The following is a 72,089-nucleotide window of genomic DNA, read 5'->3' on the forward strand; positions in this document are numbered from 1 at the left end:
GATTTGTCTCATATATCTATTATGGAGAAAACACCTTTTTGTGGTACTGAAAAAGAAAGTGCTGTAGAACACATGATTGAGCTATCTACTCTTAGTAGCTTGTTTTCTGATGATGTTAAGAAGCGTACTTATTTCGTTGCTAAAATTATCCCTTTCTCATTAAAAGATGATGCTAAAACTTGGTATAATAGTTTGCCACCTGATTCTATTAATAGTCCAAAAGAATTGCTTGATGTTTTCTTCCGGAAATACTTTCCTGCTAGTGCTCAACATATTGCTTTGCAGAGGATTTATAATTTTGATCAGGAAGATGGATAGAAATTGCCTGAGGCTTGGGCTAGATTTTGCTCTCTTATTAGAGCTCGGCCTGACCATGATTTGGAAAAGCATGATTTACTTGATATATTTTATAGTGGACTAACTATTGAGTCTAGGGCATACCTGGATAGTTGTGCTGGTTGTGTTTTCAGGAAAAGAACTCTAGACGACGCTGAAGAATTATTGGCGAGAATAAGCCGGAATCATGATGATTGGTCTACACCTGAACCAACCCCGACACCGATATTGAAGAAGAGGGGTATGATTAAATTAAATGATGAAGATATGAGGGAAGCCAAGAAATCTCTTAAAGAGAAGGGTATTAAATCCGAAGATGTGAAGAATTTACCTCCCATAGAAGATTCATGTAAGATCACTCCCCCTTCATCCATGATTGAGGTAAACTCTCTTGAACGCTTTACTAGAGAAGATATTCCATATTCAAAACATCCTGCTCAATGCTTAGATGAGTTTGATAATTATATTGTTAAGCAAAATAATTTCAGTATGAGAGTAGAGAATCATTTAATGGAAAATTCTCAAGCTATTAGTGAATTGCATGGTATTGTGGAGAGAACCTCCAATGATGTTAAGATACTTGTTAAACATTTTCAAATGGTTCAAACTCAAATTGATCAACTCACTAAAGTGCAAAATGACTTGCTAAAAGATAATTCTAAAGAAAAACATGCGTATGAAGTAACAACTAGAGGCGGTGTTTCTACCCAGGATCCTCTATATCCTAAAGGGCATCCCAAAAGAGTTGAACAAGATTCTCAACGAACTGAAACTAGTGCTCCATCTAAGAAAAAGAAAAAGAAACATAAAACTGTTGTAGAATCCTCTGCGCTGTTAATGATCCTAATAGTATTTCTATTTCGATGCTTGAAACCGAAAGTGGTAATGAACATGATAAAGATAATGATAAAAATGATGCTTCTGATAAAGAAGAGGTTGAAGAAGAACCTGAAAAGCATGCTAAAAATAAAAAGTATACTAAAGAAGACTTTATTGCTAAGAAAAATGGTAGTGAAAGAGAACCTTGGGTTCAAAAGCAAATGTCTTTTCCTGCTAAGAAACTAAAATCGAAGGAAGAAGAACACTACAATAAATTTTGCGATTGGATGAAACCTTTATTCCTGCAAATACCTATGACTGATGCTATTAAATTGCCTCCTTATTCAATGTATATGAAAGATATTGTGTCTAACAAAAGGAAAATTCCTAATGAGGAGATTTCCACTATGCTTGCTAATTACTCTTTTAATGGTAAAGTTCCAAAGAAGCTTGGCGACCCAGGTATACCGACTATTCCTTGTTCTATTAAGAATAATTATGTTAGAACTGCTCTATGTGATTTGGGAGCGGGTGTCAGTGTTATGCCTTTCTCTCTTTATAAGAGACTCTATTTAGACAAGTTGATACTGACTGATATATCTTTGCAAATGGCTGATAAATCTACTGCTATTCCTGTTGGTATATGTGAGGACGTTCCTGTTCAAGTTACTAATAACTGCTTGATATTAACTGATTTTGTTGTGTTGGAAATGCCTGAAGATGATAATATGTCTATTATGCTTGGGAGACCTTTTCTTAACACCGTGAGGGCTGTTATTGATTGCAATAAAGGAAAAGTTACTTTCAATGTCGATGACAAGGAGCATACCGTTTATTTTCCCAAGAGGATTGAGAAAGCATGTGGAGTTAATACAATTTCTAATGTGAGAACTATCAAAGTGGGAACTATTGATTGTCCAATATATGAGCCTAAAGAAGAATATCAAACACTTGTGATTGGATCCATATCAATACAATACAAGGTAACATGATTTATTTGAGGTTTACTTCTTCATATGCTATGTAAAATTTATTTGGTGGCAAGACTTGATCAACCTTGTTAACAAATTCATTTTATATGCATAGAGGAACTAAACAACATCTCTTTCTCCCTCCACTTGATCTACTTGCTGTAGCACTTTTATTTTGCAAAGTTCTTTAGTTAATTAGAGATTTCAAAAATTTTCCTGCCCAGTAATAATAATTTTGACACCCAGAAATGTGCATTTTTCAAAGTTTTCAAAAATTCTCAAAAATTATACCGTTGGTCCTATTTTTCGACGAGGCACCTGGGAGCACACGGGGATGACCAGTGGGGCACCCCAGGGTGGCACCCCACAGGCCGGCGCGGCCAGCAAGGGGGCCGCGCCACCCTGGTGTGTGGGCTCCTCCTTGCCCCACTTCATCATCTCTTCCTCCCACTCTCTTCTCTCTCTCCCGAAAAAACTCGCACCAGGTTCCTCTCACTCGCGTTTTTGCTCAAGAGCTCCAGATTTCTTGATCTCTTTGCTCAGCCCAGATTTCTGTCTGAAATTTGGCACATTTGCTCTTCGGTATGTGACTCCTCCAACCATCCAAGTAGAATTTTGTTTGGTTGAGTATATCTTGAATATTTTGCTGCTGTAGGTAACATGTTTAGTGAGCTTGCATGCTTGTTCTAAGTGGTAGAAACTAGTTTTGATGCATGATTAGTACTCTAGCAAGTTCCTATGGTAGTTTCCCTCAATTATATGTCACCAAATCAAATTTTATATTGTTTGTTGAAAAATTTCAGAAAAGGAAGATGGATAATTGTAACTTTGGAGAAGTGTTTGAAAGAGAGACGACAAGCACGGGGAGGCCTTCTAGGACCGCCACCCGATTCAGGCAATCCTATAATGAGGACCTCATCGCACCGAGCTTCGAACCCGAAGAGGACAATGGAGTTCCTAACGCTTCATCCTTCCCATGTTATGACTTTTTGAGTAATGCAGGGTTGTTGGATGATTTCTTGACCCTCGTCGGTAAGGCAGGCCTAACCACCTACATGGGACATGAGAGTGAGCAATACTACATGCTCACTAAAATCTTTGTGGAGAGCTTCAAGTTCAACAACAAGCACTATCACCCGACAGTTGCATTCAAGATCTATGGTAAACCTATTACTATGAAGTTGGAAGATTTTTGTACTGCATTGGATATTGCCCCTGTAGGTACAGCAAAGAAGATTGAGGACAATCCCAGGGCTTTGCTCAATGGTCTTCTTTGGTGTTCTTCTTTGGTTTTGTAAAGTTCATCATGAGTTCTTCTTTGGTTTTGTAAAGTTCATCATGAGTACAATGGTCTTCGGTGGCTGGAGCGTGGTTTTCATTCCATATTATTCAAGCTACACAAGTGAAAAAGCAATAATGACGATCTACGACAATCTGATAGTGGTGAGAGGCTGGTATGAACTCTATAATGTTTTCATTTTTGTACATATACTCATCCATGTGAGCATGCTTAGTTGGTTCATGTGAGGTATATGTCATTTAAGAAAGTCTAGTAGTTCATGATCTCTCATGATTAGCTCCAATTTATTAATATGAGTAGCATGTCATAAATATTTGCTTGCATTGCTTTATTCATAGATAGGTATGACATTGTGGTATCCTCCTCTGAATAATTCTCTTGAATCAACTTGGCGCATGCTCACGCATGCATATGACTGAACAAAATGTCAATAAAGCCTCGATGATTTGCTTTACCTCAGAGTTTTTGTATCACTTTTATGCCTCCGTTAATTTATTTTTGTCACAAGCATGATTATGACGATTACTTGCTCTCTTGATTGTCGCTTCCCGGTCTATTGCTAGCCTTCACTTGTACCGAGCGGGAACGCTGCTCGTGCCTCCAAACACATGAAAACCAAGTTATTCCAGAGTGTCCACCATAAATACCTATGCATGGCATTTCAAACCATTCCAAGTAAATTCTCATGTGCTACCTTTAAACCTTCAAAATGCTTCTCAATTTGTGTTAATGTTTTATAGCTTATGAGTAAATATGTGGTGTTTATCTTTCAATCTTGTCATTTACTCTTGACAAACTTTCATAATGGACTAGTGGCACATCCGCTTATCCAATAATTTTGCAAAAAGAGCTGGCAACGGGGTTCCCAGCCCCAATTAATCAACTTTCATTGATAATTCTCTTCACATGTTTTGCCCTGATTTATCAGTAAGCAACTTAAATTGCAAATAGACACTCCTCCATGGTATGTGATTGATAGAAGGCACCCGAGGATTCGGTTAGCCATGGCTTGTGTAAGCAAAGGTTGGGGGAGTGTCATCCATAATAAAACTAAAGTACGTGTGTAAACAAAAGAGAAGAAGGATGATTTACCTTGCTGGTAGAAATAACGTCCTTCATGGGAGCCGCTCTTGAAAGTCTGGTTGACGAGGTAGTTAGAGTACCCATTATCATTCGTTGACAACAACAAACACCTCTCAAAATAATTTTACTCCTGTTTTACAAATGAAAAGCTCTAGCACATGTTAATCCCTGCTTCCCTCTGCGAAGGGTCAATCTTTTACTTTTACATTGTGACATAGGCATCCCAAATGGGCCTGCCGAAGATAGTACCCGGAGTTTATTGAAGGCCCAATACCCGAAGAATAAGAAGACTCGGAAGCCCAAGATAGTATTAAGGAAAGTAAGAGTTGTAATAGAAAGTCTTATTTGTAATCCTACGGGATGAGTTAGAAACCTTCCCGGACTTTGTAACTTGTATAGCACGAATCCCTCGGCTCCGCCTCCTATATAAGGGGGAGTCGAGGGACGCAGAGATGATCGAATCATTGTTCACAAACCCTAGTTTTCTTATTCGTCGAGTACTTTTCGGCTGAAACCTTCGAGATCTACTTGCCCTCTACATCCAACTAAACCCTAGTCTACAATCCGTAGGCATTTACAAGTTAATCCCTTATCAATTGGCGCCGTCTGTGGGATCTAGAGGTTGCAAGGAGCTGATCTCGATGGCACGTCCAGAATCGTCGACTTCGTCGGTGGCTAGCAATGCAATAGATCGAGGTAAACAGGAAAAAACTGATCTAGTCGATTTTATTCCTCACCCGCCCTCCCGTATGGATGCATGTGCCTATCTGGAGGAGCCCATCGTCATGATGTTTGGAGAGTTCCGATTTGGCGTCAATAAGGAAGGATCCTACCGTCTCGAAGTTCCGATCTCGTTGGAATTTTCAGCGGACGATTCTGACTTTTCGTCGAGTAACGAGGAGTTTTCGTCGACACACCAAGGCAAGCGGAAAGCTCACCAAGATCATCAGCAACACATCTTTCGAGTCGTCTGCGGACTCCGTTATAAGCAGCGATTCCGACAGCATCAACAGCTTCAACTTCATCGACAAATCCGCTGCCATCGGAAGGGTCTTCACCAATCTTTATGATGGTGTCATCAATCCCGACAAAAACCAATACTCAAAGTATCATCAAGTGTACGCAATTGAAGAGGCAAGTCGAGAAGAACCAGAGACGTCAGAGGCTTTTGATGATTTGGGAAATCCATACGTCGATACCGCTGATCTCAGAAGAGGCTTAGGCACCAAATACGTCGGGACCACACCTCGCGTAAGAGTCCAACTCCCGCAAGCAGCGTGGGATAGGGCTGCAAAAGCTATAGACGGTTCAGAACCAATGACTACAACCGCTACTGCCCAGGAATTACAAGCCTATCAATATAAACTTGCTCGTATGAATAGGGAATTGGAAAAAGAAACAGCATCCTTAAATAGAAGGAAAGAGGCAGCATCTGCGTCAAGCAGGCGTCGAGCAGAGCTCAGTCAACAATCAGGAACTTCGGGAGATAGTCACAGAGAGGCTCGGAGAAGGGCAATATCTCGGCTGCAAAATATACCTGAGGCAGAGAGAGGCAACATAATTCAAAATCTCGACATGTCTTTCATGTCGATTGATACAAGGGGAAATATCATCCCGAAAACACTAGAAGCAGGATACATGGCAATGCAAGCTTACATCCTCGCGTCCAGACCACCCCCCGGAGACCCGAGAGAAGCATCGTTCAATATGGCAATGGCTGGAGTTGGATTCATGGGAACAGCATTCACAGCTACACCTCCCGAAGGAACTGCAAGACAAAATAGTCCAAGACATACTGCTGCAGTGCAGGATCCACCAAGGACAAGTGAGGCAAGAGACACGGCGGCTCAAGCAAGGGTAGACAGAGCGCGGCAAGAAAGAAGAGAACATCGGTATTCACCAGAAATCGCCGATGAAGACCTATGCGGACTTCCGTGCTTTACGAGACGAGTCAGAAAAACTCGAGTACCAAAAGGGTTTAAGTTACCCGAGAGTTTCAAAAAATTCGACGGTCTGCAGGATCCCGAGGATTGGCTCGTTGATTATCTCGAGATGGTGAAACTGGTAGGAGGAACCAGAGCAACAGCCATGCAAAGCATCCAAGTCCACTTGAGTGGTGCAGCGAGATCTTGGATAAAGAAACTTCCCCCAGGTTCCATTGATAGCTGGGGTAGTTTTGAAGATATTTTCGTAAAAAACTTCCGATCCACCTGCAAGAAACCCGCGTCATTGGAAGAGTTGAGGGCGTGCCGACAGAAGCATGACGAGTCGATGAGAAAATATATACAGAGGTGGAACATTATTAAAAACTCGGCAGAAGATATATCTGACGAAAGAGCAATAGTGCGTTTGTGGCAGGGATCCGACGGGCAGATTTCGTCGAGGATTTAGGGAGAACCAACCCCAAGACAATATCAGCACTGATGGAGATAGCCAACAAGTGGGCAGATGGAGAAGACGCAATATATAACAAGCGACACAGATCGCCGAAGAGGACCGCAGTCGAAGTTTTCAAAATAGAAGGCGATTTTCCCGCCAGTTCTATAACAATGACGCTCCCGGCCACATATCAGCTGGTTTCCGAGGAAATCCTGGAGGAAGTAGTCGAGATAATTACCAAAGAAGTAATGAGCAACAAGGCGACAATAGAAGTGATTCTCGCGGTTTTAGGCAAAACAGTGGACCAAGGTTTCAAAGACCCTATGTGTCCCCCGAGGAGATGATGAACGGACCGTGTCAGATGCACTTTTTTCTTGATAGCAACGGAAAGAGACAGTCAGGACATCTCCAAAAAGACTGCCGCAACTTTCAGGCAATGTTGCGAGCCGCAGGAATCGCAAATGCCCAAGCAATGCATAGAAATCAACAGGGACCCAGGAGCGAGATACATCTCCCACCTCCTCCCGCGGTTACAGACGAGAATCGGCACCAGCTCAGAATAGCGGCAGCACCACAATCACCTCCGTATGTTGATCCTAATTCTAATGGCGCGGTCTTAATGATTCAGAAAGCTAGGCCATCTAACAGGGCGCAGAAAGTAATTTCGCGACAAGTATTCATGGCAGAAAAGATGCCTCCACCAACAGTAGAGTACCTAAATTGGTCGGGACAGGATATCGGCTTCACAATCGCAGATCATCCGCAGCAGGTTCCCCGACCTGGGCAGTCCGCACTTATTTTACCTGCAGTAATTGCGGGCTTCGACGTGTCGAGAGTTTTCATAGATGGTGGCAGTAGCTTAAACCTTATGTACGCAGATACACTAAGGAAGATGAATATATCCTTAGCAAATCTAGCGCCAACTGATACACGTTTTCACGGGATCACGCCAGAGAAACCAAGTTATCCATTGGGCAAGATTAATCTGGACGTTCAGTTTGGGACCCGAGAAAATTACAGGATAGAGAAGTTGGAGTTCGAAGTTGTGGATTTCCCGTCGCAATATCATGCTTTGTTGGGACGACCAGCATATGCTAGGTTTATGGCGGTACCTCATTATACGTACTTACTGTGGAGGTTGCACTGGACCCAAAGGACCAATCACGAGTCAAAGGAAGCTTCGCGTTAGGCGACAAATGCGACAAAGAATTTCATCAGCCGTCGGAAACCTTCGGGATGCAAGCAGAATATATGGCGCCAAGGCAAACTGACTATGACGTTTTGCCAGATACAGGGAGGCCGCTCAGGGAACCAGCCTTTAACACAACGAAGGATTCAAAAGAAGTGCAGATCCACCCGACGGATCCAAAGAAAACGACATCCATTGCAACAAATATGGATCTCGCATAGGAAAGCGCGCTCGTCGAGTTCCTCCGTGAGCACTGGAAAATCTTTGCATGGTGTCCAGCCGACATGCCAGGAGTACCCAGGGAACTTGCCGAGCACCACCTCAACTTGGATCCTCTCGCGAGACCAATCAGATAACCCTTGCGGCATTTTTCGGAACCAAACCGCAAAGCTATGCTATCAGAAATAGATCGACTCAAGGATGCTGGTTTTATCAAAGAGATATCTACGAAGCCACATGGGTAGCTAACCCAGTGATGGTGCTGAAGAAACACACGAAAGTCCTTCGCATGTGCGTCGACTTCACATGTCTCAACAAACACTGTCCTAAGGATCACTTTCCCCTCCCAAGGATCGATCAAATCATCGACTCCACAGCATGATGTGAACGTCTTTCCTTCTTGGACGCATACTCTGGTTAAAACCAGATCAGACTGAAAGAAGCTGATGAGGCTAAAACAGCGTTCATAACACCTTACGGCGTGTTCTGCTACAAAACAATGCCCTTTGGTTTGAAAAACGCGGGAGCAACATATCAACGGATGATGCAGAAGTGCCTTGCAACACAAATCGGGAAAAATGTACAAGTCTACATCGATGATGTCGTGATAACATCAAAGAAGGGGTCAACACTGATCGAGGATTTGAAAGAAACCTTCGACAACCTTGACAAGTTTTGCCTCAAGTTGAACCCGACAAAGTGCTCCTTTGGCGTTCCTGCAGGAGAACTTCTTGGATTCTTAGTATCAGCAAGAGGGATTGAAGCTAATCCCGAAAAAATACAGGCCATCGTAACGATGAGGAAGCCAACAAAGTTGAAAGAAATACAACAGTTGACAGGGCGAGTCGCAGCTTTAAGCAGATTCGTCGCAAGGCTGGGAGAAAAAGCACTACCGTTCTATGCTTTGATAAAACAAGGGGAGAAATTCCAGTGGAACGAAGAAGCCGATAGAGCTTTCGAGGATCTGAAACGCAAAATCTCGACACCACCAGTCTTGGTGGCGCCGAAGGAAAATGAACCTCTCCTGTTATACAGAGCAGCCACACCCCAAGTGGTTAGCACGGTGTTAGTTGTCGAAAGAGAAGAAGAAGGAAAGCTCCATGGAGTGCAAAGGCCAGTATATTTCATCAGTGAAGTACTATCACCTTCAAAACAACGGTACCCTCAGTACCAGAAACTAGCATATGGAGTATTTACTACAGCAAGAAAATTGCGACACTATTTTTCGGCACACCCGATAATAGTGGTCAATGAAGCCCCTCTGTCAAATATATTGAACAACCCAGAAGCTACGAGTCGTGTCTCCCTTTGGGGAATAGAACTTTCCCCTCGGGACATCACATATGAGAAAAGAAAGGCAATAAAATCACAGGTCTTACCGGATTTTGTTGCAGAGTGGATGGAGCTACAAAACACAGGACCTCCAGATTTGTCGAGAACCTGGACTATGAACTTCGACGGGTCCAAAAGGTTAGAAGGAGCTGGAGCAGGAGTGATATTGGTATCACCTGAAGGCGACAAACTGAAATACGTCTTACGGATGACGTTCCCAAACGCGTCTAACAATGAAGCAGAATACGAAGCTCTCATACACGGGATGAAGATGGCAAAAGCTTGCGGCGCAACCCGATTGAAAATTTTCGGCGACTCACAGTTGGTAGCACAGCAAGTTATGAATCAATGTGATGCTGTCAATGAGAGTATGATAGCATACAAGGAGATGTATAATGAGCTAGAAAAATTGTTTGATGGATGCGAGGTCAGCCACATCAGCAGATTGAGCAATGACGAAGCCGATGTCCTTGCAAACATCGGGTCACAATGTCTCACAATTCCGCCAGGCGTGTTTTGGGAAGAAATAGCGGAGAGATCAACAAAGCCGAAGAAGTTGCAGAAAAAAGCAAAAGAAGAAAAAACTTCGGTGTCTCTCAAAGAAACCGTGGAGGACGAAGAGGACCAAGAACTCGTGATGATGGTGGAAGTCCCTTGGATGCAAGCATACATATCGTATATCCTTAGGAAGGAAATACCCGACGATCCAGTGGCAGCAAGGCGAGTTATTCGACGATCCAAAGCTTTCACAGTGGTCAAAGGGGAGTTATATAAGCGGAGTATTTCAGGCATCTTGCAAAGGTGTGTCACACCCGAAGAAGGAAGAATAATCCTAAAGGATGTGCATGAGGGAATATGTGGTCACCACGCAAGCAGTCGAGCTATTGCAGCCAAAGTTTTTCGGGCAGGGTTCTACTGGTTGACAGCAATAGAGGATGCAAGAGAGATAGTACGAACTTGCGACGCGTGCCAGAGATTTGCTGCAAAACCGCACTCTCCGGCCGCAGAACTAATGCCAATACCATTGTCATGGCCCTTTGCCCAGTGGGGACTCGACATGGTAGGTAAGTTGCACAAAGCTTCGCTAGGAGGATATGAGTACCTGCTGGTTGCTGTCGATAAATTCACCAAGTGGGTAGAAGCAAAGCCAATAAATTCTCCAGATGCAGCATCAGCAATAAAGTTCGTGAAGGGTATCGTTTTTCGATTTGGAGTACCTCACAGCATCGTCACAGATAATGGCAGCAACTTCACGTCGAAGGAGTTCAAGGCATACTGTGCCGAAGTAGGCATCAAATTGCACTTCGCATCGGTTGCACATCCCCAGACTAACGGTCAAGTCGAGAAAGCCAATGGTATCATCTGCAATGGCATTAAAAACATCTGCTAGGACCGCTTGAAAAGGCTCGACACACCTGGCCAGAAGAATTACCAAGTGTTCTATGGAGCATCCGAACAACACCAAACACGGCGACACAAGAAACCCCGTTCTTCCTCGTCCACGGAGCTGAAGCCGTAATACCAATTGAAATAGAGCACGATTCTCCAAGAATAACAGAGTATGACGAAGAAACATCACGAAAAGTTCGGGAGGATGATATGGATGCACTCGATGAGGCTCGAGATGAAGTACTATCACGAGTTACCAAGTACCAGCAAGACCTGAAGAACTACCATAGTCGACGATTGCGGCCGAGATCTTTCCAGGTCGGTGATTTAGTTCTTCGGCTCAACCAGCAAAGTACAGAGAAGCTTGAATCGCCATGGTTGGGACCTTACATCGTCTCGGAAGTCATCGACGGAGGAGCGTACAGGATCAAGGACAAGAAGACAGGGGTTCCCGAGAAAAACCCCTGGAACGTGGCGCAGCTCAGGCGGTTCTATGCCTAGAGCCGAAAATATAGTCCTTCTCTGTAAAAATACAATGTACTAAAACGCCCGCGAGTTTTCAGACGCACTCTTTTCCTTTTCGGGGCACCAAGTGGGGCCGGAAATGTTTTTAATGAGGCGGGCTCGCGGTGCTGCAATATAATAAAGATAGTGGAGATATACTTCTTACTTTTCGACACGCTCGGGGGCTCAACTCCTTTAAGTCTCACAATACGTACAATATAGAAATATTTCGCCTTGGTACACTAATACCTCGCCAAACATAAAAATCAGAAGCCAACAAACTATAAATATAGTGTACACGTCAAAAATCTTATTGCTTTGGTCCAAGAACCTCGCAACAAAAATATAGACCCTCGATACTAAGATACTCGAAGACTTGCAACCCATCAATGAAAAAATAAGGATGTATTATTACAACAGAAGGAAAAATCTTCAAGATGGAAAAAACAGTACAAGCTCTAGCCAGAAGGCACGGGGGCTCTAACAAAATAGAGCACTCTGCAATATCCGACAAATTCTTTCGGGAAGAAAAAAGAAATCAAAAAAAGATAGAGATACAAGGTTTCCAATATGGTACAAATCAGTCAAAGCCCAGAATACTATCTACAGACAAGCCTCTGGTTGTTTTATGTTCAGCATAGGACCCTTTGATGAAGAATTCTGAGTCCATCCGAAGAAGCTCATCTATCATCGACTCGGCCACGGGAGCTACCATCTCATCGATTGCGTCAATATCATTTTTTCACCGCGTTTTCTTCGCCGGGCAATTAGCAACAATCTTCGTCAGGTCTAATTTTGGATAACAAATATTTATCATAATCATGGCAAACCTCGCCCCAGCAGTCAATTGAGCTCGCACAAAATTGTGAATGCGGGGAGCATCTCTGAATACCTCCAGCAATTCAGGAAGAGTTTTGGGAACCTCATTTCGAGGAAACAAAGTCCTGTAAACAAGGGTTAATGTTGTCGTGCAAAAATTGAGAAATTCGCGCACTTGGCAAGCACGATCTTGGAACCTGACAATTTGTTGAGTTCGTTCAGGAGTGGCCCAGAATAAATAGCCATGGTTAAGGGAAAGATTGACAAGAAGATTCGTTCTCTCGTTCAATCTTCGATCTTCGGCAACAACATCAAGAACCGAGCCTATTAAGCGACAAGGCAGGAAATTTGAAGTAAGACACAGAAAAATAAAGAGAAGACATTGTGAGGTCGGAAAAACATACCTAACATATCCGTGCTAGATTCCAACATTAGCTCGAGCATGCTATTTTCTCGGGTACTGGCTCCCTTTGCCTCCAGTACAGCAGCATCCTTGGCAGCCACAGCTTCTTTGGCCTGTTGGAGAGCAAGTCTTTCTTGTTCGGACGCTTTCCGAGATTGTTCCATCATCTCCAGAGTTTGTTTCTTCATGGATTGAAGTTGCTGTCGAAGTTCTTGCAAATCTTCCGACAAATGTTTGCCCGAAGAACCTTCGAGGGGTGTATCATCGACTAATATTTTCTTCGAGAAGGAAGACGCAGGTGAAGCATCGGTAGAAGAAGGGTTGGTCAAGTAATTATCAAATATTAACTGGAAAAGAAAGTCCCAGGATCAATGGTGGTACCAAGAGGAATTTCATTAATTTCTAGAAAAGTTTACACGGACATTACAAAAGAAGTTCTTCAAAGGGACTAATAGGGTAATTGTCGCCAAGGCTAAAGTGGTGACAACAGCAAAAGAAATAGAGAAAGTAAAGAAAAAGCAAAGGCATTCAACTAGACCTCCGGCCTTGATGAGCTAGGAGTTGAAGACGGCTTGATCCCGAGATAGGCCAGGATTTTCTTCGTGTTGGGCTTGGCTGCCTTGATCAACGACTTCCACCTTGATTGTTCTATCTGCTCAGTGTCGCCTACCTTCATCCAGTCCGCAGTTTGTTGACTGTCAGCGACCAAGGCAACAGTATTCTCAACAGCAACCTTCATGTTCTCCTGACGCATCTTCAGCCCAAGATCCTCTGGTGGATTGAAATTCTTGGCAAGAGCAAGGAAAGTCTTCGGCTCCTCTTTCTTCGGGAAGAAGTAGGGGAACAACTTCGACAATCCCGTGTCAGCATTCATCACGCCTTCACGAACTTCTAGGCCATGAAATTCCAGATAAGACAGTGCATCCAGCAGAGGATCATTGGTGTGATTCTCAAGGTCAAAATCTTGGTTTGTTTGACCTGTCATAAAATTATATGTTAGTCGACAGCAAGTAAAAACAAAAAGCAAATCTTAAGAAAAAGAGAAGGGATCAAGAAAGCTACTGAGAAAGCGACGATTTTGTGTCTTCAAACGCTTGAGGATTCCCTTTTCACGGGTGTCTTGTGCGGCTTTGTGCTCGCTCAAAGCAGTCTCAGCATCATCAAGTTTCTTCTGCAGTTCTTCGATACTAGCAGCTTTTGCTTTGGCCTCATCAGCCTCTACTTTTGCTTGGCTAGCATCAAATTCGGCTTTCTTGCGAGCCGTTTCACTTTGCTCCAATTTCTGAGCAAGAGTGTCGGCAAGCTTGTTGGCCTCTGCAAGTTTTTCTACCAAAATAGAAAAGAAAAGTCAAAATTGCGACAAAAAGAAGAGCAAGAGGATTAGAAACAGTGACAGCAAAAAATTTATTAACTTCAGTCCTGTTGGCGTATTCACGGTACCCAATGAATTGGGATCCAATGCGAATAAGCTCTTTGATCATGGGCTGTCAAAGGAGAACAGAGAAAGAAAATATCGGTACAAGAAAAATATGGAGGCACAAAAAGAAGTAAAGAGAGGAAGTACAGATACTATTAGGAAAGTCAAAAACTTACATCATCTAAGAGCGAATGAGAAGAGCTACCCAATTGAGGGGCAGGCTCGATGATCGTTTCAACCCTTGTCCTTTTTGGTGAAGGAGCAAGGGGGGCTTGAAGGGGGAGTAGTGGTAACGACGTTTTGTTGAGGAGGCGAGGATTCTTCTCCTTCAACTAGCGTCTCTGAAACAAGTAAAGTATGTGACGTGCTCGTCCGAGGAGCCACGTCACGAGTTGGTACTTCTTCCTCGTCATCACTTCAATTAAAAGATCGACATCATAAAAAGCAAGACGAGACAAAAAACTTCGACTACAAAAAATATCGGAGAAACCAAGATGACTTACGAGCTGACAAGAGATGCGAGATATGGATCATAAGTTGCCTTCTGGTGCGAAGGATCAACTTCTTCGGCTTTAGAAGTGCCGGAGTCTTCGACGTCATTCCTCTTCCTTTTGCCTTTTGGAGAAACAGCGGGAGGAGGAGATTGTGCCGACGCAGTGCCTTCGGATGATCCCGCAGATTTTCGAGAATCCACGGGTTCATTCACAAAAGACGGAGCTTCTTGATTGTCATCAGTGATGACGGCCCTTTCTTCGACTTCTCCACCTTCGGGAAGAGGAGGAAGCGAGACAAGGTTTGGATGATTCTGTACAAAATAAAACAGGGAAAGATGTCAGGAAAGAAGATACAAAAATACAGCAAAGCAATAACAGGACAATAAACAAAGATTACCTCGGGGAGCGGATTGGCGGCACTAAATGGCGTCACACGGCAAGAAGAGGGGACAACATCTTTTTTGCTGAGAGATGAAATTTTTCGTACAAGTATTTCTAAATCCTTGACCTCCAAATCCACCGACAGCCGATCTACGTCCTGGTCGCCGGCATATTTCCAAAGAGGATATTTGCGAGCCTGAAGCGGCTGCACTCTAGTCCTAAGGAAGTAGGCAGTGATTTGGACACCCGATAACTCTTTACCGCGAGTATTTTGCAACTCATGGATACGAGCCATCAAGGTTTGTGTCGACGCCTTTTCTTCTTCGGTAGCCTCCGCGTCCCAGGAGCGGCGGCGCAAGATTTTTTCGGCACCATCAAAAGGTGGGATGTTGTCCTCCGCACATCCATGGTTTTCCTCCTGAATGTACAACCACTTCTTGCGCCATCCTTGAACTGAGTCAGGAAGTTTGACGTCGAAGTAGTCGACAGTAGGGCGCACAGAAATTACAACGCCGCCTATGTTATAGGCGACATTGGGGGAGCCATTACGGCGACAGAAGAAAATGCGCTTCCATAGCGCCCAGTTAGGCTGGACGCCAAGGAAGGCCTCGCAAAGAGTGATAAAAATGGAGATATGAAGAATGGAGTTTGGCGTGAGGTGGTGGAGTTGCAGACCGTAGACAAAGAGCAGTCCACGAAGAAAAGGATGAATGGGGGCGGATAGACCACGGATGAGGTGATCGACAAAACTTACCCGGTACCCCATTGGAGGGGTTGGGTAGCTCTCTTCACTGGGAAAGCACAGTGCCTTGGGCTTCTTGGTGATTCCCAGCCTCTTCAGCATGTTGATGTCCTGAGTGGAAATCTTCGATCTTTCCCACTCCGCCGTCCCAAGATCCGCGGCGGCCATGGAGGATTCCGGCGTGCTGTGCCTTGTCAATCGACGCGGTGGCATCAGCAATGGCGCAGGACTTGCAGTTTGGAAGCGAGGAGCTTAAGAGGTTGTGGATTGAAGGAGAAAATTTGCAGATGAGAAAAGGAGGACGGTGCGAGCGGAAGTGCTCAAGGAGGAAGAAGACGATTTTATATAGGGGTGCGGTGAAACGACGAACCATTGGATAAAGAAAATGTGAGACAGATGGTAGCCACGTAGCAACAAGGGTAAAGAAGTAACTCAACATTGGGGAGGTTACGGTGCGTGCGCCGAAAAAAGCGGAGGACATGTGTCCCCCACTTGCACGACGTGTCAAGTTAGTGGGTCAATTGGGCCCGCAAGGCAGCAGAAAGGAAAAATTCGACTCAACAGCTGCGTCAAAAGGCGACATGCAAAAATATTGGAGAGCCTTTGATCAAATACAAGTTTTTGATCAAATGCTCCGGGGCTACTTTGGAAAAATGAAAAGATCAAAAAAGACAACATAGAAATGGCGTGAGCCTATGACCAAATACAAGTATTTGTTCATAGCCTCGGGGGCTACTCCCATCGGGAGTGCTGTTCGCGCACCCGAGAAATTATAAAACTTCGGGAGAGAATGAAAATATAGCGGCATAAAGTTTGGAGCCTACAACCAAGTACAAGTCCTTGGCTGTAGCCTCGGGGGCTACTCCCATCGGGAACGCTGTTCGCGTGCCCGATGAAATTAAAAAAAAGAGAGAGAAGAGGAAAAGATAAAATGAAGAGAAGAAATATGAGAAAAAAGAGAGAGTATATTTCGAGTTATAAATAACTCTGCATATACTCCCTTCGGGAGAGCAACATAAGTCATCTTTGACTCAATAAAATGTGCCATTCCATCAGCCGAATAAGCACTCGACAATATATTCTCAGAACGCCGAAGTTGCGATCAATTTCTGAATGCCGCAAAACTTTGCGAAGGTAAGACCCCGGATCTATTCTGTGAGGCGTGGCGCCGTCTCTGACGTAGGTTTGCTACTTTTATCCGTATCAACAGATACGAAGAAAAATCCTAACAGACACGTTAGGTACCCGATAAATATGACTGGGACTCGACAGAATGGTAAGATCTTAAGCGGCACCTGTCGAAGTTTACACCAGTATCCCGAAATCATGTCCAGGGACGTGATTTTGAAGTAGGTTTTTGCGGATTGCCACTAGAGCAGTTAACTAGTACCTGATCCGTCAGATGAACTAGCCCCAACTACCACTATCCCTGTACAATATAGAAATTTACATGAAGAAATATAGAAAAGTTTAAGAAGTTGAGAAGAAATAAACAGTGGAGATTTTCCCTGACTCTGCGATTCAAGCAAAATATCGGGGGCTACTGACATAGGCATCCCAAATGGGCCTGCCGAAGATAGTACCCGGAGTTTATTGAAGGCCCAATACCCGAAGAATAAGAAGACTCGGAAGCCCAAGATAGTATTAAGGAAAGTAAGAGTTGTAATAGAAAGTCTTATTTGTAATCCTACGGGATGAGTTAGAAACCTTCCCGGACTTTGTAACTTGTATAGCACGAATCCCTCGGCTCCGCCTCCTATATAAGGGGGAGTCGAGGGACGCAGAGATGATCGAATCATTGTTCACAAACCCTAGTTTTCTTATTCGTCGAGTACTTTTCGGCTGAAACCTTCGAGATCTACTTGCCCTCTACATCCAACTAAACCCTAGTCTACAATCCGTAGGCATTGACAAGTTAATCCCTTGTCACATTGAGTCTCCATCCTTTTTTTGAGCACTTTCTTGAGAGCACAACTGTCATTCTTAGTATAATATGATTGTCCCAAAATGTGATTAATTGTGGTATAACTTTGATGCTTTAATCTTTGATAATCTATATTGCCAGTCTTCTCATGAACCTGAAAGGTGCCCAAGCATTTATGTTTTGCTGAACAATTATGGGCAAGCGAGATACCACTTTATCATATCATTCTATGAACATTGCAATCCTGCTGATAGATATGATTGATGATGCTCATTATTAATTTGTTGGTACCTTTTCCATGATTGATATAGCTATTAGATGATTCTATTTGCATGTATCTTATTATGAACTGCTTAAGTACTTGCCATATCATGAGAATATTTACATCATATGAACAAATGTGTTCGTGAAAGTTCTTTTATCGCACTCAGTTGTTAACTGAATTGCTTGAGGACAAGCAATAAGCTAAGCTTGGGGGAGTTGATACGTCCAAAACGTATCTACTTTCCCGAACACTTTTGTCGTTGTTTTGCCTCTAATTTGTGTATTTTGGATGCAACTAACACGGATTAACGCTGTTTTCAGCAGAACCGTTACAGTGTCTCGTTTTTGTGCAGAAATCCAACTTTCAGGAAAATCCTCGGAATTTATGCGAAAGGTCCTATTTTCCCAGAATACGACGGAGCCGGAAGGGCAAGCCGGTGGGGGCCCGAGGGCCCCACACACTAGGCCGGCGCGGCCCGGGAGGGGCCCGCGTGGCCCTAGTGTGTGGCGGCCTCGGCTGGCCCCCGACGCCCTCCTTCGGACTACTTATTGCCTTCGACCAAAAAACGCACGGGAGGAAGTCGAAACTCGCCAGAAACCATCCAGTACGCCGCCACCGTCGCGAAACTCCGTCTCGGGACCAACTCCGTTCTGGCACTCCGCCGGGACGGGGAATTGGAGGAGATCATCGCCATCATCATCACCGACGCACCTCCATCAACCAGCCATGTTTCCCCCATCCATGTGTGAGTAATTCCCCCGCTGTAGGCTGAAGGGGATGGTAGGGATTGGATGAGATTGGTCATGTAAAAGCATAAGATTGTTAGGGCATAGTGCCTAGTGTCCGTAATTGGTACTTTTATGATATTGTTGCAACTTGTTATGCTTAATGCTTGTCACTAGGGCCCGAGTACCATGATCTCAGATCTGAACATGTTATCGATTCATTATGATATTCATTGCTTTATGATCTTACCTGCAAGTTGTATACACGTGTTGTTGTCCGGAACCCGAGGCCCCAAAGTGACAGAAATTGGGACAACCGAAGGGGATGGCGGTGACATGAGGATCACATGTGTTCACGGAGTGTTAATGCTTTGCTCCGGTGCTCTATTAAAAGGAGTGCCTTAATTTCCAGTAGATTTTATAGAGGCCCGGCTGCCACCGGCTGGTAGGACAAAATATGTTGTGCAAGTTTCTCATCGCGAGCACGTACGACTATATATGGAACACATGCCTATTGATTGATTAGTACTTGGACACCGTTTTATTATTATCTACAAATGCCCTGCTTTGAATGTTACATGAGTTTCTCTCATCCATGCAACGCCCGTTCATCCATCCCTGTGCCTACAGTATTTTAATCCTGCTGTTTACAATAATCGCTACTGCTGTTCTTGTTACTCTCGCTCGTCGTTATTTTACTATCGCTATCGCTATAAAACTGTTACTACTCGATAAACTCTTGCGAGCAAGTCTGTTTCCAGGTGCAGCTGAATTGACAACTCCGCTGTTAAGGCTTTCAAGTATTTTTTGTCTCCCCTTGTGTCGAATCAGTAAATTGGGTTTTACTTCCCTCGAAGACTGTTGCGATCCCCTATACTTGTGGGTCATCAATCATCACTAGAGTATTCAACAGACTCAGGTGAATTAACAGGTGTAGCAGCATCTTCATTAGGAGTTTCAGTATTTTCAATTTGTCTAGACCTAGCAATTGTAGCATCTAGAAAAGATTCTAATGAACCATCATTATCAAGCACAGCAGAAGCATCATCAAAATTATGAGAGGAATTTTCAGATCTAGCGAAGTACCGAGCATGTGAAGCATGTGGTGGTGAAACAAGTTTATCAATCACGGATGGTGAATCAAGAGCAGCGAGAGGTACTCGAGTTGTACCTTTTCTTGTAGTGGATGGTAATATGGCGACTTTAGTATCGCGAGGTTTACCCATGATGGAGAATTTGTAGCGAACAATATCAATCCAAGTGAACTTGCAAATAAAGCTATGCTCCCCGGCAACGGCGCCAGAAAATAGTCTTGATGACCCACAAGTATAGGGGATCGCAACAGTCTTCGCGGGAAGTAAAACCCAATTTATTGATTCGACACAAGGGGAAACAAAGAATACTTGCCTTAACAGCGGAGTTGTCAATTCAGCTGCACCTGGAAACAGACTTGCTCGCAAGAGTTTATCAGTAGTAACAGTTTTATAGCAGTAGCAGTAGTGAAATAACAGCAGCAGAGTAACAAAGACAACAATAGTGATTATAGTAAATAGCAGGATTAAAATACTGTAGGCACATGGATGGATGAACGGGCGTTGCATGGATGAGAGAAACTCATGTAACAATCAAAGCAGGGCATTTGCAGATAATAATAAAACGGTGTCCAAGTACTAATCAATCAATAGGCATGTGTTCCATATATAGTCGTACGTGCTCGCAATGAGAAACTTGCACAACATCTTTTGTCCTACCAGCCGGTGGCAGCCGGGCCTCTAGGGAATCTACTGGAAATTAAGGCACTCCTTTTAATAGAGCACCGTAGCAAAGCATTAACACTCCGTGAACACATGTGATCCTCATATCACCGCCTTCCCCTTCGGTTGTCCCAATTTCTGTCACTTTGGGGCCTCGGGTTCCGGACAACAATATGTGTATACGACTTGCAGGTAAGATCATAAAGCAATGAATATCATAATGAATTGATAACATGTTCAGATCTGAGATCATGGTACTCGGGCCCTAGTGACAAGCATTAACCATAACAAGTTGCAACAATATCATAGAAGTACCAATTACGGACACTAGGCACTATGCCCTAACAATCTTATGCTCTTACATGACCAATCTCATCTAATCCCTACCATCCCCTTCAGCCTACAGCGGGGGAATTAGTCACACATGGATGGGGGAAACATGGTTGGTCGATGGAGAGGCGTCGGTGGTGATGATGACGATGATCTCCTCCAATTCCCCGTCCCGGCGGAGTGCCAGAACGGAGTTTCTGTTCCCGAGACGGAGTTTCACGACGGTGGCGGCGTACTGGATGTCTTCTGCGATTTCTTCTAACCCCCCGTGCGTTTTTAGGTCGAAGGCGTTAAGTAGTCCAGAGAGGGGCGTCGGAGGCCAGCCGAGGGGGCCACACAGTAGGGCGGCGCGCCCCCCTCCTGGGCCGCGCCGGCCTAGTGTGTGGGGCCCTCGGGCCTCCACCTGGCTTGCCCTTCTGGCTCCGTCAATCTTCCGAAAAAATAAGACCTTTCGCATAAATTCCGAGGATTTTCCTGAAAGTTGGATTTCTGCACAAAAACAAGACACCAGAGCAATTCTGCTGTAAACAGCGTTAGTCCGTGTTAGTTGCATCCAAAATACACAAATTAGAGGCAAAACAATAGCAAAAGTGTTGGGAAAGTAGATACGTTTTGGACGTATCAGCGGAGAGGAAGGGCGGCAGCGGGATCCGGCAGCGGTGGCAAGGTACATGGTCGCGAGGCGGCGGCATTGAGGCTCGGCCAGGCTTTCCTGGCGGGCAGCAGCCGGCCGTCTCCGCGCCGTGGGCGTGCGTAGCCGCTATCCCGACGGCTGCCGGTCTCCACCGGCCGGGTTGGAGGAGGAAGATGGACCGTGGTTCCCAGCCATGGCGGCGGCGTGGGGGCCGTCCGTTCCGTCTTTCATGGTGGTGGTCCTAGGATTCTTCTTTCACGAAGATGAAGATGTTCCAGATGCCGATCTTTCTTCATCTTTCCGGAGTGATGAGTTCCGGAAGGCTCTAACATCGAATGTAACAGTGCATCTTTTGCCTATAGTTCACAGGATCGGGTGGTATTCGGTCGCACGCACCCATGCTTTTATTCCGACCGTTCGGTTCCGGAGGGAGCGGCGTGAAGCTCTGTTCTGTGTTGATATCAAGAGACTTTCGGTCCATGGTGAAATCAGAAGCAGAGAATATCATGAAGGCATGATTGGGGGATTAGCTAAAGAAGGTTCAAGTCTTCGTGATGTTGAGGAGCTTGCTTGGTGTTCCGGGATTCGCAACAGTGGTATGAAAGTGGGGGCAACATCACATGTGAAGTTCAGAGTCCTACCTTTCAGGGTGAAAATCCAAGGTCTGGCCTTAACTGGTTGTGCCTGGCAATGACCTTGTTGTAGGCATTGTTTTGAGAGCAGGGAATATCTTGAGGGTGAAAACCTAAGATCTTTGATCGGGCGACGACGGTGCTGGTGCACTGTTTTCTTCTTGGAGGCGTCGCTTTTGGAGAGTCTGTATTTCAGGTGTTGTCTTGGTGGTGGATGTACTGCTGTTACTTGGTCTGGGATACTGTGGCGGGACTTTTATTTCTTAGTTTTCTTTTCTCTTTTTTAGTTGTGTGCATCTGTACTATCATTAGGGTGGTGCGTTGTTGTAGAGGCTAGATGTAATTGGTATCTTTTGATATTAATATATTCTCCTTTATCCAAAAAAAAAAAAGAGCTCACCATGGACACGAGCTCGAGGGTAAGACGATGTGCTAAGGAATGGTATTGGGGTGGCCTAGCCTGGCGCCTGCGGAGCTTTGCCAAGCCAGTTGCATTGCTGGTGAGCCTATGGATGACATGGCCGGCGCCTCCATTGGTGATGCTAGGGTTAGTGATTTTGAGGAGTTTTCAGGGAGCTCCTAGAGACTATGAGCATGTGCCCGCCTGGCTCCCTCCTTGGTCGCACCGCCGAGCTCGCATCCCCTTCAGCCGCCACCTCCTCTCCCTCTCGTTCTCGTCTCATATATATATCCTGCACATGTAGCACACATAGTCTCGTGGACGGTGTGAAGGTCGATGCTAGCCGGTATTCCACGAATTGTCCGAAACACATCGCTTACATACATGAGTATCTAGACAATTCTACGTCATTTAATTTGAAACAGGGAAATACTGCTAGTTAACCGATTCATTAGAACTTTCCTACAACCAACTGTACAGATCATTTTTCTACTCAGATAGCGGTGGTCAAGCAAGCAAAATACCTCGGACAGGCCGTCACTCCCCCAAGGCACATACATAGAAATGTGAGGCATCCCTTTGCAATGAGATCTTTTACGGTACACTTTACTAGTCCTATGGACTAGTAGTATTTTAGTTAATTTACATGGTAAGAAAATTATGACAGAGATTTGAGTGCATTTGTTACCATCTAAGAACAAGTATAATAAGTCCTAGTCAGTTGGCTATAAGGGTTAAAATAATATATTTATGCTTAGTTGGAGGAGAGAGAGGATGAGAGAGAAGAGGGGTGGGATCTCATGCAAGAGCTAGCTCTAGCACACATGCTCCTAGGTATTTTGTGAGAGTGAAATGTGGGCCATCCATTGATAAAGTAGTACATAATTATAACTCACTATTATACATGTTAGCTCTATGTTAGCTACAAATGACATGGCACATGGCTTATAGCCAGCAGCTGACCGTACTATTAAACTTACTCTAAGTACAATTATACCACGTTAGAATTTGATATCGCGATGCTACCTCCCACGCATGCAGGTGACACGATTGATCCATCGCTATTTTCTTGTCTACTAGATTTTAACCGACTCACACCTAGCACGTGAAGTATATTTTAGGTGCAAGGTTATTCCTCTATTGAGCATCAGGTATCTTCAACAGGGCGACGCAAACGAATGCTTCACAACCGTTTGCGACCGCGCGGTTAAAAAATGGGTCCGAGACCAGTTCCAGCGGCTAGACGCATAGTGACTGGACCGTCCGCCACACACAACGCGGCACATATATGCGCCTTGTATGCGTCCCCGTGAACGTTGCGCAGACGCCGAGTGTCCGCGTGGTTTTCCCACGGGCCCGCATGGCAGCGACCTGCTTTGAACGCCTTGCTTTCGCGGTCGTTGCTTCGGCGGACATTGCTTCGGCGGACATTGCTTCTGCGTCTGCGCCGTAGCCTTCGTCGTCAATGGCGGCGCTTCCTCTTCTACACCAGGTCTGGCGGACGGCTGCTGGACTTCTGCACCGATACCAATGGCATTGTCTCCCACGAGCGCCCGTCCTTTAAAATGCAAGGGGCATTGTCCGTGCCATTGCCCATACCACCGACACGTCCGCTCACCATCGCCTACCGCCACATCCAAAGAAAAAGCACGACTCCGAGGCGTCCGGCGTCGGCTACAAGAAGGACGCACATGCGAACATGGTGCCGCTCCTCGTCGATATGGCGCGGGTGCTGCACGCCAACTTGTTGATGTGCGATCGCTAGAGGGACGTGCACCTTCCTGGCAGCGGCTGGCGGCTCAGCTACCGCCGGGTGCCTGTCCTGCCGATACCTCGTCGCGAGCTGGAGAGGAGCGCCAAGATCCTGCGCAGGCGGGCTTACCTGCCGCCGGGCTTCCACGACGATCCAGCCATCGCCATAAGCTCAAATCAGTGGCACACCTGGCGCCGTACCGAGACTTCCCATTCGCGCACCCGCCGCTGCCTCGTCGTCGAACACGGCACGCACCCGCGCTTCCACAGGACGACGAGGAGGAGCAGGATGACGACGACAGCGATGATGCATACGTGATGGCCACCAGAACGAGAAGGCGAAGGACAACAACGACAACTTCATCGCCTGCGTCTTCCACGACTGGCAGGCGGCCATGGTGGAGGGCTAGATGTTCGACTTCCCAGCGACCATGATTGACGAGGAGATCGAGAGGCTCGGCGTCCTCGTCTCGCAGGTGGACCGACTGGTGCAGCCGCTGCTGCCACTGTATGCCACCGACATCGTGCCGCCACTGCCACAGTATGCCACCGACATCATGTCGCCTGGCCTCACGGAGGAACATGCCATGTAATAGGCGCTGCAGAACTCGGCCCCGCACCCACCGCCGCCTCCACCTCCGTCGTTCAACCCATGGGGTCCTCCACCTCCACCTCCACCACCGGCGACACCGGCGTACGTTCCGCCATTTGCCAATTGGCCATGGCATGTTACGGATTTCGTCGTGCTCGACGATGACGAGGAGGAGTTGGTTAGGTCTTTTAGTTTTTATATTTAATATTTTGCATTTTCTTTTTATCACTATGTAAATTATGTCTAAACAATGCGAACCCCAAAAAAAATCGACGTGCCGTTGGGGCAGGCCCCTACGCAAACTGACACGCGGTTAGTTTCGACCATTTCGACCGGTGCAAATGGATGCGCACAGACAATTTAGACGTCCATTTTGTATTATCCCGTTGGAGATGCCCTCAGTCAGCCAAAGATGTGCAAGCAATCTGCCATTACGTTGGATTTTTTCGCATGAATTTACTAGTACTGTTTTCACTAGGCTGCAACTGAATTATTAAGCATACTTGCTTTGAAAATTCGAGCAAATTTCATGTAATTTTTTTAAAAATTGACCAAGTTCTTGGTCGATATTTTGGCACTCTATTTCTACTTTCTCTATTCCCGTTGGCGATATATATTTTTCTCTATATGAAATGTAATTAGATTCAAATTCTCTAGCACATGCACGAATTGTTTGTAAAGGAATAAAATAAAGAAGATATCATAAGCTTCCCTAAAAAGAAAATCTATTATAAGAAATGCTAAGCAAAGGAAAGTTTTTTTATTATTAATGTGCGCCTACCAAATTAGCTCTTGGGTGGGAAAATACTACTCTTGGAAACGAGTAGTATTGAGTAAACTGAACCATCGGATCTACTGATTGAACGGCTAATATTTTCTAGTTCCTACCGTAAAAAGCCTCTTTGCAATACTACACACGCAACCACGCATCGAGAGGCTTCGACGCCACGACATTGCGTGCTCTCGTGCCGTCGTTCTTATCATCATGATGTGCCAGTTCTTAATTTGCTTTATAATAAACTATTTGTGATGGTTTTATCGCGGACTATTTGTTTTGTTTGGATATGAAAAGTTGTTAGGTCATGTACAATGGGGGATGTTAGCCTTCCTTATAGTTGCCACGTCAATTTTTGTTTGATTGGAGTAGAGGTAATGAAAAAAATATTGATATGGATGGCTATTAGTAGGAGGTAATGCATTGTATGATTTATATATGTTTTCCTTCTCTAGATAGTTTGTTGCGATAAGAGAAAATGTGCCTTCTCTAGCATTATACATGCTTAAAATGTAGTATTTGACTTTTATTCGGATGGTCTGACTTTGCGCGAAGTAGGAGAGTCCATAAAAAGCCCGAAACAGCTAATAGAAGCTTGAAAAACGGTATTAGAGACCCAAGATTTTGGGCTTCTGCAATACATGCTACTTATAAACTCGAAATGCGGTGTGATGTGACACTGCAACAATTCCAGAACATGCCATCCCCAAAATGTCAAATTAGACAAAGCTAAGAGACCAAGTATTCTGCACCCTACTCAGCATGGAAGAAACTTTAAGAAAAAAACAAGACCTGGTCATTCGGAGGAAAATAGACATATTTTATTCTTTTTTGAAGAAAGGAACGAGAAATATAGTAGTAGTACCTAGTTAACGCATACTAGGTTGCAACTTTATCGTACGACCAACTCCACTTATAGTTGTTTTTTTGTGGTCAGGCAGTGGTCAAGCAAGCAAAATACCCCTGCACTCCCCTTGTACATACATACAGACAGCATATAAATATACAACGCCATATCCCCCTGCGCGCAACAAGACACAAGCAGCCACGCATCCTCGTGCGTATCATCATGTGGTGTCAGTTCTTGATTTGCTTCGTGCTCGTCGTCGCTGGGCTCTGGCCGCTGCAGGCGGGTGCGCAGAAGTACGCCGCCATCTTCAACTTTGGAGACTCCCTCGCGGACGCCGGCAACCTCTGCGTGGACGGAATCCCGTCGCACCTCGCCACGGCGCGCCCGCCGTATGGCATGACCTACTTCGGGTACCCGACGGGGCGCGTCTCCGACGGTCGCCTCGTCGTCGACTTCATCGGTACACACGCGTGTTCTCCTGTTCCATCGACGCACCCTATGTTGGTTCTTAATGAGTTGAGCAATGGTCTTCTTCCCCGCCTCTGGCACGTGCAGCGCAGGAGCTGGGGCTGCCGCTTCTGCCGCCGTCCAAGGCAAAGAACGCCACGTTCCACTACGGCGCCAACTTCGCCATCACCGGAGGCACTTCGCTGGACACGAGCTTCTTCGAGGCGCGCGGGCTGGGCCGCCATATCTGGAGCTCCGGCTCCCTGCACACGCAGCTCGGCTGGTTTGATGACATGAAGCCAGCCATCTGCAGCTCCCCAAAAGGTTCAGTTATGCACTTTGTATATGGTATATATATGATGAGCTCTATCGGCTAGCTAGATCGTAGTGGGTACTGACGCCTGATTATAGCCGGCCTCGATGCGAATTCAGAGTGCAGGGACCTCTTCCGGCGGTCGCTATTCATCGTCGGCGAATTCGGCGGGAACGATTACGCCGCCTCGCTCGGCGCGTTCCTCCCGCTGGAGCAGGTGCACACGTTCGTGCCTCACATCGTCAACTCCATCGGCAAGGGAATCGAGGTGCGCGCCACTCGATCACAGACATACCCATGCCTCGTTTCTACATGCGGGACTAGGCTACTCGGATAATCTTCCGAGGCTCTCTTCATTGATTTATATAGGAGGTTACAATACGTGTTGTAAACACAACGGATTCTATACTAATCCTAGTCTCATACGTTTACAACTCTATCTCTAACATCCTCCCTTAATCACAACTTCGATAAGTTGAGATTACACTTAAAATCTTCAAAGGCTCGATAAGGAAGTGGCTTGGTAAACCCATCAGCAACTTGATCTTTTGAGGGAATAAACCTCACCTCTAATTGCCTTTTCAACACCCGTTCTCTGACAAAGTGAAAATCGATCTCAATATGCTTAGCTCTTGCATGGAAGACTGGATTAGCAGATAAATATGTTGCTCCAAGATTATCACACCATAAACATGGTCTCTGTGTTAGCCTAACTCCCAATTCAGCAAGGAGTGACTGCACCCAAATCATCTCAGCTGTTGCATTTGCTAGAGACTTGTACTCTGCTTCAGTGCTGGACCTGGACACTGTATTTTGCTTCTTAGCACTCCAAGAAACCAAGTTCGGTCCAACAAATACAGCAAATCCCCCCGTGGACCGACGGTCATCAACACTCCCTGCCCAGTCAGCATCAGAAAAAGCACTAACTAGAGTGGAAGTAGACTGTGAAAAAGTAAGTCCAACTGTGAGAGTATGCTTAACATAGCGTAAGATACGCTTAGCAGCAGTCCAATGTACTGTAGTAGGCGCATGTAGATACTGGCAGACTTTGTTAACTGCATAGGAGATGTCTGGACGAGTGAGAGTAAGATACTGCAGAGCGCCAACAATGCTTCGATACTTTGAACTATCAGTCGGTCCTAGAGGATCACCTTGATGGGCTGAAATTTTCTCAGAGGATGACAACGGAGTAGGCATACCTTGGCAATTAACCATGCCAACACGAGTAAGCAAATCTTGAGCATATTTAGCCTGATTAAGAACAAGACCATTATCAACCCGTGCAACCTCAATGCCCAAGAAATAGTGAAGATCACCAAGATCCTTGAGGGCAAACTCCTTATGCAAATCTGTAAGCAAGGCATCTGTAGCAGCTTGAGAGGAACTAGCAACAATGATGTCATCCACATAGATAAGCATAAAAATACTAACATTGAACTTGCGGTAGATAAACAATGACATATCAGACTTGGAAGCAACAAATCCAAGAGAAAGCAACTTGGCACTCAACCGTGAATACCATGCACGAGGTGCCTGTTTCAGTCCATATAACGCCTTGTCAAGTTTGCAAATATAGCTTGGTTGTCGTTGATCCTCATACCCAGGTGGTTGTCGCATATACACTTCCTCTTCCAGAACGCCATGAAGAAACGCGTTCTTGACATCCAGCTGACGCAAGCTCCATCCACGAGAAACAGCAATAGACAGGACAAGACGAACAGTAGCAATTTTGACAACTGGACTGAACGTGTCTTCATAATCAATCCCATATCGTTGTTTAAAACCTTTGGCAACCAGGCGTGCCTTGTATCTATCAATCGATCCATCTGCATTGTGTTTGACCTTGTAAATCCAACGACAGTCAATAACATTTTTGCCATAGCCCGGAGGAACCAAACGCCATGTCTTGTTCTTCATAAGGGCATTAAACTCATCATCCATAGCTCCTTTCCAATTGGGATCAGCAAGAGCAGACTGAAGATTGGTAGGTTCACCAGATGTGCAAGAGAGAAGCCAGCGAACCGTGCCATCTTTGTATTCACGAGGACGAACAATTCCAGATGACGAACGTGTAGTAGGGCGAGTCGGAGCAGCAGCTGAGGGCATAGGGCGGGCGGGCACAGAGGATCCGGCCGGGGAGACAGCGCCAGACTCGGCAGAGTCGGCAGCAGAGGGCGCATGGGAGTTGCTGAGCGCGGGATCCACTGTGGCAGAGGATTCCCTCGGTGTGGCGCCGACGGACGGTGTGGCAGATGCGCGGGGCGCAGACGATCCGCGGGCTGCAGGGGACGGAGGCGCGCGGGCGCGGGAACCGGCAGCGCGTCCAGCTGCGGACGGGGTCCCCACCGAATCTGCGCGGTCAGCGCTGACAGCGCGTGATCCGACGCGGCGGGTCGATCCCGAGGTGGATTCTGGCGGCAGATCCTCCTCGTGTCCAGTGTTTCTGTCATTTTCTGCAGGAAATTGAAAAGAGCCATATGACCAGCTAGAGGCACCATTTGAATTGGAATTTTCACCGGTATGATTGTCTCCTGGTTCTGCATCCTGCACAAGAGGCACAACAGGTCTAGCAACAGGGTTAATAGTATGAGTATCCTCAACATGTGAATCATTAGTAGTAACGTGTTCCTGCTCAAAATTTTGTAGGGAAGGATCAAGGAGTAAAATTTGTTTGCGGAGAAGAGCACCCGCATTTGGGTGAAGGTGTTTGAAAGGGAAGACGGTCTCATCAAAGACAACATCCCTAGAAATATAGACCCGGCCACTAGAGACCTCAAGACATTTAACCCCTTTGTGGCGAGAGCTGTAGCCGATGAAAACACATTGAGTAGAGCGGAAAGCAAGTTTGCGTTTATTATAAGGTCTCAGATTGGGCCAACAAGCACAACCAAAAACACGTAGGGATGAATAGTTGGGACGAGTGCCAAGGAGACGATGAACAGGAGTATCATTATTTATGACCCTGCTAGGAAGCATATTGATAAGATATGTGGCTGTGAGAAAAGCTTCATCCCAAAATTTTAAGGGCATACCAGCATGAGCAAGAAGTGCTAGACCAACTTCAACAATGTGACGGTGTTTTCTCTCCGCAGCACCATTTTGTTGGTGAGCGTGAGGACAAGAGACAAGGTGTGTAATTCCTTGTGTTTGAAATAAGGAGTTCAGTTTTATGTATTCACCCCCCCAATCGGACTGGACAGTGATAATTTTCCTATTAAACTTGCGTTCAACAAGAGTCTGAAAAGTAACAAAGGCCGCTAAAGCATCAGATTTGCGTTTAAGAAGATAGATCCAAGTAAATTTGCTATAGTCATCAATAAAACTTATATAATAATCATGACGACCAACAGAGGTAGGTGCAGGGCCCCATACATCAGAAAATACTAACTGTAGAGGTACTGTAGATACACTTGTGGAAATAGGGTAGGGGAGTTGATGACTCTTAGCCTGTTGACAGGGATCACAAATAGACTCACTACTAGAATCACTAACACAAGGAAGTTTATTCTTGCTGATAATTTGCCTAACAATTGCTATAGAAGGATGACCTAAACGACTGTGCCACTGGTATTGGGAGGGCTTGGCGGCAACAAAGGCAAACTTGGATGGCGAGGAGGACGCCAAAGATGCAATGAGGGGATACAAGCCGCCAACACACCTCCCTCTATGAACGATTCTCCTGGTAGCCAGATCCTTTATCAAAAAGAAGAAAGGGTGAAACTCAATAAAGACATGATTATCATATGTGAAGCGATGAACAGATAGCAGATTTTTGGAGGCATTGGGAACATGAAGAATGTTTCGAAGATGAAAATCTTGAGTAGGATTACGTACTACTGAATGACCAATGTGAGAAATTTTCATACCTTGCCCATTGGCGGTGTTGACCGTGTCATGTCCTTTGTAGGCATCACGAAGAGTGAGATTGTTTAGCTCCCCCGTGATGTGATGAGTAGCACCTGAATCCTGGTACCAATTTGTGTCCACGCCATAAGCAGCATGGACCTCCTTCTCGCCATAGTCATCATGGTTGGAGTAACGAGACCAACAATCTTTCGCATAGTGGCCCTCCTTGTTGCATATCTGGCACGTGACATCAGCCCAGGGAGTAGTTCTGCGACGTCCACGGCCGCGGCCGCGCCCCCCTCCAGGGTTGCCACGACCCCCACCGCGCCCCTGTTGAAAGGAGCGATCATCACGTCGAGCATCACGACGGTCATCACGGTGGTCTTCTCGGCGGTCACCACGAGACCGTCCGTTGTAGTTGTTGGTGGCGTCATTGCGAGAACGCCATTGCCTAGATGCAGCATTGGCCGAGGACTCGAACTCCGGTGGAGTGGGCTCGGCAAGGAGAAGCTGGCGTTGATCATATGCAAGCAATTGAGAGTACAACCGGCTGAGGGTAATCGGGGTAGGCGCCACACCAAGAGCAGCGACCAGGGCATTGTACTCTTTGCCGAGACCGACCAGAATATAAGAGATCAACTGACGGTCGGCAAGAGGGTGACCGGCGGCAATCAATTCGTCCGCAAACCCTTGCATCTTCGCAAGGTAATCAGCAGTGGTCATCTGGAGCTTCTTAGTTGTGGCGAGGGCGACCAGCAGATTGTCGACCTTGGCTTCACTCTGGGCGGAGAACATCTCCTCGACAGCACGCCAAACGCCATGAGCGCTTTCAATGCGGTGGACGTGGGGCAGTACCTCCAGGGATAGGGACTGCAGGAGGTAGGAGAGGACGAGCTGGTCGCGTGCGATCCAATCTGCATATAGAGGGTTGGCCTTCATCTTTGCCGGTGTGTTGGTGGCGGAGTCTGCCGGCACATCAACGATCTCTTGGGGCGGAGCGCTGTCGACGCCGGTGATCAAGCCGACCTGCTGCGCGCCGCGAATAGCTGGCAGGACTTGAGAACGCCAGATCGGGTAGTTATCCCGCGTCAACTGAGTGCGCGGAGGAGGGCCGAGGGAAATCGGCGGGTTTGAAGCTGAGGACGCCATGGCCAACGAGGGCGGCGGCGCCGAAGCTTGCGCTGGATTCGATGGACAGGTTATCGCCGGAAGAGGCGGCCTGATACCATGTAAAACTCGGTATATCGATCAGGTAGGACTAGGCTACTCGGATAATCTTCCGAGGCTCTCTTCATTGATTTATATAGGAGGTTACAATACGTGTTGTAAACACAACGGATTCTATACTAATCCTAGTCTCATACGTTTACAACTCTATCTCTAACAGTGAGTCGTGTGTATGTGCTTTGATGCAGAAACTGATCGCGGATGGCGCGGTGGATCTGGTTGTGCCGGGTGTGCTTCCCATCGGCTGCTTCCCAATGTACCTGACCATCTTCCGCAAGCAGCCGGAGATGTACGGCCCGCGCAGCGGCTGCATCAAGGATCTCAACACGCTGTCGTGGGTGCACAACGCCCTTCTGCAGAGGAAGATCGCCGAGCTCCGGGAAAAGCACCCCGGCGTGCGCATCGTCTACGCCGACTACTACACCGCCGTCATGCAGTTCATCCTCCACGCCGAGAAGTGGGGTGAGTCTCTGTCTTCTAGATCGCGTACGTACTGATAGGTTTTTGGAGGCCTTTCTGCAATGCCGTTTGCATACTCTCTACTTCTTGTCATTCAACATTTGAAATGGTCACACATGAATTGGTCAACTTGTGCGTGATGTTATCACTAACCTTTGTGGAAATGTTCTTAAGACTAAGTGCAAGTGATAACATTAACTTTACGCGAGCTCGTAGCGTTGGAATCAAACAACAATTCAACCATTTCATACATTTGTAAACTTATCTTCTGATATATGACTGTATATTGCGCAAGTAATAAAATGCTCATTTTCGGAAAAAATATATGACTGGTCAATAGCTGACTAACAGAGCATAGAAGGCCCACAGAGGGTGATGTCTTTTGGTCATGTTTTGAGCGTGATATACCTTTTGATGGGCTCTGTTTGCCATACTAAATTAAGCATTAGGGCCTAGAGCCGAGCACTTTGGGCCCGATAGCCTCATGTCCTTACCCACATTACATTTTTTTTCCCGCAGGGTTCCTAAGGCAGACCCTAAGGACATGTTGCGGCGCGCCGGGGGTGGGAAAGTACAACTTCAACCTCACATCTATGTGTGGCAACCCTGGCGCGTATGCCTGCGATGATCCGTCAGACCATTGGAGCTGGGACGGCGTCCACCTTACGGAGGCTGCCTATGGACACATTGCCAAGGGCTGGCTCTACGGGCCCTTCTCCGATCCGCCGATCCTCAAAGGCCGGCACCATTGATGAGTCCTCTAGTCCTCTTGTATTCAGAGAAATTTTTAATAAGGTGAAATTTACACTTTAAAGATTGTGGCTTCAAGATGATAGCTTTTTTAGGACCAAAAGGAATAGGAGCTGGCTAGTGATTGACAGGTACACAAATGTTTTTTTTCTAGATGACACCACGAAAAGACGAATCATCTTTTCTAGAAAAAGGTAGCCAAGCGGCATCAACATGGTTTCTCTAGCACAGAGCCAGAATATAACTCGAAACTCAAGGAGCTACACGAGTTAAAGAGTTACTGTTTTAGCTCGGCCAGCAATGGTGCCCCCAAATCTAGCCTGTCTATGTAGAATTATATATTTTATTGGTGATTGTGTAGGAATATTTAGACTAGTGTGTAATTGTATGTCTCTTGTATTCATTCATGTATAATAAAATTATAACAATTTTGATGAATCCTACATGTTTACATACTTTATTTCATATGGAAGATACTTTATCTAAATCTATAATGATCTAACTCGTGATTTATACAAGTTGAGCCGAGTTTAATTGTTTTAACTTGTTATCGTCGAGCCAAGATAACTGACCTCTATGAGTTAGCTCTTGAACTCCCTCCCTAGTCTAGCTAGTACATTATGTACATACTTTGTCATTTATGTTGATAATTGATCCTTTTTATTTAAGTGTTGACCTCCTTCCTTTTACCTCGTGGATAGTTTTTCTAGCATGTTTTTTTCGACACAAAGACGAAACTTTATTGATTAATAATATCAATATAAAGAGTTTTTTGGATGCACTCCAGAACAAAATCTGAGATAAACACTACAAATGCTAAGTTACAAGACCAAGCTAAAATGTGTGCCACTTAATTTAGAGAGCGATGAACATGTCGAAAGGTTAGCCACCTTGGGGTTGCTAAGTCCGGATTGTTGGCAACCGTGCCTGGCGATGCCGTCGCTAGAGAGGTGTGCGATTTTCTCGCCACCTTCGCTGCTGCCTATCCTGGATCCGCAGTTGATTGATGGTGCCCAGTGGCATGGCATGTCTTCATCGACACGGACGGTGTTGGAGTGTCATGTTTGAAGTTCGTTCGGATCAGGTCTTTGGTAGGCTGGGTTTATGTGGGCTTGGCCCTCCTGTGTTGTTGTTGTTGTAGATTTTCGCTCAATTTTTTTCTAAAAACCGAGCACTCCCTTGCTAATTAATGGATAAGTCAAAGATTTTGCCTCCCGTTAAAAGAAAGTTGGCCGAGAAGCCTATAGCCTTGACTTTCAGTTATTGATTAGTACTTCGATCTATTAACTATGACAGATGGCCAACTGTATTTGGGGAACCTAGCAACTGACGTGAACTATTTTCTTTGCTTAGAGCAATTCCAATAGTATAGCCAACTGTTGGCTATAACAAGATGTCATATCATTTGTAGCCATTATATAGCTAACATGTACAATAGTTGGCTATAAGAATGTAGTACTTTACTAATATATGACCCACCTTTCATCTCACAAGGTGCCTAGGAAGCACGTCTGAAGAGCTCATTATTGCATAGTAGCCTCACCTCCTTCTCTCTCCTCTTCTCTCTCCTCCAACTCATCTAAAATATATTATTTAATGTCTTATAGTCAGCTGACTGGACTCTATTGTACTTGCTCTTAACCCGTTGACATCGCCAAGATGCCATCGAGCACCGGCGGCTGCATATATCGGTGCATGTAGAATAGATAACGACAACGAAGCACGAAATAGGGAGTCTACGCCGCTAACTCTATTTAATTGATCTATTATGCCGTCCATCGATACCGGATCACTAGCTACCGGTCTACGACGATGAAGCTGCTCTGCATCCTCCCGGTTCTCCTCCTCGCGTGCGTGGAGCCCGCCGCCTCCTCCCTCCGGCGCTACGATTCCATCTTCAGCTTCGGCGACTCCTTCGCCGACACCGGAAATGACATCGTCGTTTTCGCGGAGAACTCGCTCGTCACCCCTGCAGCGGAGCTTCCCTACGGCATGACATTCTTCGGCCGCCCCACGGGCCGCAACTCCAATGGCCGCCTCATCATCGACTTCATTGGTACGTAGTCGAGTCTACTCTCCTGTTCACTGTAGTAGCCTTGTCGTGATACTTGCCGGCGTGCAGCTGAGAAGCTCGAGGTGCCGTTCGTCCCGCCGTTCCTGACGCACAACGGCAGCTTCCGCCGAGGCGCCAACTTCGCCGTCGCCGGCGCCACCGCTCTGGACTCCAGTTTCTTCAGAGACATCCCGGGTGTAGGCCAGTTCGTTCTCAACTCCAGCTCCAGCGTGCAGCTGCGGTGGTTCGACTCCCTGAAGCCGTCGCTGTGCAGCCCTGAACAAGGTACGTACGCCGTTGAGTACCCACGGTTTCAACTTTCAAAAGTGCACCTAAATTGAAGCATACTTGTGCCGTGTTTTGCAGCGTGCCGGTGCTTCTTCAAGAAGTCACTCTTTTTCATGGGGGAAATCGGCTTTAACGATTACAGCTTCGCTGTTTTCGGAATGAACACTACGCAGCTCAGATCCATCGTCCCAGACGTGGTCAAAACCATCTCCGCGGCCACTGAGGTAACCACACGTTGCAGTAATCGTCCATGCCCAGTCTGTCAGTCTCAACTCTGAACTTGCGAGTCTTTGAACCGAGCAGGTAGTAATCAAGCAGGGGGCAAAGACCGTCGTCGTGCCCGGGATCCCGCCGCTGGGATGCACGCCACCGAACTTGTTTTTCTTCCCTAGCGCCGACCCGGCAGGCTACGAGAACAGCACTGGGTGCCTCAAAGATCTCAACGAGATAGCTGTCCACCACAACTCCCTGCTGCAAGAGTCACTCAAGAATGTCCGGAGAAACCACCCCAATGCCAGGGTCGTCTACGCAGATTTCTTCACCCCGGTCATCGAGATGGTGGAGTCTCCTGACAAATTTGGTCAGTACTTCCTTTACACACTAATTTGGCCAGGAGGACTAGTAGCACACAAATTGCCTGGTCATCACTTGCAGTTTCGTCTGTTCTATCTGAGGTTGTACTAATTACGATGGCACCATTCGTCCTAACAAACCGTGATATCAACAACTGTAGGACTTATACAAGATGTTCTTAGGTGTTGCTGCGGTGGAGGTGGGAAGTACAACTTCAACATAAGCGCCGGCTGCGGTATGCCCGGCGCCACGGTGTGCGAGGACCCGTCTGCATACTTGTTTTGGGATGGACACCTCACGGAGGAGGCCTACCGCTATATTGCCAAAGGCTGGTTGAATAGCATAGACAATTTGGAATACTAGCAGTATATTAGCCTGGGTACACAGAATTGCCACCATCTCATTAAATATTTTATCTTTAATCTGCCATCACGCATATATTATTATCTTATGTCATGTATGGAGAAAGCTAAATTTTGGTCTTCTCATTGGCTATCCATATAACAAGAACTTTTGGACCTCACATATCGACTTAATCAAGGGTTCAGCGTCGAGCATATTCAACATTATTTCTCTATTTGGGAGTTAATTTTCAACATGCACCTCGCCGTCGGTATCAAGGACACAATTACTTGGAATTTCAACAATGATGGAATCTAGACTGCCGCCTTGGCTTACAAGGTGCAATTAGAAGGGCAGAAGTATCACCCCTATGGAAACTACTATTTGAAAAGGTTGGACTCCTCCTAAATGTAGTTTTTTTTGCATGGTTAATCTTACAAAATAGATTTTGGACGGCGGATCAATTGACTAGAAGGGGTTGGCCAAGTTATGGCAATCGCCCCTTTGTAACCAAGTTTAAGAATCGACGCCTCGTCTTCTCTTCAAGTATCGCTTCTCCCTTTGCATTTGGAATGCCATCCTTCCTTGGTGTGGGCATGATATCGATAATTTGCTTTCGACAAATGAAGCTAGCGTCAAAGATCAGTAGATGAAGATGGCCTTAGGGAAAGGCAACTCCAAAATGGTTATGGAAAGGAGCTTGTGTCTTGGGAGCTTGTGTCACCACGCCTCTCCGGCACAATCAATCATTGCAAATATCAGAGATGAGGCTAGAATGTGGAGTGTAAGAGGAGCAAAGTTCTTGAGTAATATAATTATTATGGGAGAGTTGACTTGTATTTAAAGTCCTAGGGCATTCCCTAGGCATTTGTCTAACACTTCTTGTTAATTAATAATAGTTTTACATCTTTCACCTTTTTCGAATTAAAGGGCTCTCTCCACCGGTTATATTAAAATGAAATCACAGAAATAACATCCAGTTTTTACAACTACCTCTCCTCCCTCCCAGCCACCCGTCGAGAGGAATCTACACCGCCACCTCGGCTTACTAGATTCAATTACAAGGGCACAAGTCTCACCCATATGGAAACTACTATTTGAAAAGGTTGGACTCCTCCTAAATGCAGGTTATTTTGCATGGTTAGTCTTACAAAATAGAGTTTGGATGGCGGATAAATTGACTAGAAGGGGTTGGCCAAGTTATGTCAGTTGCCCCCTTTGTAACCAAGTTTAAGAATCGGCACCTCGTCTTCTCTTCAAGTATCTCTTCTCCCTTTGCATTCGGAATGCTATCCTTCCTTGTGTGGGCAACATGATATCGATAATTTGCTTTGGAAAAATGATGCTAGCGTCAAAGATCAGTAGATGAAGATGGCCTTAGGGAAAGGCAACTCCGAAATGGTTATGGCAAGGATCTTGTGTCACCACGCCCTCTCCGGCACAATCAATCATTGCAAATATCATAGATAAGGCTAGAATGTGGAGTGTAAGAGGAGCAAAGTTCTTGAGTAATATAATTCTGTTACAGTTGACTTGTATTAAAAGTCCTAGGGCATTTCCTAGGCATTTGTCTAACCACTACTAGGAAAAGCCTTATTTCCAGCGCAACAAAAATGCTTATTGCTGGCGCACCATCGTCCGTCAGTGGGAACAGGCCGGTGGTAATGGCTTACCGCCGGCGCACCAGTGCGCTAGCAGTAACGCGAGTTATCCCCGGTGCACCTGCCTAGTGCGCCGGCGGTAAGGTATACCAGAAAACAAAAAAAATTAAAGTATATCTAGATCTAACTCGTGATCCGTGGTTGTGGTGTCGTCTTTGTGCTCGTGTAGTGGGTGCATGAGTAGGCCGAAAGATCTAGAGGTGTTGGTCTCATGGCCGCGCCGGTGTAGGAGGAGGAGGAGTGGGAGGAGGTGTAGGCCGGAGGTGGAGTAGGAGGCCAGAGGTGGAGGAGGTGGAGGAGGTCGTGGCCGTCGTTGCAGGATGAGGCCATGCGGATAGGTCGACGGTGCAACAGCTGGAGACGTTCGTCGGTGTAGAAGAGGAGCCGGAGGAAGTTGATGGAGCAGCAGCTGGTGGAGACCGTCGGTGTAGAAGAGGGGGGAGGAGGAGGAGGAGGAAAAGAGAAGGAAGAGGGGAAAGTGAGGACAGCGGGATGGTTTGCATTATATATATAATATAGGTTACCGCCAGCGCACCAAATATGGTGGTGCGCCGGCAATAATTTTCCCTATTTTTTCATCAAAATCTAAAACCTGGATAAAGTCATGTTTCTGTTTTGAATTTTCCGAATCCAATTTTTTCTAAACGACCATAGGTCGTTGAATTCGGATAGGAAATTTCGCGTAGAAAAATTTTGATATAAGAAAAGTTTTTCATCGGATGTCGTATGCAACCAGAAATCCCGTTTTACCAAAATATGACACAATTTTTCATAATATATTGAAATTCATGTTTTTAATTTTCCATTAAAATTATATGGCATAACACATGGGCATCTCGAAGGATTTAGTTTTTCAAAATTTCTATCATTTTCTTTCATGTTTTTCAAAACTGAAAAAGGCATTCGGGGGCGGGGGGAGGGGGGTGGAGGGAAAATTTGTGCTCCCCTTACCCCGGCGTGTTGGAGATATGCCCAAGAGACAATAATAAAGTTGTTATTATATATCTTTATGTTTATGATAAATGTTTGCATACCATGCTATAATTGTATTAACTGAAACATTGATACATGTGTGTTATATAAACAACAAGGAGTCCCTAGTAAGCCTCTTGTATAACTAGCTTGTTGATTAATAGATGATCATAGTTTCATGATCATGAACATTGGATGTTATTAATAACAAGGTTATGTCATTAGATGAATGATGTAATAGACACACCCAATTAAGCGTAGCATAAGATCACGTCATTAAGTTCATTTGCTATAAGCTTTCGATACATAGTTACCTAGTCCTTCGACCATGAGATCATGTAAATCACTTATACCGGAAGGGTACTTTGCTTACATCAAACGCCACTCGCGTAAATGGGTGGTTATAAAGGTGGGATTAAGTATTCGGAAAGTATGAGTTGAGGCATATGGATCAAGAGTGGGATATTGTCCATCCCGATGACGGATAGATATACTCTGGGCCCTCTCGGTGGAATGTCGTCTGATTAGCTTGCAAGCATATGAATGGTTCATAAGAGATGGCATACCACGGTACGAGTAAAGAGTACTTTTCGGAGACGAGGTTGAACAAGGTATAGAGATACCGATGATCAAACCTCGGACAAGTAAAATATCGCGTGACAAAGGGAATCGGTATCGTATGTAAATGGTTCAATCGATCACAAGTCATCGTTGAATATGTGGGAGCCATTATGGATCTCCAGATCCCGCTATTGGTTATTGGTCGGAGAGAAGTCTCAACCATGTCTGCATAGTTTACGAACCGTAGGGTGACACACTTAAGGTTTGATGTCGTTTAAGTAGATATGGAAAATGGAATGGAGTTCGAAGTTTTGTTCGGAGTCTCGGATGGGATCCAGGACATCACAAGGAGATCCGGAATGGTCCGGAGAATAAGATTCATATATAGGAAGTCATTTTCGGGACTCCACCTAGCTTGGCCGGCCAGCCATAGGGAGGAGGAGTCCCAGGTGGACTCCACCAAAGGTGGCCGGCTACCCCACCAAGGAAAGGGAGGAGTCCCACCCCAAGTAGGATTCGTCCATATGGCAGTTTTGAGTTGGGGTCTTATTCGAAGACTTTGAGGCAAACTCTTGGGGGTTCCACCTATATAATGAGGAGTAAGGGGAGGGGGCCGGCCACACCAAAGCCACCTTGGCCGCACCCCATAGAGGCCGGCGCCTCCCTCTCCCCAAACCCTAGCCGCCCCTCCTCCACATACAACTCTAGTAGGCTTTGGCGAAGCCCTGCCGGAGTTCTCCACCACCACCGCCACCACGCCGTCGTGCTGCCGGGATTCCGAGGAGGATCTACTACTTCCGCTGCCCGCTGGAACGGGGAGAAGGACGTCGTCATCAACACCGAATGTGTGACCGAGTACAGAGGTGTTGCCCGACTGTGGCACCGTCAAGATCTTCTACGCGCTTTTGAAAGCGGCAAGTGATCATCTTCTGCAACAACGAGATCTAATCTCGTAGGCTTTGGAAATCTTCAAGGGTTAGTTTCGTGATCTTCTCGTTGCTCCCATCTACTAGATTGCATCTTGGCTTGGTTTTCGTTCTTGCGGTAGGAATTTTTTGTTTTCTATGCTACGAATCCCATCAGTGGTATCAGAGTCGTGTCTATGCATAGATTGGTTGCACGAGTAGAACACAATTGTTTTGTGGGCGTTGATGCTTTGTTGTCTTTAGTTCGTGTACTTTGCATCTTGCCGCATGGTGGGATGAAGCGGCTCGGGCTAACTTTACATGACCGCGTTCATGAGATTTGCTCCACGCTCGACATGCAACTTGTATTGCATAAGTGGCTTTGCGGGTGTCGGTCTCTCCCACCATAGTGAAGATCCAATTTACTCTTTCTATTGACAACACTAGTATCACCGTTGTGGTTCATGTTCGTAGGTAGATTGGATCTTACTCGAAAACCCTAAACCACGTAAAATATGCAAACCAAATTAGATGTGTCTAACTTGTTTTTGCAGGGTTTGGTGATGTGATATGGCCATCATGTGATGATGAATATGTATGAGATGATGATTATTGTATTGTGGCAACCGGTAGGAGCCTTATGGTTGTCTTTAAATTTCATGTTGAGTATTATTTCAAAGTAGTTGTAATAGTTGCTACATGGGAGATCAATCATGAAGACGGCGCCATTGACCTTGACGCTACGCCGACGATGATGGAGATCATGCCCGTTGATGATGGAGATCATGTCCGTGCTTTGGAGATGAAGATCAGAGGCGCAAAGACAAAGGGGCCATATCATATCACATATGAATTGCATGTGATGTTAATCCTTTTATGCATCTTATATTGCTTAGATCGCGACGGTAGAATTATAAGATGATCCCTCTCACTAAATATCAAGATAATAAAGTGTTCATCCTTAGTATGCACCGTTGCTAAGACTTGTCGTTTTGAAGCATCACGTGATGATCGGGTGTGATAGATTCTACATGTGCATAGAACGGGTGCAAGCCAGTTTTGCACACGCGGATACTAAGGTTGCCTTGACGAGCCTAGCATGTACATACATGGTCTCGGAACACAGGATACCGAAAGGTAGAGTATGAGTCATATGATTGATATGATGAACAGTTTGAGTGTTCGCCTTTGAAGTTACATCTTGTCTCGTGATGATCGGACTTGGTGTAGTGGATTTGGTTCGTGTGATCACTAAGACAATGCGAGGGATATTGTTTTGAGTGGGAGTTCACCTAGTTTAATTTTGTAGAATTAAAATTTGAACTCAATTTGTCATAAACTTAGTCTAAACTCTTTGCAAATATATGTTGTAGATCATGGCATCCCCATCAATCAATTTTAACCAGTTCCTAGAGAAAGAAAAGCTTAAAAGCAATGGTAGCAACTTCACCGACTGGTTCCGTCATGTGAGGATTTTCCTCAATGGCGGAAATCTGCAATATGTGCTCGAAGCACCGCTAGGTCCCCCACCACCACCTGCAGTATCTGAGGATGTAAAGAATGTTTACGAGACTCGGGTGACTCGATACTCTCAAGTTCAGTGTGCCATTCTGTGCAACCTAGAGGCAGAGCTCCAAAAGCGTTTTGAGCACCACGACCCTTGTGATATGATCAATGAGCTCAAGGTTATCTTTGAAACTCATGCGGCTATGGAGAGCTATGAGGCCTCGAAACAGTTATTTGGCTGTATGATGGAAGAGGGCAGCTCCATTAGTGAGCACGTGTTCGCTATGTCCGGACACGCGAAGAAGCTCACTGACTTGGGGATAGTGATTCCCAACCAGCTGGGTATTCATCGTGTCCTCCAATCACTGCCACCAAGTTACAAGAACTTCGTGATGAACTACAACATGCAGAACATGAACAAGGAGTTACCTGAACTCTTCTCCATGCTAAAATCTGCTGAGATTGAGATACAGAAAAATCACCAAGTGTTGATGGTCAACATGACCACCAGTTTCAAGAAGCAAGGCAAACCTAAGAAGGGCAACTTCAAGAAGGGCAGCAAGAAAGCTGCTGCGCCTCCTAAGAAGCCTAAGGCTGGCCCTAAACCTGATACTGAGTGCTATTACTGCAATGGGAAGGGGCACTGGAAGCGTAATTGCCCCAAGTACTTGGCTGATCTGAAGAGCGGCCTTGTCAAGAAGAAGAAAGGTATATTTGATGTACATGTTATAGATGTCTATCTTACTCGGTTCTCGTACTAGTGCCCGGGTATTTGATACTCGGTTCGGTTGCTCACATTTGTAACTCGAAACAGGAACTACGGAATAAACGAAGCCTAGCGAGGGACGAGGTGACGATGCGCGTTGGAAATGGATCCAAGGTCGATGTGATCGCCGTCGGCACGCTCCCTCTACATCTACCTTCGGGATTAGTTTTAAACCTCAATAATTGTTATTTAGTGCCTGCGTTGAGCATGAACATTATATCTGGATCTTGTTTAATGCAAGACGGTTATTCATTTAAGTTTGAGAATAATGGTTGTTCTATTTTTATGAATAATATATTTTATGGTCATGCGTCTGAGATGAATGGTTTATTCTTGTTAAATCTCGATAGTAGTGATACACATGTTCATAACATTGATGCTAAGCGAATTAAATTGAATGATAATTCTACTTATATGTGGCACTGTCGTCTTGGTCATATTGGAGTGAAACGCATGAAGAAACTCCATTCTGATGGACTTCTTGAATCGCTTGACTTTTAGTCACTTGATAGATGCGAAGCATGTCTAATGGGAAAAATGACTAAGACTCCATTCTCTGGTACAATGGAGCGAGCTACAGACTTATTGGAAATCATACATACCGATGTGTGCGGACCAATGAGTGTAGCCTCGCGCGGTGGTTACCGTTATGTTCTAACCTTCACAGATGATCTGAGTAGATATGGGTATATCTATTTCATGAAACATAAGTCCGAAACTTTCCAGAAGTTTAAGGAATTCCAAAGTGAAGTAGAAAATCAACGTAACAAGAAGATCAAGTTTCTGCGTTCTGATCGCGGAGGCGAATATCTGAGTTATGAGTTTGGCATGCATTTAAAGAAATGTGGATATCTTTCACAGTTGACACCGCCGGGAACACCACAGCGCAATGGTGTGTCCGAACGTCGTAATCGAACTCTCTTAGATATGGTTCGTTCTATGATGTCTCTTACAGATTTACCGTTATCGTTTTAGGGTTATGCATTAGAGACAGCTGCATTCACTTTAAATAGGGCACCATCTAAATCCGTTGAAACGACACCGTATGAATTGTGGTTTCAGAAGAAACCTAAGCCGTCGTTCCTTAAAGTTTGGGGTTGCGAAGCTTATGTAAAAAAGTTACAACCTGACAAGCTAGAACCCAAAGCGGAGAAATGCGTCTTCATAGGATACCCTAAAGAAACTATTGGGTATACTTTCTATCACAGATCCGAAGGCAAAATCTTTGTTGCCAAGAACGGAACCTTTTTGAGAAGGAGTTTCTCACTAAAGAAGTGACTGGAAGGAAAGTAGAACTCGACAAGGTTATTGAACCTTCTCTCGTAGATCAGAGTAGTGCAGTGCCGGAAGATGTTCCTGTACAGCCTACGCCGATAAAAGAGGAAGCAAATGATAATGATCATGAAACTTCGAACGAGGTATCTATTGAACCTCGCAGATCGACAAGGGAGCGTACCACTCTGCTGTTGAGGTGGGAGTTAGAAATCTTTGTGGAGTATCTTTTCTTCAGATTCCCGGCAACGGCGCCAGAAAAATCCTTGCTAGCGTGCAGTTGACACACGTCTGTTGGGAACCCCAAGAGGAAGGTGTGATGCGTACAGCAGCGAGTTTTCCCTCAGTATGAAACCAAGGTTATCGAACCAGTAGGAGTCAAGGAACATGTGAAGGTTGTTGGTGACGGAGTGTAGTGTGGCGCAACACCAGGGATTCCGGCGCCAACGTGGAACCCGCACAACACAATCACAATACTTTGCCCCAACTTAACAAGTGAGGTTGTCAATCTCACCGGCTTGCCGTAAACAAAGGATTAAACGTATGGTGTGGAAAATGATGTTTGTTTGCGAAGAACAAGAAAGAAACGAGTTTGCGGTAGATTGTATTTCAGATCTAAAAGAATGGACCGGGGTCCACAGCTCACTAGTGGTGTCTCTCCCATAAGATAAATAGCATGTTGGGTGAACAAATTACAGTTGGGCAATTGACAAATAGAGAGGGCATAACAATGCACATACATATCACGATGACTACTATGAGATTTAATCGGGGCATTACGACAAAGTACATAGACCGCTATCCAAGCATGCATCCGTGCCTAAAAAGTCCACCTTCAGAGTTAGCATCCGCACCCCTTCCAAGCATTAAGTTGCAAACAATGGACGATTGCATTAAGTATGGTGCGTAATGTAATCAACACAAATATCCTTAGACAAAGCATTGATGTTTTATCCCTAGTGGCAACAAGCACATCCACAACCTTAGAACTTTCTCGTCACTCGTCCTGCATTCAATGGAGGCATGAACCCACTATCGAGCATAAATACTCCCTCTTGGAGTTACAAGTATCAACTTGGCCAGAGCCTCTACTAGCAACGGAGAGCATGCAAGAACATAAACAACACATATATGATAGATTGATAATCAACTTGACATAGTATTCCATATTCATCGGATCCCAACAAACACAACATGTAGCATTACAAATAAATGATCTTGATCATGATAGGAAGCTCACAAGATCTAACATGATAGCACAACAGGAGAAGACAACCATCTAGCTACTGCTATGGACCCATAGTCCAGGGGTGAACTACTCACACATCAATCCGGAGGCGATCATGGTGATGAAGAGTCCTCCGGGAGATGATTCCCCTCTCCGGAAGGGTGCCGGAGGCGATCTCCTGAATCCCCCGAGATGGGATTGGCGGCGGCGGCGTCTCAGTATGTTTTCTCGTATCGTGGCTCTCGGTACAGGGGTTTTCGCGACGAAGGCTATAAGTAGGCGGAAGGGTAGGGTTGGAGGCGGCGCAGGGGCCCCATACCATAGGCCGGCGTGGGCCCCATGTTGGTCGCGCCGCCCTGTGGTGTCGGCGCCTCGTCACCCCACTTCGTATCCCCTTCGGTCTTCTAGAAGCTTCGTGAAAAAATAAGACCCTGGGCGTTGATTTCGTCAAATTCCGAGAATATTTCCTTTGTAGGATTTCTGAAACCAAAAACAGCAAAAAACAGCAACTGGCTCTTCGGCATCTTGTCAATAGGTTAGTGCCGGAAAATGCATAATAATGACATAAAGTGTGTATAAAACATGTGAGTATCATCATAAAAGTAGCATGGAACATAAGAAATTATAGATACGTTTGAGACGTATCACACTCCTGATTGGTATGATCCTTGTCTAAATGTCATGATTGTGGACAACAATGATGAAGACCCTGCGACGTATGAAGAAGCGATGATGAGCCCAGATTCCAACAAATGGCAAGAAGCCATGAAATCCGAAATGGGATCCATGTATGATAACAAAGTATGGACTTTGGTAGACTTACCTGATAGCCGCAAGGCTGTCGAGAATAAATGGATCTTCAATAGAAAAACAGATGTTGATGGTAATGTTACTGTCTATAAAGCTCGACTTGTCGCAAAGGGTTTCCGACAAATTCAAGGAGTTGACTACGATGAGACCTTCTCACCTGTAGCGAAGCTAAAGTATGTGAGGATTTTGTTAGCAATTGCTGCATTTTTCGATTATGAGATTTGGCAGATGGATGTCAAAACAGCGTTCCTTAATGGTGACATTGAGGAAGAGTTGTATATGGTACAACCTAAAGGTTTTGTTGATCCTAAAAATGCTGACAAGGTATGCAAACTTCAGCGTTCCATTTATGGAATGAAGCAAGCATCCCGGAGTTGGAACCGACGCTTTGATAAGGTGATCAAAGACTTCGGGTTTATACAGTGTCATGGAGAGGCCTGTATTTACAAGAAAGTGAGTGGGAGCTCTGTAGCATTCTTGATATTATATGTAGATGACATATTATTGATTGGGAATGATATAGAACTATTAAGCACTGTAAAAGGTTATTTGAATAAGTGTTTTTCAATGAAAGACCTTGGTGAAGCAGCGTACATTTTAGGCATCAAGATTTCGAGAGATAGATCAAGACGCCTAATAGGGCTTTCACAGAGTACATACCTGGACAAGATTCTAAAGAAGTTTAGAATGGATGAAAGTAAGAAAGGGTTCTTACCGATGTTGCCAGGTAAGGTCTTGAGTAAGACTCAAGGTCCAGCTACGGCAGAAGAAAGAGAGAGGATGAATCAGATCCCCTATGCCTCGGCAGTAGGCTCTATCATGTATGCCATGCTGTGTACTAGACCGGATATCGCACATGCTATTAGTTTGACCAGCAAATATCAAAGTGATCCAGGAATGGAACACTGGACAGCGGTCAAGAATATCCTGAAGTACTTGAAAAGGACTAAGGATATGTTTCTTTGTTATGGCGGTGACCAAGAGCTCGTTGTAACCAGCTACACCGATGCAAGTTGGAACACCGATCCTGATGACTCTAAGTCTCAGTCTGGGTACGTGTTTATATTGAATGGTGTTGCAGTAAGCTGGTGTAGCTCCAAGCAGTGCACGGTGGCGAAGTCTTCAACTGAATCGGAATACATAGCGGCTTCGGAGGTTTCGTCGAAAGCGGTATGGATGAAGATGTTCATTGTTGAGCTTGGTGTGGTTCCTAGTGCATTGGACCCACTAGTCATCTTTTGTGACAACATGGGTGCCATCGCCAATGCACAAGAACCAAGGTCACACAAGAAGCTGAAGCATATCAAGCTGTGTTTTCATTCGATTCGCGAGTACATCGAAGATGGAGAAGTAAATATTTGCAAAGTACACACAGATCTGAATGTGGCAGATCCTTTGACTAAAGCTCTCCCTAGGGCAGAGCATGACCAACACCAGAATGCCATGGGTGTTAGGTACCTTACAATGTAATCTAGATTATTGACTCTAGTGCAAGTGGGAGACTGTTGGAGATATGCCCAAGAGGCAATAATAAAGTGGTTATTATATATCTTTATGTTTATGATAAATGTTTTCATACCATGCTATAATTGTATTAACCGAAACATTGATACATGTGTGTTATGTAAACAACAAGGAGTCCCTAGTAAGCCTCTTGTATAACTAGCTTGTTGATTAATAGATGATCATAGTTTCATGATCATGAACATTGGATGTTATTAATAACAAGGTTATGTCATTAGATGAATGATGTAATGGACACACCCAATTAAGCGTAGCATAAGATCACATCATTAAGTTCATTTGCTATAAGCTTTCGATACATAGTTACCTAGTCCTTCGACCATGAGATCATGTAAATCACTTATACCGGAAGGGTACTTTGATTACATCAAACGCCACTGCATAAATGGGTGGTTATAAAGGTGGGATTAAGTATTCGGATAGTATGAGTTGAGGCATATGGATCAAGAGTGGGATATTGTCCATCCCGATGACGGATAGATATACTCTAGGCCCTCTCGGTGGAATGTCGTCTGATTAGCTTGCAAGCATATGAATGGTTCATAAGAGATGGAATACCACGGTACGAGTAAAGAGTACTTGTCGGAGACGAGGTTGAACAAGGTATAGAGATACCGATGATCAAACCTCGGACAAGTAAAATATCGCGTGACAAAGGGAATCGGTATTGTATGTAAATGGTTCAATCGATCACTAAGTCATCGTTGAATATGTGGGAGCCATTATGTATCTCCAGATCCCGCTATTGGTTATTGGTCGGAGAGAAGTCTCAACCATGTCTGCATAGTTCACGAACCGTAGGGTGACACACTTAAGGTTTGATGTCGTTTAAGTAGATATGGCATATGGAATGGAGTTCGAAGTTTTGTTCGGAGTCTCGGATGGGATCCAGGACATCACGAGGAGATCCGGAATGGTCCGGAGAATAAGATTCATATATAGGAAGTCATTTTCTAAGTTTGAAAATGATCCGGTGCATTTATGGAAGGTTCTAGAAAAGTCCGGAAGAAATCACCATGGAAGGTGGAGTCCCGGACGGGACTCCACCTAGCTTGGCCGGCCAGCCATAGGGAGGAGGAGTCCCAGGTGGACTCCACCAAAGGTGGCCGGCCACCCCACCAAGGAAAGGGAGGAGTCCCACCCAAGTAGGATTCGTCCATATGGCAGTTTTGAGTTAGGGTCTTATTCGAAGACTTTGAAGCAAACTCTTGGGGGTTCCACCTATATAATGAGGAGCAAGGGGAGGGGGCCGGCCACACCAAAGCCACCTTGGCCGCACCCCATAGAGGCCGGCGCCTCCCTCTCCCCAAACCCTAGCCGCCCCTCCTCCACATACAACTCTAGTAGCGCTTTGGCGAAGCCCTGCCGGATTTCTCCACCACCACCGCCACCATGCCGTCGTGCTGCCGGGATTCCGAGGAGGATCTACTACTTCCGCTGCCCGCTGGAATGGGGAGAAGGACGTCGTTGATACGTCTCCAACGTATCTATAATTTCGGATGTTCCATGCTCATATTATACCAATTTCTACATGTTTTATATACACTTTGTATCATTTTTATGCATTTTCCGGGACTAACCTATTAACAAGATGCCGAAGTGCTAGTCCCTGTTTTCTGCTGTTTTTGGTTCCAGAAAATTACTTCTGCGAATATTCTCGGAATTGCGCGAAACAAAAGGCCACGTCCCTATTTTTCCAGAAGCTTCACAGAGTCCGAAGGAGAGACGAAGGGGGGCCACGAGCTGGCCACACCATAGGAGGGCGCGGCCCCACCTCCTGCTGAGCCGCCAGGTGGGGTGGGCCCCTCGGGACTCCACCGACGCTGCCCCTTTGCCTATATATTGCCCCAGATGCGAAAACCCTAACCAATACAGCCATATTCCACGAAGAGTTCCGCAGCGCCGCCGCCATCGACGACAAGTTTCAGGGGACAGAATCTCTATTCCGGCACGCCGCCGGGACGGGGAATTGCCCCCGGAGTCATCTCCATCGACACCACCGCCATCTTCATCGCCGCTGCTGACTCCCATGATGAGGAGGGAGTAGTTCTCCCCCGAGGCTGAGGGCTCTACCGGTAGCTATGTGGTTCATCTCTCTCCCATGGTGTGATCTTTATGTGATCATGAGCTTTGTAATCTAGTTGAATATGTAGATGTTACTCTTGTCTATTATGCACTATAGAGGTTACTTTAATATGAACTCCGGAGTCACTCTCCACGGTGTGATGGTGACAGTGTGCGCATCGTGTGTGATTCCTTTATGACGTTGTGGATCTTGTTTACTCCGGCTTGAGGTGTGCTTTTGCAGCCCTACACAATGAATGGTGTTTGTTATCCAACAAGAGAGTGTTTGAGAGTAGCATTTATTTATTCAATTATGTGATCATTGTTGAGACTGTCCACTAGTGAAAGTACGATCACTAGGCCTTGTTTCTAAGCATTCAAACACCGTTTCCAACAAGTTCTGCTACATGTTCGCTTGCTGCCATTTTTATTTCAGATTGCAATTACTACTTATAATCATCCATATTACTTGTATTTCACTATCTCTTCGCCGAACTAGTGCACCTATACATCTGACAAGTGTATTAGGTGTGTTGGGGACACAAGAGACTTCTTGTATCTTAATTGCAGGGTTGCTTGAGAGGGATATCTTTGACCTCTACCTCCCTGAGTTCGATAAACCTTGGGTGATGATTCACTTAAGGGAAACTTGCTGCTGTCCTACGAACCTCTGCTCTTGGAGGCCCAACACTGTCTACAGGAATAGAAGCGTGCGTAGACATCAAGCTATTTTCTGGCGCCGTTGCCGGGGAGGTAAGGTAAAAGGTATTCACATCCTCCGACTACTAAGCTATTTCCTAGCACTGTTGTTGGTGAGTGAGTGCTCGAAGTTATTTCCTTTAGATTTTGCAATTGCATCTTTTTGTTTCTTGTTTTTATTTTTCACTAGTTAGGCATAATGGAAAACAACAACAAATTTAGTGAGCTTTTTAATCTTTTTCCTGAGTTAAGACATGAATTGTTTGATGCGAAAATTAAAAAAACTATGGAACCTTATTTGCATGCTAGTAGCAATATTATTAGTATGGACACAATTACTGCTAATGCTATGGAAAAGTCTAAGCTTGGGGAAGCTAGTTTTTATGATCTTTTTAGCTTCCCAGCTTTAGGGGAGAAAATTTGCTCTGATAATACTTTATCTCCCATATGCGATAACTCTAATGATGCTTGTGATGTTTTAAATCCACCTACTGAAAGTATTCCTTTCAAGATACCTACGAAAATTGTTAAACTTGCTATGAACAATTGCTATTTTGGAGATGGAACTGTCCATCCTAGTGATCATTTACTCTTTACTAGATGACCGGTTGCGCTATCGCGCAAAAAGCAGAATTAAATCAGAAATTAAAGCATAAGTTGTAGCTTATTATAGTATTAAAAATTAGCACGTAATTTAACTGCTTTAGTATCAGACCCTTGTAGCGGAGCTCTGACCCTCCCTCCGCCTAGGGGTGGATCCAGAACAAAAACATACCGGTGTCACTCCCTGAGTCACTCATATTTTTTTGGAAAAATTTGCCACATGAAACCGTTATTTTGGCGTTTTCTAAAACACACCGCTCGATTGTGTATTTTTCAAGTACCATTACAATTCGGTGGCATATTTGCCAGAACACACCACCTATATATTTAAAGGTGTCACACACTATAAATGGTTAAAATTTACCAAGGAATGGAAGTTCTACCTGGTGTCCTGTGACCCCTGGTAGCATAACATAGGTCCGCCCCTACCTCCGCTGCCACCTGAACAGTGGTAAAGGGAGGGCAGCCGAGTTGGCTGGCTATCCAGGCTGAGTTCCATCGGCATCCAACAACGTGCATTGTGGAAAATGTCCTCGACAGCTCCTCCGCCATTCGACGTCTCCTTCCACCTCTTCTACGTCCTCCTCTTCCTCTTCCGACCCCTTAGACCCGCTTAGCATCATTGCCGCTACAGGGATCCTCAATCATATTTTTGTTAGTAGTTCAATTCGGATAACAATTGCAGTTAACCCGAGCCAGACAACAGAACAAATTGAAGCCCCCATGTTTCGGTAGGTCCCGTTGTGCCCGGGCACAAGGATAAAAGTGAGACAGTATATGATTGGGATTTATTGGCTTTAAACTGTGAGGCTCATCAAGGTCTCCCTGAGGTACGCATAGCATAGATTCCAATATCTATAGATAGAAACAAGTATTTTATTTCATCTAAGTCTAATATTATCACAAGTATATTAGAAAACATAGCTGGCAGAATTCATGCATACATTACACCTATAGATAGAAACAAGTATTGAAATAGTTATATTACAGAACATAGCTGGTGGAATTCATGTGTACATTCTACAAAAATTTAACTGTCCAATAACACCTGAAGCCAACAACACTGCATAAGACAGGATGGAATGGTTGAAGATCAATTTCGCAAATTTGCTAATCATGTGCTTCCAGATCACCACCTGTGCTATAGCATTTCATCAATGTGATAGCATAATTTCTCCTTGCTCTGGATCCATTTTGGTTTCACAAAACAATGGTGCTGCATACACGATAATAACTGCTACATCAGTGGTGTGTTCCCGAACAGCGATATATGTGAGCTGACTCCCGATATGTCCGTTCTCTTCTTGTATTTGCATTAACCAGCGGTAGTTCAAATCCTTGACCACCAAATTAGCTGCATTCTCCATGTATCTGCTATAGCAACGGTGTGTCCCGCAACGGTGATATCCATAGACTTGACTCCAGAAATAGTCATAGGAACAAGGGAACCTTGGCCGGTTGTTTCACGCAGCAGTATAGTACACACTTACAATGCAAAAGGATGTAAAATTAGTAGCCTGTATAAGACACACTGCAAGCTCTGTATGAATAAAATGTAACCACTACATAGTATTGATGGAAATGGTACACTTAGAAGTATGGTCTACCGATTCGAAACTTTTGCAATAATGAGGCAGTATTTTATTCATCAGTTTCAGCAGCGTACCCAGGTAGGCAGCTAAAGTACTGGAACTGAACAGTTACTTTCATGCGGGAACACATGCACACGATAACACAATCTTGAAATACTATTTTTTAAACAATTTGTGAAAGCCTCCACTTCTGTCATAATCACTGTATTTTATTTTGGAAACGAAAGAAACAAACATTTTAGCTTCAAAATGAACTGTAAAAACCAAAGAAGGAACTGAAAACATAATAAGGTATCCACACTTTTGAAGGCAAAGCACATAAAAGAGAAACAATTCTGAATCTTGAGCCAGCAGCCTGAACTGATAATAGCGAGTTCACAAGCCCTGCTATTTTTCCAAACCTGTAGATGCTTTCAAAATACCTACATTTGAAATGGGGTAAGCTATGCTCTGCTACATGGCCCATGAACTAACAGTAACACTATTGTTTTGTAAAGCTTGCTCCCTTCATGAATGCTTTTTATTTGTATTCCAGAAAAAAGAGGACTAATATTTGCCTGACCAAGATAAGCATAACCAAACTATCTGAATTTTTGAAGGAAAAATCCAAAGATGGGAAACAATTATGAATTTATTCACTAAAGTAAAATATAATAATGAGTTCACCATCTTCGCAATTTGTTGGAAACAAGTAACAGAGCGCAATAAGTGACTTAAACTATTTATCTTCAGAGCGGAATTAGGTATACTACATTTCAGGTCCCACCAACTACTGTTAATAATGTATTGGTTTACAAATCCTGGTCAATTTTATAAAGAACAAAGTTTTTAACTTGTTGCAAAAGAAACGATTAAAATAGCTTCCTGCCAAAACAGAAGAAACAGAAAGCACAAACAAACATCTGAACTTTTGAAGATAGAGCATAGTTTTGAAATAATAGCTTTCGAGCATCAAGAGTGTGAGCCGATATGGCGAAACAAAGCAATATTGAGGACATCTGAGAACTAAAATAGAAACCAAGGAAGAAAGTATGCCACTTAATAACTGTTCTACCACAGTCTATGAAAACATGTCACGGACTTCCAGGCTGACCATTAGCATATTTAAAAAAATCCCAGGCCCCGACATCAAAGATGCGACTTCTAACAAGAGAATACTAACCATCAACCATATCAAGAAAAGTGATACAACCTGCCTTATGCATTGATTCAAGATGTCCGTGCTTCTGTCATAATTGCCTATTCTCTTTTCTCTTTCATTTTTTCCTGTTTAACATAACTAGAGACATATCATGTGAAACATGTTACTATACCTTGATTGGCTTTTCAAGGTACTGCAGTATAAGAAGATCAGAAATTATAGTAATATTCAGTTTCCCTTGGCCATTGTAAGAGGTTATTTTATACACACGCAAAGCTGGCCATGTGTGACAAACATCTATATCCCGCAAACAAAAAATGAACTAGACCTTGGCTCCGACAAAACCAGTTTCATGATAAAACAATTAGTAAATGCTATCATTCAAATGGAGGAGATTGTAATTAACCACATGTACCATCCTCGTTTTCAATCAATAAGCGAAGAAATTTTTTAGAGGTCAAATGCGTCGCCACGCAAAGCTGGACATGTGTAAACAGTTGAGTTTTTCTTTTCAACCAGAATTAATTGTAGAGTTTGTGGTAAAAAATATATGATTGTTCCAGAAACTAACCACTCGTCTGCTTCCAGTGTCTACATGAACCTTGTTCCCGGCTAAAATGAAGGGGAATTGCTTGGGATCTGATGGGCCAGCCTAAAAACAAAAATTAAATTAGAACCAACCCGACTTTCTTGTCTCTAAATATGAAATATTGTAAATCAGTGAGCACCAAACATACGAAATATCAAATGCATAATATTTAATAACTAAGTGGGTTTGTCGCCGACTATAGAACTAAATTAGTCCTGTGACCAACCTGGTATTGTAAAATTGGCTGAGTTGCTGTTAGAACAATGTTAAGCACTTCTTTTTCCTGGATTATTTTTCTCGCGCATGTTCAGCAGCTGTAAAACCAAATGTACCATCAGTCTAGTCACAAAGCTATATCTATGGTACTAATTTCTTCAGGCTTGCAATGCGTACACTGAATCTAGAAGGGTCAAACACGGTTGGATGTTGTAGATGGTCAGATCATAGTGTATTGAGCTCGCGTCGACATTCACGTTCCAATCCTTATTCACATGTGGAATCCTGTTGTTACTTGTGTCCCTGTTAAATAGTAGCTTCCTACAAGGAGGAAGAATGAATCGATAAAGTTTAGCTACCCGCAACTCTGGCAGTCCATGAGCGCCACTCCTGGAAACAAATAATAATTTTTGGGGTGTTACGCTTCCTCCATGTGTGATAAAATAAAAACAAAGCGACAATGCTCGGAATTGATTCATATAATTAAAGCTGGCTGATCTTATCATATTTATTTTCTTTCTAAATAAAAACAGCACCTCAAGCTCTATAGTCCCCTTTTGTTCGCAGAAAAGCTAGTCAGGCAAAAGAAAAGTTAGTGATATATTCCTAAACCAGTACCCAAGTAGTGCACAAAGAATATAATTTGGTATATAAATGGGTATGGTGAAATCTGGAAATGAACAAAGAATATAATTGAGTTTCAGAGGGGTGCACGTGCTCTCACTTCACATGCCACAATAGATAAACATTTTTTTCTAGAAGGTATTAGAAGCCAAATATCCTATGAATAAAAAAATAAAGGTTAATCCAAATTTATGAGTATCCCAAAGGAGACAAGATGAACATTGTTAATATTTGGCTTAATTACTTGCAAATGCTTCCAAAACGAAAGTTGGAGAAGGGACCATAGCAGACGCACCAGCAACGAATGCATTCCCTGGCCGAGTCCTCCTCAACCCAGGGGTCCTTGAATTCTCAAGATAGAGCTCTTCTATTCAGCAGCCGCTATGACACAGGGGTCAAGCCAATCTCAAGATCAATCACAGCCTGCCTTCTGTCACCGCCGTTGCAGGCCTAGACCGACGCCTTGCTGCTAGACATAACATGAGCAATGGATATTATCACTATGAAATTTAAGAAGGGGGCGAAGAAATATGCAAAACCACAAGAAAATGGCACTGGCCTAAATGATTAAGCACAAAGCTACAGATGTAGTAACCACCTTTTCTATAACAGGAGGATCACATGTAGGCCTTCTACTTAACAGTAGTTATTAAGAGTAGCCGTATAGTCTAAGCATACTAAGTACTTAAGGTGATCTGGGATCTGTTAATATTTTCTTTTATGCATTTGTAAGCAATTCATCAAGCACATGACGAGAAAAAAATTCAAATTGCTCACTCTGTCAAGAAAGTGAACAAATAGGTTACTCTTAACCATAAAAAGGACACAAATGGTTGTCACTGCGAAATTTTAAAATAACCATACCTATTCAATGGAGCTGAAGAAATACTGCCAAAATATCATTTTTCTGTAACAATTGGATCTACCAAAATACCTATTCAAAGTGAGAGAGCTCATAACTCAGAATTGGAAATCATAAGCTTCCTGATGTTCTGAATAGCAGGTTTGTACTATGACTTACTACGCATGTCTTATATAGATAATGACAAGAGGTGAATCAAAAAAAAAAAAGAATTGCCTACAAAATAGCAAAGACATCCATGGTATTCTGTTCGTCCACTAACATAATATACTTCACCAGCTTAATGGAAAATCCAAGCTGCAAAATGACAAGATAAAGTTCAGTCATTAGTTGAGACAATCTTGACATGGCCAAAATTACATATTGCAGGGTCACTTACAACTCCTTTAGTTTAGACATACTCAACCGAACAAGCCACTTCCTATCCTCACTTCTTGTACCTGCAGAAACAAGAATACACAGTGAAAAATACACAAAAAATGATCTAATGTAAAGAAAGAAAATCCAAGAGTAAGTAAATAAGTGATAGAAGGCATAACTTAGCTCCAAGAATTTTTTAGCAGGGGTAGCCCACACAGGTGAGCCAGGAGACATCTTTCCTGTAGCTGCCTCTACACCTCTTCCTCAGTCCGCGGCTCCTCTCCCTAGCCGGTGAATCTGCTTTGACGACCAAACCCTAGCAGCAAAATAAATCGGGGAAGAAAAGGAATCAGAAAGAGGAGCAGAAAGAGGAATATGAGTTGTACCATATACATGGAGGTTGAACAACAAACCATGATCTACAGCTTTAGGCGATATCTAGCAACAACATTATCGTGTGTTGTGTACATTGATAAGCAACTATATAATACTTTAATTGTAGTGGCAGATAGGCTGATTAAAATTATGACAAATGAATAAGACATTAGCTTCCAACACCTATTTAATTTGCTACAGCTTAGGATATTTTAAAAACTACGCGATGGAACAAAATGAGTGGCTAGGACAACCAATATAAGAAAAGTGACTGAAACCTTGCGTCCTATTTAATTTGCTACACCTTAGGATCTCTTTTACTCGCTTTCTTTAGCTTGTAATTGTATTCCTCTATTATTAATGAAAAGCAGCTCCGCTCTGCATTTTATGTCAAAAACAACTGACCTTAATACTACTCCTGTTGCGAGACCTCCACTGGATGAGTAAATGGAAAAATACTGGCTCTCTCCTAGCATCACTATTGTTGAAACTCTGTTCAGAGGCACAGTATACGGTAACAGAATAAATATTGGAATAGTTTTGTATCAGGCAGATCTTGGAGTTGAAAGGCAACATAAGAATTGAATAAAAGAGATGTAGGTATTAAATGAAAAGAAGATCATACATGCATGTAGACCTGAACGGAGTCCAACAATCTTTTGAGAAGAAACACAACAGTATTGCTCTCTGCAAGCACATGATATGATTCCATAGTGTATCTCCGAAATAACAAGTGTAAGATCATATACAATTGAAACAACGGAATTTACAAAATAACCATGGACTCGGATTTGTGGCTTTTCAAATTTCCAAAATGTAACCTAAAGCTGCAGATTTTACTAAACATCAGTAGAATATATGCAATTTCAGTTCACTGATCAACATCATCTCATTGCCCCTGCAGATTTACACAGCCAGAAACAACAAGGTATATTATAGGCATCAAGAAAAGAAATATCATTCTAAAAAAATCACTCTAGAAAGGCTTTAATAAAAGCTGGTGGTCAGACCTGCACCCATCAACGAACCTCTATCCATCCATGCTTAATTCACCTCAGATCTTCAGAAAAGAATCACTAAATCAAACTGAGATACTAAGGCTGCGTGGGCATCAGCTGTGTTCGATAAAGGGACTGCCAAGAGTCAGAAAAACGAGCTCACATGGAGAGACTAATTAGCAGGGATGAAGGGAATGACGACCAACCTTTTTTTGACGAGATCTGCAGCTCTTCTCTGCCTCGTCCAGAAGCTGTTCAGGCAGGAGCAGACAACAAACTGGAGAAGCAGATTTCGAGCTCCAGCCGGCTGTGAACGACCGTGAACGACCGGTACATGTTGGGATGTGGCGCTTCTTGTCAAGGGAGCAGTGACCGTGGTGGTGGGGGAAGGTTTGGATCCGCTCCCTCCTCCATGCGCGCTCCTGCATCGCCTCCTCCGGCCGCCCCGCTGGAGGTGGAGTTCTCCTGCGCGCGCCCCTTGCCGGAGCCAGACCTTGCCGCGCCTGCCCCTTGCCGGAGCAGGAGCTCACCGCGCCAACCCAGGCCAGCCCCCTGCCCGCTGCACCCGCCCCTGCCCGAGCTCACGTCGGCCTCCCCTTGCCGGAGCTGGCCGCGCCGTGGACATTGTTGGGGCCGGGCGGCCTTCGTCCGTGCATCGCTCGATCCGCCAGATCTCGAACCCCTGCCGGCCGTGGACGACCTTCTCTAGCTCGAGGCGCCGCGCCGCCACCACTCTCCGCGTTGAGGCCACCCTCCTCAATGAACTACCCTGCGGCGCCTCCTCCAGGCCACCACCGCTGCCGTCCCCATCTGGCGCCGCGTCCCCATGGTCATCCCAGCCGGTCCGCCGGCTCGCCGCCACCCTCCTCTGAGATGTCGTCCTCCAGCACCTGCTCGCGTTCGCCACAGCAGCGTCGCACGTCGAGGCAGCCGATTGCGGAGGAGGAGAAGCGGAGATTGGAGGGAAGAGGAGAGACGGGATTGGGGGAAAGAGAGGAGACGCGAGGATTGGGCGCCCCCGCGATCTAGGTTTTCACTGCCACACGCGTGTAGAAAAGGAAGGCGACCTAAGTGAGCTGCTGCGACTGCCTATGACCGCCGGATCCCGCACTCAGCCGGTCCCATGCGTCATGGACTCTTTCGGAAGCTGAACGAGTGAGAAAATTTTCACTGAATCGGACGGCTGAGATAGAAAGTGGGATCCGAAATTTACTGTACATGGTAAAACGTGGGGTGGAGATCGATTTGCCCCCTTCAGATGCCTCCAATGGGAGGGTACTCTTGTAACATTTATAGGAGAAATACATGAATTATGCGAGTTGTTCGAGAGTGCAGGTATTTCAAAGGACCAAGTTAAGAGGAAGCTATTCCCTATATCTCTGAAGGGCAGAGCTGCGGAATGGTATAGGATGCTGAAGAATGGTCGATCTATTGGTTGGGAGGAAATTGTACCTCTATTTTATTCTAAATTTTATCCTCCTCATGAAGTGCATGCTGATAGGAATTACATTTATAACTTTTATCCTCGTGATGGAGAGAGTATTTCCCAAGCATGGGGGAGATTGAAGTCACTAATGCTCAAATGTCCCATTCATGAGCTCCCCCGTAGTGTTATTATTAATAATTTTTATGCAAGGCTTTCAGGACACCACAAGGACTATCTAGATGCCTGTTTGGAGGGATCTTTCACAAGCAAGGAGGTTGAAGCTAAGTGGAATCTTCTCGAAGAAATTCAAAGGAATACTGAAAATTGGGATAATGACAAAGGTAAAGAATCAGGTATAAACTACGAGTATGATTGCATTAAGTGTTTCGCTCAAACTCGCTGATTTTCAAGAGCTTAGTGCTAAATATGGTCTTGATCCTCAAATTATGGTCGATTGCTATAGAGCCTTTGCTTCTCATATTAATGTTCCTAAAGAAAATTGGTACATGTATCATGAACCTTTTAAAGACATCAGCATGAAGGATGAAACTGTTATTAATGATTGCAATGAACATGCTCAAACTTCTGAAAATGCTATTTCCTATAAGCATGTTGATTTTTTTGGAGTTCATAGACCTTTTGAAAAGAATAAAATTGAAGAAGAATATTGTATCCATCACAGGAATGAAAAAACTAGAAAGTGGTCTAGGGCTCTAGATGATCTTGGTGAAAAAGTTTGTGCCCTCTATCCTTTTATTTGTGAACTTTGCCATAGAGTGGGTCATTTTAATTTTCAATGCTCCTCCAATGATAATTCGAACCTCATGAGCGCTGCAAATTTGTATTGTGATGATGAAATTACTCCTAATCAGCATGATGAACTTACATTATTTTTGGAGTGTGAATAGTTATTGAGAAAAACTTCTTTGGTGGATATGAGTGCTCTTGATATTAATAGTGTCCTGCATGGGTGTCTTTCTTATTGCATTGATAATTGCCACACAAATACTTACATACAAAATATTATAGAAGATGACACTTTGCCAAAATATGATAGGACCGCTGTGTGTTTTCAACTTATTAATGAAAAGGAGGAATCCTCCCAAGTTTCTTCTATTGTTTCTGGAAATAAATCAGGTTATGTGGAGAAGCTTCCTTTCAAGCCTCTTCCTCCTAAAGGAGGGAACGAGGAGAAGGAGACGAAGAGGAGGAGGAAGAAGAAGAAGAAGAAGAAGAAGAAGAAGAAGAAGAAGAAGAAGATGGGGAATAAAAAGAAAGAGGTAACGGCATATCCCCGCGTGTATGAGATAACGATAGGTAACCGTAAGTATGTTGCTCCTAATGATTATTATGATAATGAATCTGAGTACAATGATCTTCCTATGCCCTTTACCTATATTAGTGATCATGATTTGGAAGAGCACACTACTTTTGATACTGAAAATCTCTTTGGTACCGATTATGAAATTAATGATGTTAGCACTATCTATGTTCCCTCAAACGATGATATTGAAAGCTTTAAGCTTGGGGATGTTGTGCTTGAAGATCCTATATTTGAGACCTTTACTATTAGTGAAAATGATGATATTATATCTTCGGGCTTAGATAATCATTATAGAGATGGCTATGACACAGGTTATAATTATCCTTATGAAACTTGTCATAGTTATGATGGGATTGCCAAAAACCATCCCCTTAGTATGCAACTTGTTTACCATGTTCAAATTCTTGATAATGATCCTGCTCCAATCTTATATTTACTAATTAGAGGCACCATAGGAGACACCACATTAATCCACATCATCAGAATAATTATGTCAATTAGATTTAAAATTTGTGGCTAGGATTAGTCAAGAGAAATATGGTCTGTAATGTAACATAAAAAGTCACATTGGCACGTTAGGTTTGTTTACTTTTGTTTAAAGGTGCGTCACGGATCGTGAAAAATCCAAACAGCTGCCACGATGCTAGACATTATTTGTGTCATATACGTCTAATTTGCAAACACATGTATTTTAGAGTCCAAGATAAACACGAGTCTGGCTCAAGTAGTATAGATAAACACGAGTCTGGCTCAAGTAGTATTTTTTTCTGTTAGCGTTCATCTCAAAAGAAAACATAGGTCTTTTAGTGTCCAAGATAAATACGTCAGGCGCAAGTAATTCTATTTTCTACTTTGGCGCTGCGTTGAATTAGCCCTAACCTAAACCTATCTCTATCCATTGGATCTTCTCGAGCTACCTGCCTACCTAGGAATAGGCAGTAGTGTGCGTACAGACGTGCCACCATCCAGTCGTATCATGCATCGGGTCATCGGCAACAATGGCTGTCGACGGTCGGCATCCGGCGCAGCAGCACGCGAGTCAAACATCCTGTCTTCTCAGGCAGAACGTCATCGACAACAGCGGATGCCGACGGATCATCTAAGGCAGCACATCGTCGGCATGTCGTCCGCAACAACTTCACTCTCCTTGATCGATCATCTGAATTGTGCAGCAGTGTGTGACCAACATCGTCATCTCCGGCAGCCCGTCATTGGCAACCGCGGATGACAGATTTCCTGAGGCACCAAATCAATGGGCAAGTTATCGGCAGCAACATTATTCGATGACTGATCGTCTGAACTCGGCAGCAGGGCATGAGTTCCGCTTCACATAATCAAGCAAAACCTAGCACCACTCTAGCTGATTCATAGCTCCATAATGGATACAACTACGTGTATACCAGATGGGTTCTATCCTCACATATGGCAACAACAAATATGCGAATTTTAAGTCCGCAATTGTATGGGCATAATGCCGTAGCATGCAATTCGCCAAGCTTCGCACGAGGACGTGAAGGCACACCCTGGCCGTAGTCGCAGCGGCGGCCTTCTTCCGAAATCGCCAGTCGAAGCAAGTTCCAAGCAGTGAAGTGACAGCGTGGAGACGTATCAGTCTTATTCTGTTAGGTTTGGATCAGCAACAATTTCGACCAGGATGTATTACTAAAGCTGCGTCCTCAATGGCCACCATGGTTGTCGACTGCTTTCGCTTATGACATGAGATAATTGTTGTGCTCTAACCTTCAAAGTTCAAACCACGTCGGTCTGTTCCAATATCAGGTTTAAGTCACTCATGATAACTAGAAGGAATTAGCGGATGCATCAGTCAAATAATTAGTGGATCCCTACTTGGATGATTTGATTATCGACGTACTTGGATCTAAAAAGAGTCGAGCGCCCTTCCACATTTTGCTAGAATGAAAAATAGAGTAAAAGTTTCTATCAATCTCGGTGCCGTCTGCAAGCGATCGCAATAAAACGAACATTTCCCACAAGAAAACATAAGCTCATGAAAATATCCTCCATTTTCTCCTAGGTCATCCAATTATATGGTAAAAGCTGCGAATGACATGAAAAAACTTCCATCAGATCGCGGTTAGAACATTCCTCATAATGGTGAAATCATTAGTTTTGACAAGTTCTCTTGGAATTGGAGCATGATTGCAATTTAAAAATATGCTACATGTTTTATACGATCAAGTTTGGCAGTATATCTCAATTGCTCATGAATTTTCTATATTAATATGACTATGCTTTGCAAAGTTAAGTAAGTTTCTATGGTGATTTTTTGACCTAATTAACAAGGATATATTTTATTCTAAAAAAACCTATTTACTCTGGAAATGTTAGCTAGATACTCGCGGGTGGCCTTGGTGAAGTGACGTCGGAAGAAGAAAAAAATCTATATTAAATAAAACCATGTAACCGTTAAATGAGATTGTGTATCACTTACCCTAATAATCCCATCTCCAAAAATCAATGATATCATCAGTTCAGCTTGCTGATGCTTTTGCGATCATCACTTGAAAGATAAGTAGACAGTGGTGACCAAACTGACCACATGTGGATCAGATTTATGTTTTACTAAAATTATGGTCCTATTTTAAGCTATCGCAGTCAGCGTGACTGCCCGCTCCTTACCATGGTTTCCTTCTCGGCAGTTTCATGACCTCTTGGTGACCTAATTGGCATGAGAAATAAAAACGTTTGAATTCATGTAAGCTTATCTCTCTGAAAGTCGTAAAATTATAGTGAGTTGTTGACCCAAAGAAATGTGCATGTTTGAATGTAAAAAAATCCTCTCCTGTATGGAGGACAAGTAACATTTTAATTTTGTTGATATACATACATTGCTTTGCGAAACAGATCAACACCGCTTTCGTTTTTCAAGCATATATTATCGACCAACACTCATTTGCATCGAGCAATGCCGGTGCAACTAAGTTTTTAGTTCCACAAAAAATATGAATATCATTGTCGCTAACTTTCCGAGCGGATACTCTTCAACCTTGGGACTATGTGCAATTCTTAGATGTACTGTTTGGTTCCTAACTATGAAGAGGCCAAGTATATGCCCAACTAAGGTTATGATATTTGAGATGGTTGATATTATTGATAACAGAGAGATAGAATTACCAAGCTCTTAATAAAATTTCAGAAGTATAATATTTAAATAACACTACCAAATTCTTAATAATGCCATACTAGCCCGTGCAGTAGCACGGGTTGACGACTAGTTACTATTAATGAGAAGAGTTTTTCTTATGCAAAAAATAATGATACTTTTATGCATATGAACCATGGTAAGAATGTTTTAAGTGATGGTTATATTGTGAATTTCATCAATGATGCTACTGAAAGTTATTATGAGAGAGGGAAACATGGTTATATGCATCTTAATAATATTAAGTTTCCCCTCTTTATGTTGAGAATCATGAAGTTGCGCTTGTGTTGCCTTTCTATGCTTGTTGCTTTGTGCTTTCAGTACTTGTATCCTTACAAGATTATTTTTCATAGGAAGAGGGTTAGACATTAAAGTGTTTCATACTTGCTTTTTGATGCTCTCTTTGCTTCAACTCTTATTTCTTGTGTCAGCATCTTTTAAAAATCACTGCGCCTAGCTAAAAGGCGTTAAAGAAAAGCACTTCTTGGGAGATAACCCATGTTTTAGTTTGCTCTTGTTTTGTTGTGTCTTGGAAGTTGTTACTACTGTAGCAAACTCTCCTTTTCATGTTTATTTCGTTTTTGTGCCAACAATAGCTCCTAGTGGAAAGAAAATAAGATTTGGAAAATTTTCACCCTGAAAGCAGATTCTGGACTTTCACGAAAAAAATTCATGCTCCTTACCAGAACGTCGGTTTGATCTGAAATTTCACGTGATTTTTCTTCAGGTTTTCATCTAACTTTCATTAGTTCATCACTTTTTGATTTGAGCAACAGAAGAGCCCTTAAAAAATCGATCTTTACCTGCTGTTCTGTTCTGACAGATTTCCGCCATCTTTTGCATTTGCCTCTTAAATTATTTCTTTTCGGTTTCTTTTGGGTAAAGAACTTAAAAGGAGTTGTTACTGTAGTTAAATGATTTAATTGATGTCATAATTATGTCAAACCTGAACCACTAGATTCATTCTTTAAGTGCACTAATGTTGCTAATCAAAGTGTGTTGAAGTTTGGTATGTACTAATTTTTGAGTGTAGGAAGGAAGTGTGATGCTATGAGACGAAGGATGGACAAAAGCTAAAGCTTGGGGATGCCCATGTCACCCCAAGAAATATTCAAGAGGTACAAGAGTCAAAACTTGGGGATGCCCAAGGCATCCCCTTCTTCATCAACAAAAGCATCAGGTCATCTTTCACTGCCCTCTATTATTGCTTCATGTGCATTGTGTTATTCTTGGAGCGTCATTTGCTTTTACTTTCAGTATTAGTTTGTTTTCTTTTGTTTCAATAAATTGGCATGGACCCCATCATTCTTGTGTGGGAGAGAGACACGCTCCGCTTTTTCATTTGAACACTGGTGTTCTTCGTTTTACTTTTAATGTTCATGGCAAAAGCCGAAAGCCGCTGCGCTTATTGTTATTTGGTTGGAAACAGAAAATGCTTCATGTGGTAGTTGGTATATTGTCTTGAATAATTTGATACTTGGCAATTGTTTTGAGCTCTCAAGTAGATCATGTTTAAGCTCTTGCATCATGTAGTTTAAACCTATTAGTGGAGAACTACCGTAGAGCTTGTTGAAATTTGGTTTGCATGATTGGTCTCTCTAAGGTCTAGATATTTTCTGGTAAAAGTGTTTGAGCAACAAGGAAGATAGTGTAGAGTCTTATAATGCTTGCAATATGTTCTTATGTAAGTTTTGTTGTACCGGTTTATACTTGTGTTTGCTTCAAACAACCTTGCTAGCCAAAGCCTTGTACCGAGAGGGAATGCTTCTCGTGCATCCAAAACCTTGAGCCAAAACCTATGCCATTTGTGTCCACCATAACTACCTACTATGTGGTATTTTTCTGCCATTCCAAGTAAATACTTCATGTGCTACCTTTAAACAATTCAAAACTTTATTACTCCTTAATTGTGTCAATTTTTATAGCTCATGAGGAAGTATGTGGTGTTTTATCTTTCAATCTTGTTGGGCAGACTTTCACCAATGGACTAGTGGCATATACATCCGCTTATCCAATAATTTTGCAAAAAGAGCTGGCAACGGGGTGCCTAGCCCCAATTAATTAACTTTCATTAATAATTCTCTTCACATGTTTTGCCCTGATTCAGTAAGCAACTTAATTTTGCAATAGACACTCCTCCATGGTATGTGAAATGTTGGAAGGCACACGAGGATTCGGTTAGCCATGGTTTGTGAAAGCAAAAGGTTGGGAGGAGTGTCATCTATAAATAAAACTAAAATACATGTGTAAACAAAAGAGAAGAGGGATGATCTACCTTGCTGGTAGAGATAATGTCCTTCATGGGAGCCGCTCTTTGAAAGTCTGTTTGACAAGGGGGTTAGAGTGCCCATTACCATTCGTTGACAACAACAAACACCTCTCAAAACTTTATTTTTATGCTCCCTATATGATTTCAAAACTTGAAAAGCTCTAGCACATGGTTTAATCCCTGCTTCCCTCTGCGAAGGGCCTATCTTTTACTTTATGTCGAGTCAGTTTACCTACTTCTTTCTATCTTAGAAGCAAACACTTGTGTCAACTTTGTGTGCATCATTTCTTACATGCTTATTTATTGCACTTGTTATATTACTTTATGTTGACAACTATCCATGAGATATACATGTTACAAGTTGAAAGAAATTGCTGAAACTTAATCATCCTTTGTGTTGCTTCAATGCCTTTTACTTTGAATTTATTGCTTTATGAGTTAACTCTTATGCAAGACTTTTTGATGCTTGTCTTGAAAGTACTATTCATGAAAAGTTTTTGCTATATGATTCAGCTTGTTTAGTCATTATCTTTTTGTTAGCAAACCGTAGACCATTGCTTTGAGTCACTTCATTCATCTCATATGCTTTACAATAGTATTGATCAAGATTATGTTGGTAGCATGTCACTTCAGAAATTATTCTTTTTATCGTTTACCTACTCGAGGGCGAGTAGGAACTAAGCTTGGGGATGCTTGATACGTCTCCAACGTATCTAGAATTACCGATGTTCCATGCTCATATTATACCAATTGCTACATGTTTTATATACACTTTATATCATTTTTATGCATTTTCCGGGACTAACCTATTAACAAGATGCCGAAGTGCCAGTCCCTGTTTTCTGCTGTTTTTGGTTCCAGAAAATTACTTCTGCGAATATTCTCGGAATTGCGCGAAACAAAAAGCCACGTCCCTATTTTTCCAGAAGCTTCACGGAGTCCGAAGGAGAGATGAAGGGGGGCCACGAGCTGGCCACACCATAGCGGGGCGCGGCCCCACCTCCTGCCGCGCCGCCAGGTGGGGTGGGCCCCTCGGGACTCCACCGACGCTGCCCCTTCGCCTATATATTGTCCTAGATGCAAAAACCCTAACCAATACAGCCATATTCCACGAAGAGTTCCGCAGCGCCGCCGCCATCGACGACAAGTTTCGGGGGACAGAATCTCTGTTCCGGCACGCCGCCGGGACGGGGAATTGCCCCCGGAGTCATCTCCATCGACACCACCGCCATCTTCATCGCCGCCGCTGACTCCCATGATGAGGAGGGAGTAGTTCTCCCCCGAGGCTGAGGGCTCTACCGGTAGCTATGTGGTTCATCTCTCTCTCCCATGGTGTGATCTTTATGTGATCATGAGCTTTGTAATCTAGTTGAATATGTAGATGTTACTCTTGTCTATTATGCACTCTAGAGGTTACTTTAATATGAACTCCGGAGTCACTCTCCACGGTGTGATGGTGACAAGTGTGCGCATCGTGTGTGATTCCTTTATGACGTTGTGGAGCTTGTTTACTCCGGCTTGAGGTGTGCTTTTGCAGCCCTACACAATGAATGGTGTTTGTTATCCAACAAGAGAGTGTTTGAGAGTAGCATTTATTTATTCAATTATGTGATCATTGTTGAGAGTGTCCACTAGTGAAAGTATGATCCCTAGGCCTTGTTTCTAAGCATTGAAACACCATTTCCAACAAGTTCTGCTACATGTTCGCTTGCTACCATTTTTTTCAGGCAATTACAACTTATAATCATCCATATTACTTGTATTTCACTATCTCTTCGCCGAACTAGTGCACCTATACATTTGACAAGTGTATTAGGTGTGTTGGGGACACAAGAGACTTCTTGTATCTTAATTGCAGGGTTGCTTGAGAGGGATATCTTTGACCTCTCTACCTCCCTGAGTTCGATAAACCTTGGGTGATTCACTTAAGGGAAACTTCCTGCTGTCCTACGAACCTCTACTCTTGGAGGCCCAACACTGTCTACAGGAATAGAAGCGTGCGTAGACATCAGTCATCATCAACACCGAACGTGTGACCGAGTACGGAGGTGTGATGGCGTGTATTTCACACGTTCGTTGGGCAACCCCAAGAGGAAGGTATGATGCGCACAGCAGCAAGTTTTCCCTCAGAAAGAAACCAAGGTTTATCGAACCAGGAGGAGCCAAGAAGCACGTTGAAGGTTGATGGCGGCGGGATGTAGTGCGGCGCAACACCGGAGATTCCGGCGCCAACGTGGAACCCGCACAACACAACCAAGCTACTTTGCCCCAACGAAACAAGTGAGGTTGTCAATCTCACCGGCTTGTCAGTAACAAAGGATTAACCGTATTGTGTGGAAGATGATTGTTTGCAGAGAAAACAGTAGGAAACAAGTATTGCAAGAGATTGTATTTCAAGTAAAGAGAATTGGACCGGGGTCCACAGCTCACTAGAGGTGTCTCTCCCATAAGACGAACAGCATGTTGGGTGAACAAATTACAGCTTGGGCAATTGACAAATAAAGAGAGCATGACAATGCACATACATATCATGATGAGTATAGTGAGATTTAATTGGGCATTACGACAAAGTACATAGACCGCCATCCAACTGCATCTATGCCTAAAAAGTCCACCTTCGAGGTTATCATCCGAACCCCTCCAGCATTAAGTTGCAAGCAACAGTACAATTGCATTAAGTATGGTGCGTAATGTAATCAACAACTACATCCTTAGACATAGCATCAATGTTTTATCCCTAGTGGCAACAAGACAACACAACCTTAGAACTTTCTCGTCATCGTCCCGGTGTCAATGCAGGCATGAACCCACTATCGAGCATAAGTACTCCCTCTTGGAGTTAAAAGCATCTACTTGGCCGCAGCATCTACTAATAACGGAGAGCATGCAAGATCATAAACAACACATAAGCATAACTTTGATAATCAACATAACAAGTATTCTCTATTCATCGGATCCCAACAAACGCAACATATAGAATTACATATAGATGATCTTGATCATGATAGGCAGCTCACAAGATCCGACAATGATAGCACAATGGGGAGAAGACAACCATCTAGCTACTGCTATGGACCCATAGTCCAGGGGTAGACTACTCACTCATCACTCCGGAGGCGACCATGGCGGTGTAGAGTCCTCCGGGAGATGATTCCCCTCTCCGGCAGGGTGCCGGAGGCGATCTCCAGGATCCCCCGAGATGGGATCGGCGGCGACGGCGTCTCGCAATGTTTTCCGTATCGTGGCTCTCGGTATCGGGGGTTTCGTCACGGAGGCTATTTGTAGGCGGAAGGGCAAGTCAAGAGGCGGCACGGGGGGCCCACACCACGTGCCGGCGCGGCCAAGGGGGGCCGCGCCGCCCTAGGGTTTGGCGCCCCGTGGCCCCTCTTCGTCTCTCCTTCGGACTTCCGGAAGCTTCGTGAGAAAATAGGCCTCCGGGCTTTTATTTCGTCCAATTCCGAGAATATTTCTTTACTAGGATTTCTGAAACCAAAAACAGCAGAAAACAAAGAATCGGCACTTCGGCATCTTGTTAATAGGTTAGTTCCGTAAAATGCACGAATATGATATAAAGTGTGCATAAAACATGTAGATAACATCAATAATGTGGCATGGAACACAAGAAATTATCGATACGTTGGAGACGTATCAGCATCCCCAAGCTTAGTTCTCGCTCGTCCCGAGCAGGTAAAACGATAACAAAGATAATTTCCGGAGTGACATGCCATCATAAACTTGATCATACTATTTGTAAAGCATATGTAGAGAATGCAGCGATCAAAACAATGTGTATGACATGAGTAAACAAGTGAATCATAAAGCAAAGACTTTTCATGAATAGCATTTCAAGACAAGCATCAATAAGTCTTGCATAAGAGTTAACTCATAAAGCAATAATTCGAAGTAAAGGTATTGAAGCAACACAAAAGAAGATTAAGTTTCAGCAGTTGCTTTCAACTTGTAACATGTATATCTCATGGATATTGTCAACATAGAGTAATATAATAAGTGCAATAAGCAAGTATGTAAGAATCAATGCACAGTTCACACAAGTGTTTGCTTCTTGAGGTGGAGAGAAATAGGTGAACCGACTCAACATAAAAGTAAAGAGAATGGTCCTCATAGAGGAAAAGCATCGATTGCTATATTTGTGCTAGAGCTTTGATTTTGAAAACATGAAACAATTTTGTCAACGGTAGTAATAAAGCATATGCATCATGTAAATTATATCTTATAAGTTGCAAGCCTCATGCATAGTGTACTAATAGTGCTCGCACCTTGTCCTAATTAGCTTGGACTACCTGGATTATCACCGCAATACATATGCTTTAACCAAGTATCACAAAGGGGTACCTCTATGCCGCCTGTACAAAGGTCTAAGGAGAAAGCTCGCATTTGGATTTCTCGCTTTTGATTATTCTCAACTTAGACATCCATACCGGGACAACATAGACAACGGATAATGGACTCCTCTTTTAATGCTTTAAGCATTCAACAACAATTAATTCTTTTCTCATTAGAGATTTGAGGATGTTTGTCCAAAACTGAAACTTCCACCATGGAACATGGCTTTAGTTAGCGGCCCAATGTTCTTCTCTCACAATATGCATGCTCAAACCATTCAACTCAGTGTAGATCGCCCTTACTTCGTACAAGACGAACATGCATAGCAACTCACATGAAATTCAACAATGAGTTGATGGCGTTCCCCAGCAAACATGGTTATCGCACAACAAGCAACTTAATAAGAGATAAAGTGCATAATTACATATTCAATACCACAATAGTTTTTAAGCTATTTGTCCCATGAGCTATATATTGCAAAGGTGAATGATGGAATTTTAAAGGTAGCACTCAAGCAATTTACTTTGGAATGGCTGGAAAATACCATGTAGTAGGTAGGTATGGTGGACACAAATGGCATAGTGGTTGGCTCAAGTATTTTGGATGCATGAGAAGTATTCCCTCTCGTAGCAAGGCTTATTTGAAACAAACACAAGGATGAACTAGTACAGCAAAACTCACATAAAAGACATATTGAAAGCATTATAATACTCTATACCGTCTTCCTTGTTGTTCAAACTCAAAACTAGAAATTATCTAGACCTTAGAGAAACCAAATATGCAAACCAAATTTTAGCATGCTCTATGTATTTCTTCATTAATGGGTGCAAAGCATATGATGCAAGAGCTTAAACATGAACACAACAATTGCCAAGTATCACATTACCCAAAACATTTATAGCAATTACTACATGTATCATTTTCCAATTCCAACCATATAACAATTTAACGAAGGAGAAACTTCGCCATGAATACTATGAGTAGAAACCAAGGACATATTTGTCCATATGCTACAGCGGAGTGTGTATCTCTCCCATAAAGTGAATGCTAGGATCCATTTTATTCAAACAAAACAAAAACAAAAACAAACCGACGCTCCAAGAAAAAGCACATAAGATGTGGCCGAATAAAAATGTAGTTTCAGGGGAGGAACCCGATAATTTGTTGATGAAGAAGGGGATGCCTTGGGCATCCCCAAGCTTAGACGCTTGAGTCTTCTTGATATATGCAGGGGTGAACCACCGGGTGCATCCCCAAGCTTAGAGCTTTCACTCTCCTTGATCATGTTGCATCATACTCCTCTCTTGATCCTTGAAAACTTCCTCCACACCAAACTCGAAACAACTCATTAGAGGGTTAGTGCACAATATAAATTGACATATTCAGAGGTGACACACTCATTCTTAACACTTCTGGACATTGCATAATGCTACTGGACATTAGTGGATCAAAGAAATTCATCCAACATAGCGAAAGAGGCAATGCGAAATAAAAGGCAGAATCTGTCAAAACAGAACAGTTCGTATT

General features: G+C 44.0%; 2 protein-coding genes across 2 annotated transcripts; both read left to right on the plus strand.

Moving 5' to 3' along the window:
- Positions 1 to 26,629: 26,629 nt before the first annotated feature.
- Positions 26,630 to 33,475, plus strand: LOC124668436 (GDSL esterase/lipase At5g45910-like). Its single transcript, XM_047205579.1, has 5 exons — positions 26,630 to 26,870; positions 26,966 to 27,181; positions 27,290 to 27,438; positions 32,432 to 32,705; positions 33,222 to 33,475. Exons 1-5 carry the CDS (start codon positions 26,630 to 26,632, stop codon positions 33,452 to 33,454), a joined length of 1,113 nt encoding a protein of 370 aa, XP_047061535.1. The 3' UTR covers positions 33,455 to 33,475.
- Positions 33,476 to 35,261: 1,786 nt separating this feature from the next.
- On the plus strand, positions 35,262 to 36,731 carry LOC124658974 (GDSL esterase/lipase At1g28590-like). The gene is made up of 5 exons (XM_047196953.1): positions 35,262 to 35,508; positions 35,575 to 35,790; positions 35,872 to 36,017; positions 36,097 to 36,373; positions 36,527 to 36,731. The coding sequence occupies exons 1-5, from the start codon at positions 35,265 to 35,267 to the stop codon at positions 36,727 to 36,729; spliced, it is 1,086 nt and encodes a 361-aa protein (XP_047052909.1). The 5' UTR covers positions 35,262 to 35,264; the 3' UTR covers positions 36,730 to 36,731.
- The last annotated feature ends 35,358 nt before the right edge of the window (positions 36,732 to 72,089 follow it).

Source organism: Lolium rigidum, chromosome 6 (assembly GCF_022539505.1).
Source record: "Lolium rigidum isolate FL_2022 chromosome 6, APGP_CSIRO_Lrig_0.1, whole genome shotgun sequence".
In the NCBI taxonomy this organism is placed as follows: Eukaryota; Viridiplantae; Streptophyta; class Magnoliopsida; order Poales; family Poaceae; genus Lolium; species Lolium rigidum.

What these genes read in the sequence shown, in the direction of transcription:
- LOC124668436 (XM_047205579.1), top strand. Translation starts at nt 26,630, where the DNA reads ATGTGGTGTCAGTTCTTGATTTGCTTCGTGCTCGTCGTCGCTGGGCTC. An exon ending in CCTCGTCGTCGACTTCATCG is followed by an intron (nt 26,871 to 26,965) that starts GTACACACGCGT and finishes TGGCACGTGCAG; the next exon opens with CGCAGGAGCTGGGGCTGCCG. An exon ending in CCATCGGCAAGGGAATCGAG is followed by an intron (nt 27,439 to 32,431) that starts GTGCGCGCCACT and finishes GCTTTGATGCAG; the next exon opens with AAACTGATCGCGGATGGCGC.
- LOC124658974 (XM_047196953.1), top strand. Translation starts at nt 35,265, where the DNA reads ATGAAGCTGCTCTGCATCCTCCCGGTTCTCCTCCTCGCGTGCGTGGAG. An exon ending in CCTCATCATCGACTTCATTG is followed by an intron (nt 35,509 to 35,574) that starts GTACGTAGTCGA and finishes GCCGGCGTGCAG; the next exon opens with CTGAGAAGCTCGAGGTGCCG. An exon ending in CCATCTCCGCGGCCACTGAG is followed by an intron (nt 36,018 to 36,096) that starts GTAACCACACGT and finishes TGAACCGAGCAG; the next exon opens with GTAGTAATCAAGCAGGGGGC.